This window comes from Lithobates pipiens, unplaced genomic scaffold (genome assembly GCF_037356315.1).
Source record: "Lithobates pipiens isolate NorthernLeopardFrog02 unplaced genomic scaffold, aLitPip1_a1.2 Scaffold_22, whole genome shotgun sequence".
Classification (NCBI taxonomy): Eukaryota; Metazoa; Chordata; class Amphibia; order Anura; family Ranidae; genus Lithobates; species Lithobates pipiens.
Genome location: NW_027507784.1, coordinates 290,161,872 through 290,233,960, shown reverse-complemented (window position 1 = coordinate 290,233,960; position 72,089 = coordinate 290,161,872). Strand labels below are relative to the sequence as shown.

Genomic DNA, 72,089 nt, shown 5'->3' with positions numbered 1-72,089 from the left:
CTTGCACCATTAGCAAATTGACATGACACCAATTGTGATGACACCAATTGTGATGTCATAGCTTATGCCCTGTTTGCCACAGGATATGCACTTTGACACGGTGCCCACCCTCATTCATGACGTGCTCCTGTAATATTTATGTTTTATAGGATTTGCACTGTGGATTTACTTTTATGTACCAAAGTACCCTATTTCTCTTCTATTTCTGGTTAACGTCCAAGTCAACATCTTTCTATTTGTCTTAAAATCTAATAAAAGTTTATTCTTAAAAAAACAAACATGTAGGTAGGAGAAAGGATTGTAGCGCATTTAATTTCATTAGAACACATTTTAGTAGAGAATGAAAATGACAAGGGGGAAGAGGGGGTCCACTTAAAGACAGAAGTCTTTGCATAAATCAAAACTTTTTTTGCAACACCTACGTGTGAACTGCCTTATCAGCCAAAAACATTGTTATTTTCTTCATTGGTCCCCTCATTCCTATTCTGCTGACCTCAGTTGTTTAAGGATAAGAAAAAAAAACTATTGTGGCCCAGCTGTTCAACATTTGATTAGGTTACACTTCCTGGATAGAGTGGAGATGCATTAGCACTCCTTTCAGTTTTTATTGCTGTCTGTGACCCTTTTAGGGAGATGCACCCTCTCTTTATGTCCTGATTGCTGTTATCGAAAGTGAAAGTAAAAGAAAATCCCAAATTTTGGGTTGACGTCAGAACAGTGTTGGAAGGGAAATCTTCCAATCAGACACTAGTTCTGGTTACACCCCAGGATTCTCTAATTTTGGAGGGAATTCCTCTCACTTCCTGTTTTGGCTATGGGGCAGGAATTGATGGGAAATCTCCCCTATGAGACATGCATGGCAAAAAAAACTGGCAGCGGTTATAATCCCACTTCCCTTATTCTATTCAAAACAAAAAAAAAGTTTTGCCTTTAGTTACACTTTAGGCTTGAGAATGGATGGTGATTAAGTATATACTGATAATAATATCTCTTTGTTCTGTCCACCAGTCAGCAAGCTTTTGTTAGAACCAGGCCATAGATCCTGCTAGTAAATCTGTTATTTTTCCAACTTCCTTTAACAGACCAAGCTGTCCAACAGAAGTGTTAGAGGATTGAAGCAAATCATTTACCACTGACAACAGTGCATACAATAGTCAGCTTTTAGTCATTAATGTGAATCCATTATCCAAAGGGGATAAAAAAAAAATGTTAGTTGGAGTTTGGCTTTTATTTGTTAGTCAAGTCCATCTAAATCTGCTAGTGCATCTAATGTCCTGTACACACGGTCGGAAATTCCGATGGAAAAAGTCAGATCGGATTATGTTGTCGGAAAATCTGATCATGTGTGGGCTCTATCGGACTTTTTCTGTCAGATTATCCGACGCACAAAGTTTGAGAGCAGGATCTAAAATTTCCGACAACAAAATCCGATCGCATAAATTCCGATCGTGTGTAGACAATTCCGACGGACAAAGTGTCACACATGCTCAGAATAAACTAAGAGATGAAAGCTATTGGCTACTGGCCCATTTATAGTCCTGACGTATGTGTTTGACGTCACCTTATACAGAACGATCGGATTTTCCGACAACTTTGTGCGACCATGTGTATGCAACACAAGTTTTGGCCAAAATCTGTCGGAAAAAATCAGATGGATTTTGTGGTCAGAATGTCCGACCGTGTGTACAGGTCTATACACTTCCCTCTCCTCAGATTGACAATACTGCTGTCCAAAGGTATCTTCGTTGCTCTTTCATAGAGAGTGGTGAAATTAAAAGTCATACACCTAAAAAAAGAAAGCAAATGCAGCCTCCACATTTAGGATTGGTAAACTGCACTATATGATATTTATTTTTTGGGATTATTACCACTTTAAGATATACCCTGGTGACACAATCCTGTTCCTGACATAACCTGCTTGTTGTATAGTAAAGGAGCAGCAAAAGATTGACAAGGTAATTTCTCTGCTCACTCTCCTCTCTCCTTCTGTCCAGGTGTCTCTTTACAGCATATTTGCATGCAGCTTACCTGATTGACTCACAGTCTACTATACTGGGGAATGAAGAGGGTTCATATCAAGCTTAAAAGAGAAGTATGTTTTTTTTAATAACACTTACCTAGATAGATGTAGCATCAACCCAATGCTGCATCTGTCCCCTGCCAGCCCTGACACTAACAACCGAGTGATCAAACACTGCAGATCGCTCAGTTCTCAGAGCTCTCTGCTCTCCCCCCCCCCCCACGCTCACTGAAGCACTGGGCTGTGGAGTGGGTGGGAGCATCCGGGTTCTGGTCCAGGCATATGGGCGATCCTGACTTTTGTGATGTCAGGTGGCAGCGGATTTTAGCCCGCTGTCTGCTGAAAATGGGTTACAGGAGTGCAAAACGAGCTGCACTCATGCGATCGACAGGAGAAGTAAAGCCAAATGAGCTTTGGCTGTACTTCTCCTTTAATTCAGATACTTACACTAGTAGCATTAAAAAAAGATACATTTAATGAATTGATAATGAATACATAACTGCATTAATTGTTTGTATCTGCCTTAAGTCAGGGACATTTTGTACAGCAGGAAGCTTTAAAATATGGTATTGTCCTGGTAATCAGGTACAGCTAGCAATAATGGTATGTGTACTTTGTTACAATGAAGCTGATTGATTAGGAACAATGTATGATTGCACCTGATTTCCTAATTAATGTGACAGCACAAGTCAATTAATGTGCACAGAAGAACATTCACAGCAGCAGGAGTTCTGGATTGCTAAAACGTAAAAGTGTGTAATTGTGCACATAAATGTTACTAAATACCTTACATCTAAAGAGATGCTTTTTCCTGGTTTATTACACATCAGTAGAGCTAGGATCATGTGACTGGACTGGAGGATCATGGGATTGCTCTTTGAGGTGATTGGCAAAGCTAACTCTGTCAGCTTAGCTTCCCTTGAACCCAATTACAATATTAACCCTATTGATTTTTATCAATGCAAACATCCTTTGGCACATGTCAGTTTCCTGGATGCCTCATGTTAATTTTTATATAGGAAAGTCTCACCTACCGTTACTGATGCCATGTATAAAAATTGCAATGCGGTACAATGGCAGTAACTGTGGGGATCACGCCATCGTCACCACATTATTATTCCAGGATGTCAGAAACACACAATTTGTGTTGTTGTTTTTTGGGATTTGGATTTTCACTGGAAGCTGCATGTGATGTTCAGCTTGTAAGTGCAATTCATTAATATAATTTATTTGTACTTAACACTTAAACACGTATTTCTTCTAACATGGGATGTGGTGCTAAAGTCTGTGTGGGTGCTCCCTGGTAATTGGACCGACCATAATTTTTATAATTTAGTTGTAGTTTTGGTGTGAACTTTTTTTATTTCTTTTAATTGTTTTACCAGGTTCATAGGCATTATGTTGCATACATAATATATGTTACGTACACATCATACATTACAGAGGTCAGGATAATGGTTGCAACTTCCCTCCACTCTCCCATACCCTTTTCCCTTGCCTGTACGGACCTATTAGATTTCTGTTACCCGGGTGGCAAAAAGTAAAGGACTAGGATTCTAATGCACTAATTACTCACCTAAATACCTTATCAGGTATACTTTGTCTATTTTTTGTCAAATACATTGACCCAAGTTAACATGACTTTTGTATATTATTACGTCAGTCATGTTAAAGCGGTTATAAAGGTTATCTTTTGGAGAAGCAGCGTAGGAAGACCTAAAATAGCTTGCCAACAGCTTATGACTGGATGATAAGGGAGCATGAGCAGACTAATGAGCTTTTACTCCTGCTTTCTTTTCCTATCAGCTGGTAAATTGAAAGCCATTTGCATTTAGCACAACTGATTGAGATTGAACTGATTTAGTACTGCGGCTTTCTCCCAGTCTATTGTACAAGGAATAACAAGATGGTGATACCAATCCAGATTCAGATCCTCACTTTTACTAATACATTGAATGACTTCAGTTCTAATATAAATAATTATGAGTTAATTGTGGTGACATCCTTTACCATTTTATTCATTTTCGGCTTCAACTTTAAAGAGGGAAAATGTCTTTGCAGCCCTGTTATTCCACTGGTAAAATTATGGAACTTATTGAATATCAAGCAAAGTATTCTGCTCCTCTTTGTAAACTTTGTGCTAGCTCTGGCAACCTGTGTCATAGGACTGATTGGCAATGCCATTGTCATCTTTTTTTAACATATTTGTGACGAAGAAGCATGAATCTAAAATCTGGTTCTTAAACCTGGCCATCACCGATTTTGTCTCTCTTCTCTTATTGCCTCTCTACATCTTTGCTATATTACACGGTCACTGGCTCTACGGAAAACACATCTGTAAGCTGTTTCTCTTTGTTATCTGTGTCAACGTGTACGCTAGCATTTTCATTCTCACAGCAAATCTCATCTGGGTTCTATAGGTGGCAAAGCCAATGTTTCATTGTACGTTTATCACGATGGACCTGTATAACAATATGGATGATAACCATATTTACAAGTCTCCCAGTGTTGGTTTTCAGAGGGGAGTTTAAAATTGGAGAGTATAGTTATTGCACTTTAAATCGTGCTAAAGACAATGATGATGGGGCATTTGACTCTACATATAATTTAACAGATCCTCTAAACTTTAATCTGTATTCGTCCCCACACGCAACAGTTAGGCTTCCATTCGGACCCCTTTGAAATCTCCACGGGTACTTGTCAGGGATGCCCTCTTTCCCCATTGCTTTTGGCTATCACGCTAGAGACACTTGTGGTGGCCATCAGAGACAACCTGAATAATAAAGGTGTTACTTGTGGAACTCGGGAACATAAGTGCGTGCTATTTGCGGATGACATCCTTCTATTTCTCACCTCTCCTCTCATCTCTTTAACCAACCTGATGCAGACTCTACAGGATTTTGGTTGGGTTTCAGGACTTCAAGTGAATGCGACACAGTCGTTGGCACTTAATATTAATCTCTCTGACCAGCTGCTACAACATATATGAGAAGCTGTTGCCATATCTGGGAATTTCTCTCACCGCATCCTATGCCTCATTATACTCGGCTAATTTTCCTCCCTTTTATCTGCGTTTAGACGATCTCCTCTCGGGTTGGTCGGTTCATGATATCTCATGGCTAGGTACAGTGGCGGCGGTCAAAATGACTTTATTGCCTTTATTTTATTGCCTAAATTGCTATATTGTTTCTCTCCCTGCCTATTCCCCTGATAAAGCCGACTTAGCAAAGTTCCAGTCTAAAGTGCTCAAGTTTATATGGGGCCTTAAAGGCCATAGGATGGCCCACGCTACGCTATACACACCAAGAATCAGGGGTGGGCTGGGTGTTCTGGACCTTTGGGCAATGTATAAGGCAGCGCAGCTTATACAATTGTCAGTCGTATATTTGAGATGGGAATGTCCCGATTGGGTCAATATTGAAAGACAAACGATCCCTTCCTACACTATTGATTTTCTTTGGTGGGGTCCCACTAAGGCCAGGCCTCCTAATATGGTGCCTACCCTTTCTCACTCCTTTGGGTTATGGGATCAGATGAGCACTAAACCAGCATTGGTTTTGGCCTTTACCCCTTTGGACCATCTATTCCATATCCCAGCTTTTCCTCCGGGCATGGAGATCAGAGCCTTCAAATGGTGGATGGACAAAGGCCTCTACCATATAGGACTTTTTATACGCACAGAGGACCCTTTACTTTGACACATTGTATCTAAAACCTGGAGATGCCCCGCACTGAACGGTTCCGCTTTCTCCAAATTGTGCATTTCCTGTCAGGACTCCGTTCCCCCTCATACCCTACCTCATTAGCGCCCTATGAACATTGGTGTACTAAAGATCAGGGAACCAGGGGTGGTATTTCCATTGCTTATGTATCACTACTGGCCCCTCCACCAAAACACCCTTACATGTTGGCATGGGAGAGTGACCTCGATATTGACTTGGAATCTGAGTCCTGGTATTCCAGAATTCAGGTAGCTTATAAGGCCATATTAAATGTCTCTTTAATAGAGGCGAGTGTTACGTTTTGACAAGGTGGTATCTTGTTTCCACTCGCTAAAATGTACCTATCATCATCGACAGACTGCTTTAAGGGGTGTTCTCTTTGAGGTACTATGCTCCATATATAGTGGGAATGCCCCAGGATTAGGGGTTACTCGAACAGGGTCTTCTCAATGATACGTAAAATAATAGGTCTTTAACTCGAACTGCCAGGTAATATGCCACGGCATACGAGACGTTTAGTTTACTTTGTGGCTAAGATCTGCATTGCTGTAGCTTGGAAGTCGCCCTCTGTATTGGTTAGCCTCATGAAGCATAAGGTATTCTGGATAATACTACATGAAAAAGTGGCTAGTATCATCAATGATAAACAGAAGTTATTTGAGCGAACCTGGGAGCCTTGGGCAAATTATGTAAAGATACCCTTGTCTCCTGTACTTGGCTGATTGTATGTTACCCTGGTCCACCATGAGATCTAGGTCTCTCTCTTGCTTCTTCTTATTACTTTTTCTCTCTTCTGCCTCCTTCTTAATTAATTTGCTTTTCTCTCTTCCATTCTAAGGAAGTTGGTTTATGCTTCCCATGTTTCGAACATTAATGTTTAGCAGGCCAGCTCCTTGTGTACACAGTGGATCTTTTTTGCTAATATCAGATGTATATTATAACCGCATCTGATTTCTCGGAGTTGTGATCCTCTAGGACTTATCAAGTATAGCACTATCTGGGCGCCACTGTGTGAATATGCAGCTAGGTGCCTGGGGTTGCTTGTTTTAGAAACAATTTTTTATGCTTCTTAAAACGCCAATAATAAAAGCCCCCTTTCTTTATTTTTTTATTCTTGATTGACAGTATATCACATGATGGCCATGGCTCCTACCCCCCCTATGACACAGCTTGATTCCATATGGGGTGTGTGGATACGGTGGGTGACACGTTAGAATTGTTACTGCTTTTGATGGTTAAGATCGATTGTGACTCGTATTGTGCCACTGTGCTCGTATTTGACTTTTTGTTATGCACTATAATGTACAATAGTATGTACCAATGTTTCCTATCCCCCTATGAAAAAAAAACTCAATAAAAAACTATTGAATGAAAGCTGAATTTTAGGCACACAAAACTTACATTTACTGTGGGGATATAATTTCATGTTGTATGCACCAAATGCCCTAAAAAACCTAGATATTAACTTGTAAAATTAGCAATGATATATTCAATGTCCTGTATGTAGTCTGTGTGGAGAGCTTTTGATGAGATAAAGCAGGTCGATCCACTAAAGGCAGCTTGCAGAAAACAAAAGGGACAGATAATGGTCAAGCCAAGTCAAGATCCAAGTCAGCCAACCTACACAAGGAGAGCGAGAGAGACAGCACCAGTGACCAATCATTATTACAAGAAACTCCAGAATGCAATGCGCATGTCATGGTTATGCAGTGATCTTCCTGTGTTTGCTTACCTTCCCTCATGTCTTCAGACTAAGAAGCCAGCTACTTCCACCTGGTGGTTTTTATAACCTCTCCTCTAAGCATGGCTCCACCCCAGGCCCTATCAGGGAGCCTATATAAACCTGTGCACTGCAGGGCTCAGTGCTGATCAACCATTGTGTATTCCTTTGTGTATTAGCTTCCTGTTTCCTGTTGTGTGCTCTGCTACTGATTTCCGTTACCGACCTTGGCGTGTTCTGACCATCCCTGCTTGCCTGTGACCCTGACCTATTGGCGTGTACCCGACTATTCTGTTCTGCTTGTGGCCCCGACCTTGGCTTTGTCCCTCACCATCCCTATCCTCCTGTTGCCTACTGTGGGTGTGAGCTGGGGGACCCTGGGGGTCGCGACCTGGAGCCAGTTGCAGCCAAGACCATCTTCACCACTCGAAGCTCTGGTGAACACCAGCTGGCTCTTAGACTCCGCGCCCCAGGGAATCTCACGCTCTATCCCCAGTGGGATCTGTCCCCGTCTGCAGCAGTCAGCCGTAGGGTCCACAACCTCGCGGTGCACTCCGCATCCCTACGGTGTGCACCTGTCACCTCGCCTCAAGGTGACCTGACAGTTTGATCAGCCATGGACCCAGCTGACGTGGCGCTTCCTGCAGATGATCCATTGCAGAGCTTAGTTCGGCGACTTGAGACCCAAGAATCGCATCAGACGCAGGTGATGCAATTCCTTCAGGATTTGGCATCCCGTTTTGAACAGGTTCAGGCCTCATTAGGACCCCCAGTTCAACAACCTCAACCACTATCTGCGACTGCACCTATCGCACCAGTCGCATCCACGCATTCATTAGTACTGCCAGCTCCGTCCCGTTTCTCTGGGGACTCCAAGGCCTGCAGGGGCTTCCTCAGCCAATGCACAATTCATTTTGAACTTCAGCCCTAAAACTTCCTGTCCGATCGGGCAAAAGTCGCATATATCATATCCCTCCTGTCCGGCGAGGCGTTGGCTTGGGCCGCCCCTCTGTGGGAACTGAATGATCCAGTGGTTTCTAGCCTGTCTGATTTCTTGAAACTTTTTCGGAATATCTTCGAGGAACCAGGTCGTGTCTCCTCAGCGGCTAGCGCTCTTTTAAGTCTCCGTCAAGAGGCCGCTTCTGTGGGACAGTATGCTCTTCAGTTCCGTATCCTCTCAGCTGAATTGAGCTGGAATAATGAGGCCCTAGTTGCAACCTTTTTAGATGGCCTCTCTGATAGAGTGAAGGATGAATTAGCAGGAAGATCCCTTCCTGCTGATCTGGACAGTGTCATCACCTTGTGTAACCAGATCGATATTCGCTTTCAGGAGAGGGCCCTGGAAAAAAGACGCCAGCACTCCCCGTTCTTTAGGCATCCTGAGTCCCCAGTCCCTTCTCCTCGATTCGATGAGCACCCCCTGCCTACCGAGGAACCTATGCAGTTGGGCTGGACTAAGTTATCTCCCGAAGAACGCGCTAGGCGCAGAACTCTGGGCCTATGCCTCTATTGTGGGGCTAAAGGTCATTTCCGTGACACTTGTTCTCTTCGTCCGGAAAAACGCTCAGGGCTAATACATCTGGAAGGTGGAGTATTAGACCCTGAAATATCACCTTCACCGTCTCGTCTTCTCCTTTCTGTGTTGCTTCATGTCGGTGCTTCCTCTCGTTCGGTCTCAGCACATCTTGATTCCGGAGCCGCTGCCAATTTCATGGATTGGGAAACTGCATCCTCCATGAGACTTACCCTTTTGCCCCTTACAACACCATTGGTGGTCTTGGCGATTGATGGCACGGTTCTCCCAGGGGGTCCTATCCGCTTCCAGACTATTCCTGTTAAGATGTCAGTAGGGACACTCCACCAGGAGTGGATATCCTTCCTTGTCTTACCTAAGGCTTCATCTCCTATCATATTAGGTCTTCCTTGGTTTCGGCTCCATTCTCCACACGTTGACTGGTCTGCTGGACGGATCCTGGCTTGGGGTTCCTCCTGTTCCTCTTCCTGTCTACTCAAGGGTACCCCAAAGGAGAGACTTCCCGTTACCACCACCCCAGTATCTTCTGCTTTTCCTGCTGTATATGGCGATCTCTGGGACGCGTCCTGCAATAGTCGGACTGGTGCACTCTCTGGGTCATGTGATACTCTGGATGAGGAGCCCACCTAAGAACCTGAGTCGATCATTCGCTCCAGTTCGCATAACCATTTACCTCTGCCTGTCTCTAATCTCCCTTGGACGCACAGCCAGGCTAACTTGTCTGCAAGTTCCAGAGTCGCTATGCCTTGTGATGCGATTGAGATGGTCGCTACATCTGACAATACTAATCAGTCGGCCTCCACACCACTTATGCCAGTCCAGCCCATGCCCTATGAGCTTCCTGCTTCTTGGTCAGGACCTTCTGTGACCCAGTCTCACCCTACTACTACTATGTCCGTTCAAACCCATTTAAGAGGCTCAATCCATCCTTTGGATAGAATACCTCATTCGGCCAAGAGGGGTTTTCAATCTTTTTCTCAGGGTTCTGTTTGTGTTTCTGCTATCCAGCTTAAATCTTGCGACATGTCACCCTCTAACCAACCTGACCTCAGGGATCCACTGACCTCTGCCCAGTTTGGTGGTCCTGTGATGGATGCCCAACTCAACTTTAAGGGTGAGGGGGTCCCTGCTCAGACTCCTGATCTTCTCATGCTCTTACCCATTCCTAAAAAGCCTTTAGTCCTCAAGTCTTCTCGTCCTCTCCCTACCTCTGCTTTGGTTTCTGAGGATAATCTAAAATACGAGGTTAGTCAAGTTTTGGATTCCCGGCTCCGTAAAGGCATTCTTCAATACCTCGTACTTTGGAAAGGGTTGGGTCCTGAGGAGAGGTCTTGGATCACTGCATCTGAGGTCTTTGCTCCCTGTCTGTTAAGGAGGTTCCATCTGGAGTTTCCCTTTAAGCCTGGACCCAGGCAGGGAAGGGGGAGGCCTCGTAAGAGGGAGGGTACTGTCATGGTTATGCAGTGATCTTCCTGTGTTTGCTTACCTTCCCTCATGTCTTCAGACTAAGAAGCCAGCTACTTCCACCTGGTGGTTTTTATAACCTCTCCTCTAAGCATGGCTCCACCCCAGGCCCTATCAGGGAGCCTATATAAACCTGTGCACTGCAGGGCTCAGTGCTGATCAACCATTGTGTATTCCTTTGTGTATTAGCTTCCTGTTTCCTGTCGTGTGCTCTGCTACTGATTTCCGTTACCGACCTTGGCGTGTTCTGACCATCCCTGCTTGCCTGTGACCCTGACCTATTGGCGTGTACCCGACTATTCTGTTCTGCTTGTGGCCCCGACCTTGGCTTTGTCCCTCACCATCCCTATCCTCCTGTTGCCTACTGTGGGTGTGAGCTGGGGGACCCTGGGGGTCGCGACCTGGAGCCAGTTGCAGCCAAGACCATCTTCACCACTCGAAGCTCTGGTGAACACCAGCTGGCTCTTAGACTCCGCGCCCCAGGGAATCTCACGCTCTATCCCCAGTGGGATCTGTCCCCGTCTGCAGCAGTCAGCCGTAGGGTCCACAACCTCGCGGTGCACTCCGCATCCCTACGGTGTGCACCTGTCACCTCGCCTCAAGGTGACCTGACAGCGCAGGAGTTGTTTCATGCTCGATAATGGAAAAAATACACAAATGACACCATTAGCCAACATTACACCTTTTAAATTAAATATCATTTTGTACTAATAAAAAAATGGAAAAAATGTTTTGGTTTAGACCTTGTTTAGCATAACTCAATGTGAAAGTGATCTAAATAAAACTGTTCTTCTTTACTGTCTTGAGTCCTGCTGTTATATCTCATTGTTGTCTCAATTACTGATTATTAAAGTGGAGTTGCACCCAAAAATGGAACTTCTGCTTTAAATGTTGGTGACCCCCTGACATGCCACATTTGGCATGTCATTTTTTTGGGGGAGGAGCGGGTACCCTGTTTTTGCAGGCACCCAGCTCCCACTTCCTCCCTGTCACTGCAGCGCCAGAAGGAAGATCATCTCTCCCCCTTCCCTCCCTGCAATCTTCTGGGACATATAACAGGTCCCAGGAGATTGCTCGGCCAATCACAGCGCGCATCGCAGCTCGGGCATGCGTGTGCGCACCTGGCTGTAAAAGCACAGCCAGGTGCCCACAGTTAGAATGCCGATGCCACAGAGAGGAGGAGGAGAGGAGCAGGGCTTTGCGTGCCCGTATTTCTGGACCGTGGGACAGGTGAGTGTCTGATTATTAAAAGTCAGCCGCTACACTCTTCACAGAGTCCTGGCAGCTTCATAAAAGGTTATGTAGGGAGGTGGGGGCAAAGGCAAACAGTAACTATGCATTACCAGAAGAAGAGTGGGCTATGCTGTGGAGGGAGCGAGCTGTGCTGAGCAACTGACTCTTTCCTGGAGTAGTCACATTTTCTAGTATGTTCAAAGGCACATTGCAAGTAAATAAAAAACATGTATGGAAAAGAAAAACATTAATAGACATTCTCCCCTTTGCATGCGCGCCACGCCTCGTGAAGGGCGCACGTGGCGCAAGTTGTGATCACAATGACACTCGGATGATTACAGATCGGAGTAAGGGGTCGATCCCGACCCCTTACCACGTGATCAGCTGTCAGACAATAACAGCTGATCACGTGATGTAAACAGATCAGTAATCGTTTTCTTTTCTTCTCACGCTAACAGTGTGAGGAGAAAAAAAAGCCAATCACCGGCTTCTGTTGAAGGGACATCAGTCCTGTAGAGGAAGAGGCAAAGCTACCTCATATGTGCCCAGCAGTACCGCCTGCCAGTGCCACCTACCATTGCCACAAATCAGTGGCCACAGTGCTCACCAATCAGTGCCCACCAGTACATACGTGCCAGCAATCAGTGCCACCTATTAATGCCCACGAATGCCATCTATCAATGCCCACCAGTGGTGCCAATCATTGCCACCTAGCAGTGCTGCCTATCAGTCTCACCTACCAGTGCCGATCAGTGCCCATCACTGCCACCCATCAGTGCCCATCACGGCCGCCCATCAGTGCCAGCTATCAGTGCCATCTATTAGTGTCCTTCAGTGCCGCCCATCAGTGCCACCTATCAGTGCCCACTAGTGCCACCTATTAGTGCCCATCAGTGTTGCCTTATAGGTGCCCATCAGTGCAGCCTATCAGTGCCCATCTGTGTAGCCTCATCAGCGTACATCAATGAAGGAGAAAAAATTACATGTTTGCAAAATTTATTAACAATATATAAAACAGTTTTGTATTTTTTTTTTATTCTGTCTTTTTAAATTTTTTTAACAAAAAATAAAAAATCCAGCGATGATCAAATACCACCAAAAGAAATCTCTATTTGTGTGAAAAAATTTATATAAACTTAATTTGCATAAAATATTGTGTTACCGGCCTCAAAATGTGAATTAAGAGAGCCGATGATTGTAGACGCGATGAGATAAGGTGATCAGCTTGGCGTGGACTGCAAAGAATCACACAAACAGCATGAGATATGACCACTGACTTTATGGCTGGAAGTAGTTTAATTTTTACATAACAATACATCTTTTACATTTTTATAGTCACATGTTTATAAACATTAACAATATATATAATACCGATTTTAACTAAAGTATTTTAAAACATACCGTATATACTCGAGTATAAGCCGAGATTTTCAGCCTCTTTTTTGAGGCTGAAAGTGCCCCCCTCGGCTTATACTCGAGTCATCGCTGTCTGTCTGCCCGATCAGCGTGTCGAGCAGACAGACAGCGGCCATTCTAGGATTCAAAGGCCGCGCCTCCCTCTCCGCCTTCGCCTGTGATAGGCGGAACACTGAATTTCCCAGCAGTCTGTGTTCCGCCTATCACGGACATCCTCTCATCCTCGTCCGTAGTATGAAGATGAGCGGACGTCCATGATAGGCGGACCACTGACTGCTGGGAAATTGAGTGTTCCGCCTATCACGGACATCCGATAGGCGGAACACTCAATTTCCCAGCAGTCAGTGGGAAATTGAGTGTTCCGCCTATCACCGACGGAGGCGCGGCTTTTGAATCCTAGAATGGCCACCGACGAAGAGCTGAAGGACGGAGGCTCGGCTCGGGACGGGCCGGGACGGGTCGGGACGCAGGCCGGGACGGGACGCAGGCCGGGACGGGACGCAGGCCGGGACGGGACGCAGGCCGGGACGGACACAGGCAGGCTGGACACAGGTAGGCTCTACTGTGTCTTTACTGTGCCTCTCCTGGAAATGAAGAAATCAATGCATGTGCCCTATTCCATTTTTCTTTCAGTTTGTACCATATGGAACCCATTACTTCAATGGCTACTTCCTCTGACTGGTGTTTATGATGATCAAACAATGTTTAGCAAATAATATACATACACATATGCTTATTATAGTGCTTTTGTAACAACAGCAATGTAAAACCTTTCTATTACTGGTGTTACTGGTTTATTCCTTAGTAGCCTATTTGACAGTTGTTTCTAATTCCTTAGGGCAATTTTGATATATTAATGAACCAATCAAACTAAGGTGGGAAAAAGCACACACACACACACGGATGCATGCACACACACACACACACACACAGGGATGGATGGACACACACACACACACGGATGCATGGACACACACACACACACACACACACACGGATGCATGGACACACACACACACACACACACACACACGGATGCATGGACACACACACACACACACACACACACGGATGCATGGACACACACACACACGGATGCATGGACACACACACACACACACGGATGCATGGACACACACACACACACACGGATGCATGGACACACACAGGGATGGATGGACCCACAGGGATGGACGGACACACAGGGATGGACAGGCATGTCTCACCCTCGGCTTATACACGAGTCAATAATTTTTTCCAGTTTTTTGGGGGTAAATTGGGGACCTCGGCTTATATTCGGGTCGGCCTATACTCGAGTATATACGGTAGTTATAACAATGAACATTACTAAATTTAATAACATATATATCCCTGTTATTCAGTGTTATAGATAATTATCTTTATCTCTCTGGTACACTTTAAGTGTGCAATAATCATACTAGCAATGCATTGCTTTAATACAAATATTTTCATGGTAGTACTCTTTTAACCACTAGATGGTGCACATTGCATGTCTGTATGATGCAATACATAAGCTTTACATACAATAGGTTTTTTTCTATATTAAATAACAGAAAACATGTGCTTCTATAAATCTATGCAATTTCCAATAAATCAGGTTTAAATATACCTATTTAGAAAGGTTTAGTGTTTATCATAGGCATTTGTTCTGACTAATGCAGTATTTTCATGTTCTTATGCACTTTTCCCTTGTTTCGGACACATGCTGTTCTAAACTTCTAATTACAGCAAAACTATAGCATAAAATCTGCTGAGACTTTTTCTGCATCTGCTCAAGATGTTTAGGAATCTTTCTATCACAGGTTAATACAGATTAGGAACAATTTAGAGTACATACCTGCAAAGAATCACACAAACAGCATGAGATATGACCACTGACTTTATGGCTGGAAGTAGTTTAATTTCCAGTCACATGGTGTGTAGCCTTATATAGACTCTGTTTGTGTACCTTCTCTGCCATCTACTGGTTATTAATAGAATAGAAGGGAGATGTTTAGAAATATAAAAAAAAAATGAATATGTACTTTGCTTTGGGGTGTCTGTTTTGTGACCATATAAACCCCAGTCCGTCACACTCTCCCCTCCTTCAGTTAATGGCTCCCGACATTAAACTCAATTGGTATCTGAACACTATTTAGTGATTTAAGTAACCCAAATAGGTACTTGTTGCCACCAAGGAGCTACGTTAACTACCTGGCATGTCCTGGGAGTAGCTAGCATTGTAAGAGTTTGTATGGTGTGAATCTGACTTGGTATGTATCTTGGCTGACCTAGTGTGTCATATGTAAAGATCTCTTTAGGCTTAGCTTGTCTGGTAGATCTTCTGACAGGAGTTGAGTCTTCTCCATCAACATCATTTTCCATTTGCATATCTTGGTTCACAGGTAAGTCTTGACTTAATGAGGGTAATTCTGCAGTGTCTAGTCCCACCATATCTGTAGCCCAGATTTGGTCGCCAACTACTGTTCCATCATTTTGTTCTTGTTCAAGATTGGGTGTGGTAGTTGTAGGATAGAACTCTTCAGCAGAAACTCTTAATGGAATTTTCTGTACGTTTTGAGAGTTTGGTTGAGACACAACACAATCATGACTTTCTGAAGTCTCTGGTATATAAGGATAATACCATCTTTCTTCATCTGAACATTCCTCCTCCTGGTCCAGATCCATTCTGGCATCCTTTCTGTTACTTGATTGTCTGTGTTTCATCGGTACTCTTGGAATGTGTCCTTCAATTGGTAGGTCATTTACTGGTAGTAAAAGATTTCTGTGCAGTACTCGAATAGTCTTTTTACCACTTTCAGGCTGAATTTTGTACACAGGCCCATCTTTGATTCTTTCTACCACTTTGTGTACTGATTCTTCCCAGTATGAACGAAGTTTACCAGGTCCTCCTCTTTCAGAGAGATTTCGTACTAAGACCTGATCACCCGGTTGAAGAGGTGCTCCTTTTATCTGTTTGTCATAGTACTTCTTCCCTTTAGCAGATGATTTTTTGCTATTCTCGGATGCGATTTTGTAAGCTTCTTGCATTCTAGATGCCCATTTCTGAGTAAATGTTGGTTGACTTTCTGATTCCTTTTCCAAATTTAGGTTGAGCATTAGGTCAATTGGCAAACGAGGAGATCTTCCATACAATAGAAAGAATGGCGAGTATCCTGTGGCTTCATGCCTGGTGCAATTGTATGCATGAACCATATGTGGAAGATGTTCTTTCCAATCTGACTTTTTCTCTTCCTCTAAGGTGCGAAGCATCTGTAACAAAGTACGGTTCAGTCTCTCCACTGGATTACCCTGTGGATGGTATGGAGTAGTTCTTGAATGAGAAATCCCTGCCAATCGTTGCAATGTCTGAAATAAGTTGTTTTCAAATTTTCTTCCTTGGTCATGGTGGAGTTTCTCTGGATAGCCAAAACGTGGTATGAAATCTTGAAAGATCTTTTCTGCCGCCGTTTTTCCAGATTTGTTCTTAGTTGGATACGCTTGTGCAAAGCGTGTGAAATGGTCAACTATTACAAGTATATACTCATATCCTCCTTTGCTTTTCTCCAAGTGAAGATAATCAATGGATACTAACTCCAAAGGTGAACTGGTAGTAATCGAACCCATAGGTGCTCTTTCGGTGATATTTGGACGCTTTTGTTTGATGCAGCTGCACTTCTTCAGCACATATTCATCAATGTCTTTTTGCATAAATGGCCAGTAAAATCGTTCACGTTCTAGGTGGGTTACCTTCTCAGTACCAATGTGACCCATGTCATCATGAAGATTTCTTAAGACCAATGGTTTTAACTTTTCTGGTAGAACTAGCTGTTTTCGGGTTCCAGAGTGTCGGTAGAGGATTCCTTCATCGACTCTGAGTTTATTCCATTCATGTATCAAACGTCTTGTTTTGCTGGTCATACTCTCCTTTTCTTTGTGGTTTGGAATCCAGTCGTTCTCCTTAAGCCAGACCACTTCTCTAATGTTGGTATCGTCTTGTTGTAATGCTCTGATATTCTCCTGAGTCATTGGGCAGATTGTCTGTCCTTTCAGCAATTCTTCGGCCACATCACTTTCTGAGTGAAGAGTCAATGAAGCCACCCATAATGCCTCTTCTTCGTCAACAGCTTTGCTCCCTTGCCACATAGCTGACACAACCTCAGATGGTACAAGCTCTGTGTACTCACTCAGATTCTTCGTGAGTTCCACTGGAAATCGTGACAGTGTATCTGCGTCTGCATTCTGTTTACCTGGCCTGTACTTGATATCGAAGTGGAAATCAGCCAACTCGCCAACCCAGCGATGACCCACAGCATTCAGTCTGGCAGTACTCAATACATATGTCAATGGGTTGTTGTCTGTGTAAACGGTGAATGTTGGAGCGTAGTACAAGTAATCTCTTTGTCACAGACTGCCCACTTGAGAGCTAAAAACTCAAGTTTACCAGAGTCAAGATGGTAATTGCGCTCTGCTGGAGTCAATGTTCTGGAGCCAAACCCAATAACACGAAGTTTTTCTCCTTGTCGTTGGTATAGTACAGCACCTAGGCCTTCATTGGAAGCATCAGTGTGTAAGACGAAGGGTAAATCAAAATCAGGGTATGCTAGAATTGGTGGATTGGTTAGCATGTCCACCAGTCTGGATACTACAGCTTGATGTTTGGGTGTCCATTGAATCAGTGTTTTAGATGGCACTTGTGCTTTGTTCCCATTTTTCTTTGTAGATTCCCTCCGATTGTTTTTGGGGATGGATGTAGCAGTTTCTTTCTCAGTGTTCTGCAAAAGTTCATACAGTGGTTTAGCAAGTCGAGAGAAATCTTGAATGAAGGACCTGTAGTAGCTCAGGAATCCTAACAAAGATCTGACTCCTCCCACTGTTTTTGGTTCTTTCTTTTTCAAATGTAATACCGCTTCAAGATCTTTTGGGTCAATTTTTATGCCTTCTTCTGACACCATTCGCCCAAGGTATCGAATCTGTCGTTTAAAGAGTTCACACTTCTTCGGTCTAAGTTTGATACCATGCTCACGCATTCGACTAAGCACTTGCCTAATATCATTGACATGCTCCTGAAAAGTTTTGGAGTAGCAAAGTACGTCATCCAAGTATGGAGAACAACATTTGTCTCTGATGCCCTCTAATACATTCTCCATGCATCTCTGAAAAGCTGCTGGGGCATTCGTTAATCCAAATGGAATACGGTTCCACTCCAGGAGTCCCCAGGGGGTGCTGAAAGCCGTCAGATGTCTGGAGTCTTCATGCACAAAGCCTTGATGATACGCACTACCCTGGTCCAGGATTAAGAACCACGTAAATCCTCCTAAGCTATCCAGCAGATCTTGTATTCTGGGTAGTGGATGTCTATCTGGCATAGTCTTTCGGTTTAACTCCCTAAAGTCAACACATAGTCGTAGGCTACTGTCCTTCTTTCGAACACAAACAACTGGTGATGAGTATGCGGAAGAAGATTTTGTTACCCAACCTCGGTCAAGAAGGTTTTGGATATATTCTTTCACTTCTTTGTATAAGGGTTTCGGTATCGAATTGTAGCGTTTCTGGACAGGAGTTTCATCTTTCAGATTTATCCTCAGTTTCAGGTTAGGGATGCATCCTATGTCTCCCTCATCTCGAGCAAAGACATCTGATTCATCATATAACATTTGTCTCGCTATCTCCTGTTCTTCTTCTGAGAGATCTTCCAAATTGACAGGTGGGTGCCACTTAACAGATTTGTTAGTGGGTAGCTGATTTCCAGTGTCCACTTGATTCAACTGGTTTACATGAAACACCCTTTTCTTCTGGTCAATTCCCTTTCCATCGTCTTTGTTTGGAGACAATGGTAGAATCTCAGCTGCTGGAGAGATGGTACCCAATACTGTTCTGGGTGGAAGGTAGATGTCATGTTGAGCACGGTTCAGTATAGGTATCTTCACCAGTTTAGAGAACCCATTTGGCACATCTACCACTGAAGGAAATAGTTCAAGTCCTTCCTCGACTGGATATTCGGGAAGTGGTTCAAATGGCATGATTCCTCCTTTCGGCCACGCTCTAATTCTGCATTTGACTTCACAGAGCTCGCCTCCTTTAATCTGGAGTCCCTTCTTCCCCACTTTGACCATACGACTATCGAATATTTCTCCTGGGTCAGTTGCTTGACTGACAGCATTGGCAATGTTATTCGCTACACTCTGTCTTACTTTCATAGCTTCACTCAGCAAGATAGTCAGGTTTTGGGTGCTGTTTGGTCGGTCACAGTTTTCTCTGATCAATTCTTCGATAACATTAAACCCAAGAATTGGATTGTCATTACAGCAGTCACTCACCAGCATTGGCACATAAATGGCTAAGTTTCCATGTCCACTACTTTCGAATTCCAGGCAGACTTCAATCCACCCGATGAATGGAATGATAGAACCATTTGCAGCTGTAATGGATAAGTTGTCATCACAAAGTAAATCTTGTATGTGCCTAATGGAGACGCTGGGTAGAAACTTTTCTAACCATGCCTTCCCGACAATGCTGACCTGAGCTCCTGTATCCATCAACATGTCAACCGGTACACCATTCATCTGACATGACAGTAGGCATTTTCCTCCAATTAATTGTGCTACGTGTTGTTTGGAGAATCCATTCTCTTTTGGGAGTGTTCTAGTTGACCGGTGGGTGAATACCCTGTTTACCTTAGCATGGGACAGATCATTTGAGGTGGTCACTGGTTGTCCCTTTCCCAGTGACCGTCTGTTGTTTCCCGACTGCCTTCTTTTCTTCAAGCAATCAACCGCTCTGTGTCCTGTCCAACCACAGTAGAAACAATGGTAGCAGTTCTGACTCTCTCGTTTAATGCAATCATCACACCTGGGCTTGCAGTGAGTTGTATCTGGAACTTGAACATTGGTTAGTGACTTAGTCATTTGGTTTCCAACAATAGGAGTTAGCTTCATCATCTTTTCCAGGTTCTTTGTGAGAGCAGAGACCTGTGTTGTTAGTTCCATTAATGCAGTGTGATTTGCTTTAACATCTCCCTCAACTCTCTGTTGCAAGGTGTCTTTTTCACTATTCCCTGGTGTCTGTGATGAATGAACAGTAAGAGGTTTATGTTTAGGAGCACTGTTTAAGCGTCTCTGCCTTTCTGTTTCCTCATCAACTGATCTGGTGACCTGCTCTATGATAAAGTCATCCGTTACTGTCAAATCAGACACGTAAGGCTTGATATTTAGTCTAACATTAGAATTTTTCTCATTTAGTCCCTGATAGAGTGTATGAAGGAATATGCCTTGCACCAGTTTTTTGTCATAGTTAAACTCTTGCCTATCATGTTGTGATGTAGACAGAACTTTTTGTTTTAACCCCACTAGCCTGTAAACAAATTGTTGTGCTGTTTCTCTTTCTTGCTGGGCAGCATTGCTAAGGTCCTGAAATAACTCCTTACCACTTCGTTCTCTCATATGTGACTTCAAAAACCTTTTCAATTCAGCAACAGTAAGATCATCTTTGTCAGTCAACATATCTTTAAAATTACCAGGTTTGATTATTCTCAACACTGTGCGTATAATTTCAGATTCAGGGAATTTTTCTGTTAGACCCTCGTCAATTTGTCTGCACACGCTACTGTAACTCATGTCCGAACCATGATCTGAAATTACACCACCATGCATTTTAAATTCTCTACGTGGCAATAAAGCTACAACATCAGTTAATCTCACCACCTCCGATACCTGTTCAGTCCTTGCAGTCCCACTACTTATTTTTTTGCAGCGGTTGCAATGTCCACAGTTGGTGTACTTTCCTTGTTAAGTTTTAATTCATTGATCTTGTCTTGGATGATGAGTAGGTAAGACATACCTTGATCTTCCAACTTTTCCAGCTGATCACTTCTCAAGTAGTCTTCAATAAATTCAACAAGTTCCATTTCGTTGGTACCAGTCACTGATGGAACGTCCACGTCTCTTTCATCTTCCAGCGTAATAGCGAGGCTATGCAGCTGTTCTTCATTAAGCAGATGAATTTGTTTCTGGATATCCCACATCAGCGCACGACGAGGAGACGCCATCTCTGTTGCAATCTGAAGACTTGCACTCACGAGGCAGACGACTCTCACGACTCTCCTTGTAGCTCTGTAGCAGGCTCACGCTTGTCTCTTGCTTCCTTCTCACTGGTAACACAACGAATCCCGGATGAGCCCCCAAAATGTTACCGGCCTCAAAATGTGAATTAAGAGAGCCGATGATTGTAGACGCGATGAGATAAGGTGATCAGCTTGGCGTGGACTGCAAAGAATCACACAAACAGCATGAGATATGACCACTGACTTTATGGCTGGAAGTAGTTTAATTTTTACATAACAATACATCTTTTACATTTTTATAGTCACATGTTTATAAACATTAACAATATATATAATACCGATTTTAACTAAAGTATTTTAAAACGTAGTTATAACAATGAACATTACTAAATTTAATAACATATATATCCCTGTTATTCAGTGTTATAGATAATTATCTTTATCTCTCTGGTACACTTTAAGTGTGCAATAATCATACTAGCAATGCATTGCTTTAATACAAATATTTTCATGGTAGTACTCTTTTTTAACCACTAGATGGTGCACATTGCATGTCTGTATGATGCAATACATAAGCTTTACATACAATAGGTTTTTTTCTATATTAAATAACAGAAAACGTGCCTCTATAAATCTATGCAATTTCCAATAAATCAGGTTTAAATATACCTATTTAGAAAGGTTTAGTGTTTATCATAGGCATTTGTTCTGACTAATGCAGTATTTTCATGTTCTTATGCACTTTTCCCTTGTTTCTGACACATGCTGTTCTAAACTTCTAATTACAGCAAAACTATAGCATAAAATCTGCTGAGACTTTTTCTGCATCTGCTCAAGATGTTTAGGAATCTTTCTATCACAGGTTAATACAGATTAGGAACAATTTAGAGTACATACCTGCAAAGAATCACACAAACAGCATGAGATATGACCACTGACTTTATGGCTGGAAGTAGTTTAATTTCCAGTCACATGGTGTGTAGCCTTATATAGACTCTGTTTGTGTACCTTCTCTGCCATCTACTGGTTATTAATAGAATAGAAGGGAGATGTTTAGAAATATAAAAAAAAAATGAATATGTACTTTGCTTTGGGGTGTCTGTTTTGTGACCATATAAACCCCAGTCCGTCACAATTGCACGAGCGTGCAATTGTCAGTTAGAGTAGCGCAATGCTGAATAGCAAAAAATGCCCTGGTCATGAAGGAGGTAAAACCCTTCGGAGGTCAAGTGGTTAATGAACTTTGAACAAAATTACAGTATTAACCCTATGGATGTTTATCAACACACATACTCTTTGGCACATGTCAGTTTTCTTGATGTTTCATGTTTATTTTTATGTAAGAATGTTTCACTTATCACAGTGGTTCTCAACCTTTCTAGTGCCGTGACCCCTTGATAAAATTTCAACTAACAACTAACAGTAAAATTATTTTCATAGCATGGGTTGTCAGCACCCAAGGCAAGACAAGTCATTTGCGCCCCTAACCCACATAGTCCCTTCCACTCATACAGTAGTAAAACCCCTTATGGTACATTTTAGGAAGTACCACTCTTTCTCTTTGTTCTCCTTTCTTTTTTTTCCCTATCCCACTCTCTAGCTGCCTTTCTTGTTCTTTCTCTTATTCTTTATCTTCCTTTTTCTTTGTCTTTCTCCATCTTTTCCTCTCCCTTCCACGTATTCTCTATTTTTATTCCTTCTTTTACCCCTGGTGGGGTGGAATGAGTGGCAGTGCTGGGGGGAGTTCTAATCAGCCAGCTTAGGTGGTCTTAATCAAGGACATCTGCTGATCTGAGAACTAGTGGGGACTTTTAATGGCAACTCTAATCACAGGTAGTGTTACTCACTGTGTCTCCGGCTTCACTGTGTCTCCAGCTCTGTGGTGTCTCACAGCAGTGACACCTATGCTGAAATCAGGAGATAGGGTCTCCTCCAGCCCCTCCCAGTTCACATTCCTCACCAGTCACCTGACCTCTAGTCTCTTCCCCCCACCCATGCTGTGAACTGAATGGGCAGCTGCAAAGAGGCTGAGTGGGTGGGTGGCTGCGCGCTCCAGGAACAGCCCAGCTGGGTGGCTGTGGGCTCCAGGAACAGCCCAACTGGGCGGCCATGGGCTCCAGGGACAGCCCTGCTGGGCCGCCACAAAAAGGCTGGGAGAGCGGATGTGGGCTTCAGGAACAGACCAGGATTAGGTGACCCCTGGCAAATCTTCATTCAACTCCCAGGTTGAGAACCACTGACTTATCATCAGTTATGTTGTGTATAAAAATTGTTATGTGGTAAAATATCAGGAAAGGTGGGGCTTATGCCATCGCCACCACATTCCTGCATGTCAACAACACACAATTTGGGTTGGTTTGTTTGGGATTTGGGTTTGCACTGGAAACTGCATGTGACGCTCACCTTGGAAGTGTAATTGTCATGAACAGGTGTGACCAGAACTGCATGGACAGCAACAGAGGGAACCAAAAGCATGTAAAGTGAAGTAATATAATTTATTAAAGTAAGTGAATATAGACACAAACACCTCCAATACAACACAGTGCACAACAATCCAACTACCAGACAGAGACCCACAAATAACAACAATCAAGCAGGTATATACAATAGATGGGGAATACCAGAATCATAAATGTAGCTAGGCCAGGGTCATCAATGGGAGACCAGCAGATGGGGCAAGGAACAAACAGGACCGGGAGAAGGTGGACAGGATCAGGCTGCAGGGCAATGGTAAAAGGTAACAGGGTCACAGGAGGGACAGGTTCAGGTTCAGGTTCAAGGTTCAGATTCAGGGGATCACAGGTATAGGTCAGGGCTCAAGGACAATACCAAGGCAAGTGTGTGAGTGCTTGCTGGGTATTAATACACATCTCCTGCAATCAGCCTCAGGTGACGCCTGATCGCAGGAGATAATGTCGGCTCCACACTGCTGGGAGACACCCTCTGGTGGACGCCAGTACAGCGGCCCAAGGATCAGACAGTGCCACCAGCAGGTAAAACCTTTTCTGACAATTCCAGACTGCCAGGAGACACCCGCTGACAATTCCAGACTGCCAGGAGACACCCGCTGGTGGACACCAGTACTGCAAGCCAAAGGTCTGACAGCACCACCAGCAGGTGGAACCTTTCCTGACAGTAATTCATTTGATATAATTTGGTTGTAGATTTGGAATGAATCTTTTTTTTTTCTACATTCTTTATTTACACATACATATTTACAGTGGGGATCGAAAGTTTGGGCACCCCAGGTAAAAAATGTGTATTAATGTGTATAATGAAGCCAAGGAAAGATGGAAAAATCTCCAAATGGCATCAAATTACAGATTAGACATTCTTATAATATGTCAAAAAAAGTTAGATTTTATTTCCATCATTTACACTTTCAAAATTACAGAAAACAAAAAAATGGCGTCTGCAAAAGTTTGGGCACCCTGCAGAGTTAATATCTTGTACTGCCCCCTTTGGCAAGTATCACAGCTTGTAAACGCTTTTTGTAGCCAGCCAAGAGTCTTTCAATTCTTGTTTGAGGTATCTTTGCCCATTCTTCCTTACAAAAGTGTTCCAGTCCTTTGAGATTTCTGGGCTGTCTGTCACGTACTGCTCTTTTAAGGTCTATCCATAGATTTTCAATAATGTTGAGGTCAGGAGATTGTGAAGGCCATGGCAAAACCTTCAGTTTACGCCTCTTGATGTAATCCCCCATGGATTTTGAGGTGTGTTTAGGATCATTATCCATTTGTAGAAGCCATCCTCTCTTTAACTTCAGCTTTTTCACAGATGGCATCAAGTTACCATCCAAAATTTGGTGAAATTTTAATGAATCCATTTTTCCCTCTACACGTGAAATGTTCCCTGTGCCACTGGCTGCAATACAACCCCAAAGCATGATTGATCCACCCCCATGCTTAACAGTTGGACAGAGGTTCTTTTCATTAAATTCTGTGCCCTTTCTTCTCCAAACGTACCTTTGCTCATTCCGGCCAAAAAGTTCTATTTTAACCTCATCGGTCCACAGAACTTGTTTCCAAAATGCCTCAGGCTTGTCTATATGTTCATTTGCAAAGTTCAAACGCTGATTTTTGTGGTGAGGACGTAGAAGAGGTTTTCTTATGATGACTCTTCCATGAAGACCATATTTGTACAAGTATCTCTTTATAGTGGAATAGTGTACCACAACTCCAGTGTCTGCCAGATCTTTCTGGAGGGATCGTGCAGTCAAACGTGGGTTTTTAATTGCTTATCTCACAATCCTGCAAGCTGTTCTGTCTGATTTTTTTCTTGGTCTTCCAGATCTTGCTTTAACTTCCACTGTTCCTGATGACTGCCATTTCTTAATTACATTCCGAACAGAGGATATTGACATCTGAAAACGCTTTGCTATCTTCTTATAGCCTTCTCCAGCTTTGTGAGCGTCAACTATTTTCAGTTTCAGTTTTCTAGACAACTGCTTAGAAGAAGCCATGGTGCTGAATGTTGGGGCAAGGTCAGATGAGTCTGGCCATTTAAAAACTTTGAGATTGACATCACCTGGTCTTCCCAGACGATGCTTGAGAACAATCCATGACACTGGCAGGATTTGCAAAGCTTTTCAAAGGGGGCAGTGCATGCTATAAATTCTGCAGGGTGCCCAAACTTTTGCAGACGCCATTTTTATGTTTTCTGTAATTTTGAAAGTATAAATGATGGAAATAAAATCGAACTTTTTTTGACATATTATAAGAATGTTTAATCTGTAATTTGATGCCGTTTGGAGATTTTTCCATCTTTCCTTGGCTTCGTTATGCACATTAATACACATTTTTACCTGGGGTGCCCAAACTTTCGATCCCCACTGTACATATACCAAGAAAATAGGTATGATCCTAACATGCCTATTATGAATAGAAATTTTCTTTCGAGAGGGAAATGTCTTTGTACAGCCCCTGTTGTTCCATTGGAGAAATGATTCATAGAAAGAAAACATGAATACCTTAAGCCGCGTACACACGGGCGGACTGTCTGGCCAACTAAGTCCGTCAGACAATCCGACGGACAGTCCATCCTACTTTTGAATGAACGGACTTGACCACACACGATGAACAGACAGTCCGTTGAAAGCTTGCGCGATGACGTGTACAGCACGTACGACGGGACTAGAAATACGACGTCCAATACACTGCAATGCAACCTTCGGCCGTGTAAATCCTTTCTGAGCATGCGCCATACTTAGTCCGTCCAACTTGCCTACTCACGAGCGGACTGTCCGCTGAAACCAAAGTTGGACGGACAATATTACGGAAATTCCGAAAGACTTAGTCCGCCAGACTGTCCGCTGAAAAAGTCCGCTGAAGCCCACACATGAGCGGACTGTCCGCTGAAATGTGTTTCAGCGGACTAAGTTGGACAGACAGTCCGCCCGTGTGTACGCGGCTTTAGTCATGTTGACTCGGGTCAATGTATTTGACAAGAAAAAGACAGTGTATTCCAGATAAAGCATTAAAGTGAGTAATCAGTGCATCAGCATCCAAGTTCTTTACTTTCTTCCAACAGGGTAGCAGAAATACAGTAGGTCCAGGCAAGTGGAGTAGGAAGACCTAGGAGAGTTCAAGGGAGGTTAGTAATTTGGTAGAGGAAAATCAGGCATACAGGGAGATGAGTTGGGTTAGGAGGGTAAAAATAGCAAGGGGAAATGTGCTAAGGTGGCCCCTTACTCCAGTATGACTGATAGGCTCCTTGTAGTCCTGCCCCTCTCTCACAGACTATTGTACAAGTGATTAGAAGATGGAGATACTAAAATGGATTCAGATTCTTACCAAATTTATTTAAACAAACATTGAATGACTTCAGTCCTAATAGCAATAAATATGAGATTTTGTATAAAATGTGTTGACATCCTTTTCCATTTTATTAATTTTCAGCTTCAATCTTTCGAGAGGGAAATGTCTTTGTACAGCCCCTGTTATTCCATTGGAGAAATGATGGAACTTATGACATATCAAGAAAAGTATTCTGCTACTCTTAGTTATGTAAACTTTGTGCTAGCTCTGGCAACCTGCGTCATAGGACTAATTGGCAACGCCATCGTCATCTTTTTCAACATATTTGTAATGAAGAAGCATGAATCTAAAATCTGGTTCTTGAACCTGGCCATCACCAATTTTGTCTCTCTCCTCTTATTGCCTCTGCACATCTTTTCTATGTTACAAGGTCACTGGCCCTTCGGAAAGCACATCTGTAAGATGTTTCTCTTTGTTATTTCTGTTAATTTATATGCTAGCATCTTCATTCTTATAGCCTTAAATCTCAGTCGGGTTTTGTCGGTGGCAAAGCCAATGTTTCATCGGAGGTTTATATCGCAACGTGTTTCACGATGGACTTGCATAATGATATGGATGATAACCGTATTTACCAGTCTTCCAGTGTTCATTTTTAGTGGTGAGTTTAAAATTGGAGACAAAAGTTATTGCAATTTTAATTGTCTTAAAGACTTTGACAATGCAACATTTAATCCAACATATAATTTAACCGTACCTCTAAAATTAGAAAATAAGGTTTCCCTAGAAGCGCACAAAAACTTCTACTATTTTTTCAAGGAATGTTCATCTGAACAATGCTGCGGGGATGAGAACAAACTCACTACTTGGAATGACATAATATTTTCAATGCAGTGTTTTAGTATTCCTTTCCTGGTGATTGGCTATTTCATTCCATTCTGTGTTATAATATTTTCCAATATAACCATAGCTATACAGGCCAGAAAATCCCAGACTGTGAACACCCATCGGCTCTATAAAATAGTCATCACCATCATTATAGTGTACTTTGTCAGTTGGACACCAGTTATTCTAGGTCAAATTATTTTTTTGTCTGCTGCTAGAAATATGAATTTGATAGTCATGTTTAAAGTCATTACCGTTATGCCACTCCTCTGTACCATTGCCTATGTCAACTGTTCCTTAAACCCCATAATGTATGTTCTGGTTGGCCGACGGGCAAGGGCTGGCCTTGTTGATTTCCTAGGTAGCATAAGCATTAACTAAAAGTACTTTTAGTAGCTTTTAGCTAAAAAGAACATTTAATTCTAAATGAAAGAATCATCACAAAGGACTCCATTAACCTGGATTACAACTTTCAAAAATAAATATAACTTTTTGCCATGAAGGGAGGAAGAGGTGTTTTGGCTTAAACCTTCTTTAGCTTAACTGAATATGAAAATTATCTAAATAAAACCGTTCTTCTTCACTGTCTTGAGTCCTGCTGATATATTACATTGTTGTCTCAATTGCTGATTATTATGGGTAAAGAGTCTTATTTGCCAGATTATTCACTTCAACAAAAATCTTCCCCTAAGATTATATGAGCATTTGACATATTTTTACTTGTAAAAGCCTCCCTTGTGTAGATCCAAAACCCCTGAGAGTGCTGCTGGGTGCTGCCATCTTGGATGTGATGTCGGCTGCCCCTGCAGATTCAGAGCTGTCAGTCAAGTGACACTCTATATTATCTCCTTCAGCTTTTCTTATTAGTATAATTCTCATTGTAGTTAAAAAAAAATATTTTATACTTTTATACTCTATAGGAGATGAGGGGAGGGGTTGAGGAGCTGGGCCACCACAGACAGTAATTAGACAGTCCCAAAAGAGAAGTGGGCTAGGCTGTGCAAGGAGGGAGGGGCTGTGCTAGGCAATTTACTCCTCCTGGAAGCAGTCAAATGTTCTAATATGTTCCAAGGCACATTGCACGCGATTAACCACTTCAATACCGGACACTTTCGCCCCCTTTCTGCCCAGGCCAATTTTCAGCTTTCGGTGCTGTCACACTTTGAACGGTCATGTAACACTGTACCTGAATTACATTTTTATCCTACAAATAGAGCTTTCTTTTGTTGGCATTTAATCACCACTGGCTTTTCTTATTTTTTTCTAAATAAATGAAAAAATACAGAATATTTTGGGGAAATTTTTTTTTCTTTGTTTCCGTTATTAAGTTTTTCAAATAAATAGTATTTTTTCATAAATTTAGGCCTAAATGAATACTGCTATATATATTTGGTGAAAAACAAAAACAAATCAGTATATTATTTTGTAAAAGTTTTTTTTAAAGTCCACGAACCATGGTATATATACAGTATATCTGAAAATCGATCCTGGTGTTCTGAAGGCCTATCTCTTTCCTTGTGGCCCAAAAAATGGCAGGACAGTATAAATTGAAGTTGTCATTTTTTTGGCAAAATGTTATTGTAAAATGAAGACATTTTAAAAATATTTTTTTTCACATTTGTTTTTACATACTGTCACCAGTGCAGTACAGCGTGTGACCTTGATCAGGGACACTGACTGGTGACAAAATGTAAAAAAAAAAAGAATTTGTTAAAAATAAAAAAAAAAGTATTACCTTTTTTTCACAATTTTGTTTACATATACCATGACCGCAGCAACACAGTGTTACCAAAGTAACAATGTACTACTCTTAGAAGGTGATCGGGATTGCTTTTTTTTCCCTCCACACAATGGGGTTTATTTCCCAAAGGCAAATCCACTTTGCACTGCAAGTGCATTCGGAAGTAAAGTCACTGTAGATCCGAGGGGGATATACAAGGAAAATAAAAAACAGCATTTTAGCTTGCACATGATTAGATGATAAAATCAGCAGAGCTTCCACTCATTTCAGATCTTTCCCTTAGATTTAGAGCGACTGCACTTCAAAGTGCAGTTTCAGTGCAAAGTGGATTTACCTTTCGTAAATAACCCCCTATGTTTGCTTATAAGATTGAATATCACTGTTATTAACAACCATTATTTCTGAATGAAATCTATTCATTCACTGTGTACTATCATGATTAGCTGTGATCTGCCACAGCTAATTACATGGTATAGATGGGTTGGGATCGGCCTTGTCACCCAGTCACAGAGATCATGACAATAGTACACAATGAATGGCATGAATGGAAGCCATCCATTGGGTACAATTGTCATGTGATCTGTTGTGATTGGTCACAGCAATCCCATGTTTTTGGCAGTTGGCTGGTACACTGATCTGTCAACCACTGTCTCTGGTGGACACAGCAGGTGACAGATCCTGCGGCAGAGCGACCTGATCCTTGGAGGACTTCATATGACTTCCACCCAGAACGGGAGAGCTCCTGCAGTTAAAAAAAAATATTTTTTTGGGAAAAGAAAAACACTGCAAATAAGAATGTAATTTCAGCAATGACAACCTTCACTTAATTATTTTACCACTTGCCCACTGGGCACTTAAACGTCCCTCCTGCCCAGAACAATTTTCAGCTTTTAGTGCTCTCACACTTTGAATGACAATTACTCAGTCACGTAATACTGCACCCAAATGATTTTTTTGTCCTTTTTTTCATACAAATAAAATTTTCTTTTGGTGGTATTTGATCACCTCTGGGTTGTTGTTATTTTTTTGCGCTATAAATGAAAAAAGACCGAAAATTTGGGAAAAAAAACACATTTTTCTTTGTTTCTGTGATAAAATTTTACAAACTATTAATTTTTCTTCATAAATTTTGGCCACAATTTATACTGCTACATATCTTTGGTAAAAATATCCCAAATTAGTGGATATTATTTGGTCTTTGTGAAAGTTAGAGAGTCTACAAGCTGTGGTGCAAATCATAAAAAATTGATCACACCTGATGTACTCACATCTCATTTCTTGCGACCCGAACAAGCCAGGAAAGTACAAATACCCCCCAAATGTCCCCTTTTTTGATAGTAGACATTTAAGGTATTTAGTAAGATGCATGGTGAGGTTTTTGATGTTGTCATTTTTTCCCACAACTATTTGCAAAATGACGATTTTTATTTTTTTTCCACAAAATTGATATTGTAATAGGTTATTTCTCTCACATGGCATGTGTATACCACAAATGACACCCCAAAATACATTCTGCTCCTCCTCCTGAGTATTACAATACCAAATGTGTGGGACTTTTTCACAGCCTAGCCACATAGAGAGGCCCAACATGCAGGGAGCACCATCATGTGTTCTAGGAGCATAAATTACACATCTAACTTGTTGACTACCTATTACACTTTTGAAGGCCCTGGAGCACCAGGACAATGACACGTGACACAGATGTGGCACTGATGACAGATGGCACTGATACGTGGCACTGATGGCACGCAACACTGATGTGGCACTGATGACAGCTGGCACTAATACGTGGCACTGATGACACGTGACACTGATGACAGATGGCACTTATATGTGGCACTGATGATACGTGACACTGATGTGGCATTGATGACAGATGGCACTAATACGTGGCACTGCTGGCAGATGGCACTGATACACGCCACTGATGACAGATGGCACTAATATGTGGCACTGATGACACGTGACACTGATGTGGCACTGATGACAGATGGCACGTGACACTGACAGGTGGCACTGATGACAGATGGCACTGATACATGGCACTGATGACATGTGACACTGATGTGGCACTGATGACAGATGGCACATGACACTGACAGGTGGCACTGATACATGGCACTGATGACATGTGACACTGATAACAGATGGCACGTGACACAGACAGGTGGCCCTAAAGACAGGTGGCACTGGGGACAGATGGCACTAATAAGTGGCACTGGGGACAGATGGCACTGACAGGCGGCACTGGGGACAGATGACACTGATAGGTGGCACTGGGGACATTTGGCACTGGGGACAGATGGCACTGACAGGTGGTACTGGAGACAGATGGCACTAGGGACAGGTGGGCATGTGTGTTTATGTGTGTGGCACTGTGTTAGTGTTCAAATACTCATGCTGCAGCTACAGGTCACTCTCCCTCCTCACACGTGGTCTCTGTGTGAGGAGGGAGAGCCGGCAATGAGAGATAATTTTGATTTAGCATGATCTGTGATTGGCTGTATCCAAGGGACATGGCCAACACAGATTTCCCCCTGTGGCATGCAGGGAGGAAGTGAACAGGAGGTCGACCAGGGACGCCCTCCCAGCTACAGCGCAGGCGCATAGTGGTTAAAGTGGACCTCTTTCCAAAAATGTAAAAAAAAAAAAAAAACTATTGTATAAACTTCAAATAAATTTAGAAAATTGCTAAACCTTCCATAGGTCTCGGTGACATTGGCTGTGCCTCTTAGCAGCTTTCTGTGGAGGCAAGGTCATCAGTACCTTCTGGGCAGCTCTTAGAACTAAAATCTGAGCTCTTATGAAATATCACAAAATCTTGTTTACTCCTTCATAGGCTTTTGGAGAAACCATGGAAATGGACTCTTCCTGGAGTAGTCATATTTTCTAGCATGTTCAAAAGCACATTGTGAGGAAATGAAAAACACATTTATGGAAAAGAAAAACACTGCAAGTCAGAATTTAAAACTTGATTTTTCTGTTCTAACATTTACAGAAACAGAGAAATGATTGCCCATGGGACTTTAGATGAAGTGTTCATGCTGACCAGAGAGTAAACAAATATGAGTAAAAAAGTAACCAAGTTTATTTAAATGGTACCCAAAGTATCCAACATAACACATAAGCATGGGTGGCAGATAAATCAGCAACATAACATAATTGTCCTCTAGGTATGATCATAATAATATAGTGGTATAACATCACAAATTATTAGTAGTACAGACATGCATAGTACATCTCTAACCCGATGCATTTCGCGAGCTTTCCTCGCATCTTCAGGGGCTGATGTGCATATCTAATATCTGTAACAACAAATAAAATATATATTGGAGTAAAACTTATAATTTGGACACACGCATGAGGCCTAAACAGATCATCCCATACTTACTTGTCAGATAATTGGCCTCGATGGCCGGTCCCAAAGAAAGGTCAGCGGGAGATGTCTCCCAAGGGAGCTGAATGGACGGAGACCACAGCATGGAGGACCGAAGCTGGACACAGGGTAGACATGGCAAAGATGTGAAAAAAAGATGTGAACCCATACTTCTCCCATAGACTTGTAGGGCGTACTCACTGTATAAAATGTATATTAAGGTAGGTATGAGTATCTAAAATAACCATAAATCAGGGCGTACTTACTATATAACAAATGTATAAAAGTATGAGTTTGTGTGTCTAAAAAACAAGTAAGTATGGGATGATCTGTTCAGGCCTCATGCGTGTGTCCAAATTATAAGTTTTACTCCAATATATATTTTATTTGTTGTTACAGATATTAGATATGCACATCAGCCCCTGAAGATGCGAGGAAAGCTCGCGAAACGCGTCGGGTTAGAGATGTACTTTGCATGTCTGTACTACTAATAATTTGTGATGTTATACCACTATATTATTATGATCATACCTAGAGGACAATTATGTTATGTTGCTGATTTATCTGCCACCCATGCTTATGTGTTATGTTGGATACTTTGGGTACCATTTAAATAAACTTGGTTACTTTTTTACTCATATTTGTTTACTCTCTGGTCAGCATGAACACTTCATCTAAAGTCCCATGGGCAATCATTTCTCAGTTTTTGCATGCAATTTAGGGATGGAAGTGTTTCATGTCCAGGGGTCAGCATTCAGACCTTTTTCTTCTAAACGTATCCGGGTGGAAGACACCCAAATGCCCTTGTCTGCTGCTGCCCCCAGATCTTGATGGTTTATATCGTCTTATGATGTATTTATAATATACAAGTTTGTTAATTTTAAGTTGAATAATCCTTTTACTTGAGGACTTGGCCCCCTTGTACGGTTCCTTTGGATCAGGGACGGTGGTTTGTTTCCCAGACGGGAGCTGCGATGCACAAATGGGAAGTTTTCTCCCCTGCTGTCTCCGCCCCTCTATTCATTTGGATGGGCGGAGCCACCAGTGCATCGGCGTCATGCCTGTGTGCGCCGTGGAGGACTTCCGCTATATGCGGTGTCTCCACGCATTCGGGCGCATTGGGTCATCTGGGCGATGGACGGGGCTCGCGGTGGCGTGCCGCCGCGTTGCTGTGGTTGGCGGGCGCGTCGCGGCCCCCCCTCCTGACCGCCAATCGCATGACGTTATGGGCGGAGGCTGCAGCGGATGTCCGGGCTTTTAAGCAGGGGTTTTTGGCATGGCAAACTTTTCTCTTATTTGTTCTTCCAACACACACTTGAGAGGTTTAACTATATTGGTAAGCACGTTATACTTGGTATACATATCTACAACACCACTATACTACGAGCACACTTAATTATTTTTATATTTGCACCTTATGGTACTTCTTGTCTATTTTTCACATACATACACATTCTTTCTGTTTTTTTTTTTTTTTTTCCTTCACATCAGATTTCTCCCATGGTTCGCAGGACGCTTTGGAACATCTTGTACTGTATATATGACTTTATACATGTAGGATATCCCTTTTTTAGACACACAAACTCATACTTTTATACATTTGTTATATAGTAAGTACGCCCTGATTTATGGTTATTTTAGATACTCATACCTACCTTAATATACATTTTATAGAATGAGTACGCCCTACAAGTCTATGGGAGAAGTATGGGTTCACATCTTTTTTTTACATCTTTGCCATGTCTACCCTGTGTCCAGCTTCGGTCCTCCATGCTGTGGTCTCCGTCCATTCAGCTCCCTTGGGAGACATCTCCCGCTGACCTTTCTTTGGGACCGGCCATCAAGACCAATTATCTGACAAGTAAGTATGGGATGATCTGTTCAGGCCTCATTCGTGTGTCCAAATTATAAGTTTTACTCCAATATATATTTTATTTGTTGTTACAGATATTAGATATGCACATCAGCCCCTGAAGATGCGAGGAAAGCTTGCGAAATGCGTCGGGTTAGAGATGTACTATGCATGTCTGTACTACTAATAATTTGTGATGTTATACCACTATATTATTATGATCATACCTAGAGGACAATTATGTTATGTTGCTGATTTATCTGCCACCCATGCTTATGTGTTATGTTGGATACTTTGGGTACCATTTAAATAAACTTGGTTACTTTTTTACTCATATTTGTTTACTCTCTGTCAGCATGAACACTTCATCTAAAGTCCCATGGGCAATCATTTCTCTGTTTTTGCATGCAATTTAGGGATGGAAGTGTTTCATGTCCAGGGGACAGCATTCAGACCTTTTTCTTCTTAACATTTACAGAAGGAAGATAGCAATGGCAGCCTCTGCTTCATTTTTTGTACAGAATTCCTTAGAAGTGGACCTTTAATGAAAAAATAATAAAAGCCTATTGTACAAACTCTTCAAACACATTTAGAATAGTATCACAATGTCCACTTTAGGATAATTCTTTGCAAAAATCGGAAAAAATATATTTTTTTTAACCACTTCAATACCAGGCACTTAAACACCTTCCTGCCCAGACCAATTTTGAGCTTTCAGCGCTGTCGCACTTTGAATGACAATTGCGCGGTCATGCTACACTGTACCCAAATGAAATTTTTATCCTTTTTTCCCACAAATAGAGCTTTCTTTTGGTGGTATTTGATCACCTCTACGGTTTGAATTTTTTGCGCTACAAATAAAAAAATACCGAAAATTTTGAAAAAAAAAATGTTTTTTTTTGTTTCAGTTTCAAAACTTTGTAAATAAGTACATTTTCTCCTTCACTGATGGGCACTGATGGGGCTACACTGATGGGCACTGATAAGGCGGCACTGATGGGCACCAATGATGTGGCACCAATGAAGTGGCACTGATGAGGTGGCATTGATGGACACTGATATGTGGCACTGATGGGCGGCACTGATGGGTGGCACAGATGGGCGACACGGATGGACACTGATAGGTGGCACAAATTGGCACTGATAGCTGGCACGGATTGGCATGGATGGGCGGCACAGATGGGCATGGAAAGGCGGCACAGATGGGCATGGAAAGGCGGCACAGATGGGCATGGGTGGGCACTGATAGGCGGCACAGGTGGGCACTGATAGGCGGCACAGGTGGGCACTGATAGGCGGCACAGGTGGGCACTCATAGGCAGCACAGGTGGGCACTCATAGGCGGCATTGGTGTTATACTGTACTAATGGATGCCAATCAGTGCCAAACAATAATGCATGCCAATCAGTGATGCCCATTGTGGGCACTGATTGGCATCCATTATGGGCACTGATTGGCATCCATTGTGCTGACTGGCATCCCTGGTGGTCTAGGGAGGATTACCTTTTCCCTGGTGGTCTGGTGGCGTTCCTGGTGGTCCAGTGTGGGCATCCTCGGGGGGGCTGTGCTGATAATCGATCAGCACAGACCCCCCCTGTCAGAGGAGCAGCCGATCGGCTCTCCTCTACTCGCGTCTGACAGACGCGAGTGAGGAAAAGCCGATCACCGGCTCTTCCCATTTACACTGTGATCAGCCGTGATTGGACACGGCTGATCACGTGGTAAAGAGTCTCCGTCGGAGACTCTTTACCGAGATCGTAGTTGCCGGGTGTCAGACTGACACCCCGCAACAACGATCGCCGCGATGCGCGCCCCCGGGGCCGCACAGCGGCTCATAATCCTGATCACGTCATATGACGTCCGATCAGGATTATGAAACCACTTTGCCACCATCAATTCCCTATAGGGCGGGCGGCAAGTGGTTAAATACCTATGCGTGAGCTGCCTTACCTGTCATCGACATGGCTCTTCATTGGTCCTCTTGATCCTATTCCCTCAGTGGTTAATGAATTACAAAAAATAATATTCTGCCACAGCTGTCCTACACTTGATAGGTTACACTTCCTTACATAATGAATTAATTCATTATTAATGAATTAATACTTTAGCAAATGTTTCTTAAGCCCCATACACACTATCAGATTTTCTGTTGATTTTTTCCTTCGGATTTACCAAAACCATGTAGTGCAAGGGCCTGTCTGATTGCATACAAATTGAAACTCCTAAGGTTTGACCTCATATTATATGGTTTTGGTAAATCTGAAGACAAAAATCAGCAGAAAATCTGATAGTGTGTATGGGGCTTAGACCTTTTCTCTAGGACTACAAATTGTAAGTTTTATTATTAAGTTCAAGGGTGGTATAATTTTTTTTCTGAAGTAACATTGGTATGGCCCTCTCTCAGTTTGGTGTGGTAGTTCTCTCAGATTGGTTAACTTTATCTAAATTTTGACATGCAGGGTTAAGCCTGAGCCTGGATGGTGATGGAGCACACAATGATGATGTTATCACTTTGCTCTCTACTCCAGTAAACAAGCTTTTGTTAGAACCAGGCCAGAGATCCGGGCCAGTACATTTATAGTAAAATTATTTTTCTACTTTCTTTAAGAGACCAAGCTGTCCTACAGAAGTGGACAAACCAGCTAACACTGACAACAGTGCATACGATGGTCAGCTTTTATTAATTGTATGTGAATCCATTATTTAAGGAAAAAATATGTTGTTGTAATTCCTTTAAATTATTGGCTGGAGTTTGGCTTTAATTTGCTGGTTTTGTCAAAATTTTATCTAAATCTGGTAGTGCATCTATGACCACCCCCTCCTCAGATTGGCAATACTGCTGTCCAAAGGAGTCTTTGCTTTTTGTCATACAGAGGAGATACCCTAGGAAGTGGCCTAATCACCAGGTGAAAATAAAGGACATAAAGACTAAAAACAGAAACAAATACAGCCGCCACTTTTAATGATTGGTAAGCTGCAATATATCACATTTTTCTTTTGGGTCGCGGGAGGGACATCCTGGGACATCCTTGACTTTCCGGGGTTATATCTGAATGATGCCTGCAGCTACAGACATCATTCAGATATCGGCTTTTTCAGCCAGCGATTCCCTACACCATAAGAATGATTATAGCGGCTGTTCTGCCGCTTGATCGTTCTTACGGGCGGCCCCTCCCGCCGCCCTCCTGTGCTTCTGCAGACTCACCGGTGAGTCGGACACAGGATCCGCCGGCCCCGAATGATGATCATAGAGATTTCTGGTGGACCAGATGGTCGCCGGAGTCTCTATGATCATTTGGATGTTATGATGTCACGCCCGGCCTCTGCATTCAAAAAAACTGTGCCACCTCAGCTGGGAAGCCGTGATCGTTTTGTTTTTTATTTTATTTTTGGCTTCCCAGCCTAGAGGTGAGATGTGGGGTCTTATTGACCCCAGATCTCACTGTAAAGAAGTCGGATCATGCCATATTCCTATTACAAGGGATGTTTACATTCCTTGAAATAGGAATAAAAGTCATCACATTTACTTTTTTCTTAAAGTGTCAAACTAAAAAAATAAAAGTAAAATTAACAATGAAAAAAAAAATTAAAGCGCCCCTGTCCCCGTGAGCTCCTACCCAGAAGCAAATGCATACGTAAGTCCCGCCCACATATAAAAACGGTGTTCAAACCACACATGTGAAGTATCGCCACGAACGTTAGAGCGAGAGCAATAATTCTAGCCCTAGACCTCCTCTGTAACTCAAAACGTGTAACCAGTAAAAAAAATTAAAGCATCGCCTATGGGGATTTTTAAGTACCAAAGTTTGGCGCCATTCCACGAGCGCTTGCAATTTTGATGCGTGACATTTTGGGTATCTATTTACTCGGCGTATCTTCATTTTTCACATTATGCAAAAAAATTGGGCTAACTTTACAGTTTTTTTTTAAAGCATTAAAAATTGCTGTGCAAATACCATGCAAGATAAGTAATTGCAACGACCGCCATTGTATTCTCTAGGGTCTTTGCTAAAAAACACATATATAATGTTTGGGAGTTTTATGTAATTTTCTAGCAAAAAAAATTATGAATTTTACATGTAGGAGAGAAATGTCAGAATCGGCCTGGGTGTGAAGTGGTTAAAGCGGAGGTCCACCCTAAAGTGGACCTTCCGCTCATCGGAACCCTCCCCCCCTCCGGTGCCACAATCGGCACCTTTCAGGGGGGAGGGGGGTGCAGTTACCTGGATAATCCAGGTAACTGCACCCACTTCCGGGATAGCTCTCTGCGGAAAGGGGCGTAACTTACGCCCCTTTCCGCAAGTGCCTGCCCCTTCCCGCAAGTGCCCCGCTGCCTGCTGGGAAACACACAGATCCCAGAGGCAGCGGGGAGCGTCCTTATTGCGCAGCGCGATTCGCGCATGCGCAGTAGGGAACCGGGAAATGAAGCCGAAAGGCTCCATTTCCTGATTCCCATACCCAAGATGGCGGCGGCAGGACCCGACAGACGACCTAGAAATCGGCTTCGGGTGCCGACATCGCGGGCGCGCTGGACAGGTAAGTGTCATTATTTTAAAAGTCAGCAGCTGCAGTATTTGTAGCTGCTGGCTTTTAAAAAAAAAAAAAAAACGCGGAGTCCCGGTGGACTCCCGCTTTAAGGTATATCTTGGTGACCTGCCTTCAGACCTGCTTATTGGATAGTAAAGGAACAACAAGAGACTGATGAAGTCAACTCTCTGCTTACTTTGCTCTCTCTTTCTGTTAGTTTGTTTCTTTTCAATATACATTATATTGTCAAAAATATTGTGATGCCTGCCTTTACATGCACATGAACTTTAATGGCATCCCAGGCTTAGTCCGTAGAGTTCAATATTGAGTTGGCCCAACCTTTAAGCTATAACAGCTTCAACTCTTCTGGGAAGGCTGTCCACAAGGTTTAGGAGTGTGTCTATGGGAATATTTAACCATTCTTCTAGAAGAACATTGGTAAGGTCAGGTACTGATGTTGGACAAGAAGGCCTGGCTTACAGTCTCCGCTCGAATTCATCCCAAAGGAATTCCAGCGTGTTCAGGTCAGAACTCTGTGCAGGCCAGTCAAGTTCCTCCACCCCAAACTGCCTCATCCATGTCTTTATGGACCTTGCTTTGTGCACTGGTCCAAATCATTTAGTGGAGAGGGGGATTATGGTGTGGGGTTGTTTTTCAGGGGTTGGGCTTGGCCCCTTAGTTTCAGTAAAGGCAACTCTGAAACATACTAAGATATTTGGGCAATTTCATGCTCCCAACTTTGTGGGAACAGTTTGGAGATGGCCCCATCCTGATCCAATGTGGCTGCGCACCAGTGCCCAAACAAGGTCCATAAAGACATAGATGAGCAAGATTGTGGAACCTGACTGGCCTGAACAGAGTCCTGACCTCAACTCGATAGAACACCATGGGATGAATTAGAGCAGAGAATGCGATCCAGGTATTCCTGTCCAACATAAGTGCCTGACCTCACAAATGCACTTCTGGAAGAATGGTCAAAAATTTCCATAGACACACTCCTAAACCTTGTCAATAGCCTTTCTAGAAGAGTTATAGCTGTAAAAGGTGGGCCAGCTCAATATTGAAGCCTATGGACTTATACTGGAATGCCATTAAAGTTCATGTGCATTGTAACAATCTAGGGTGATTAAGCTCTAGTGGTGCATGCGAATTGAAGAAATCGAAGTCCCGACTGCATTTTCAAGGGCATGGCAGCCCATTTTTATTCAAAAGAAACAGAAAGTTCAAAAAAACAGCAGATTCCCTCGCAGGGGTATTCAGAATTTCAGTTCTGCTTCAGAACCAGCATTCAGCCTTCCTGGCTAAAACACAGCACTCCTGTTCAGGCCTTACACCTAATGCCCCGTACACACGATCAGAAATTCCGCCAGCAAAAGTCCAATGTGAGCTTTTGGTTAGAAATTCAGACCACGTGTATGCTCCATCGGACTTTTGCTGGCGGAATTTACAGATTTTTACATGTAGCAAAGAAATGTCAGAATTGGCTTGGGGGTCAAGTATATTACTGTTCCTGATAATTAGGTACAGCTGTCAATAATGATACAAGTGGTTTATTATTACAATAAGGCTGATTTACTAAGAAAAATGCGCCAATAGCTTAATTAATGCCCTAGCGTAAATCAGAGTGCACGGAAGGGATGCTTGTAGCTGTGGGGGCTCCAAGATAATAAATACATGAATGTGTGCAATTGCGCCCATAAATGTTAGTATTACATCTGAAGAGATGCTTTATTCCTGGTTTACTACACATCAGTAAAGCTAGGATCATGTGAATGGCCAGGATGGTCATGGGATTGGTGTTTGAAGCAATAACAACACTTCCTTCAAACCCAGTTACATTAATGTTTATTAGTAGGGGTTCGACTCGAACATTGGGTGTTCGCCCGTTCGCCAAACAGCGAACATTATGGGGCATTCGCGGAAAATGGGAAAAGCCCCATAATGCACTGTGAGATTGCAGTGCATTGGTGTATGATGATTGGCCAAAGAATGCACCTGACCTGCATGCTTTGGCCAATCACAGCACGCTCTGCTCAGAGAGATATAATTGGCAAAAGGCAATGTGCCTTTGGCCAATCATGGTTCAGGCGGACTAAGTCCACGCCCCACACTATTTAAGGCTGCTTACAGAGCGGCCATGTGTAGTGTTGTTGGTGTGGACAGATAGCTCTGGTTACATTGGCAGGTTATTCAGTTAGTGGCAGTTTATTTGATATAAACTGCATATACAATCAGTATAATATATATATATATATATATATATATATATATATATATATATATATATATACATATATATATATATATATATATATACTCTGCATTCAGTGTAGCCTATATCTACAATGCATTCTGTGGTTTACTGTTTCTAATACACTTCAGGCGGTGTATTAACCAATTGCCATCAAGCACACGGCGATATACGTCGGTACAATGGCACAGCTACGCAAATGGGTCCCCTTTAAATTGCGGGCTAGCGGGCGCCCGGCACGAGCCGTGCCAGCGGGTCCCGCGGACTCGATGTCTGCCGCTGGCCTGCGATTGTGACATGGAGGGGCAGAAGGGGGAGATACCTATGTAAACAAGGCATTTCCCTGTCATGTCACTCTGTCATGTTCTAGTGAGCCCATCCCTCCTACAGTTAGAACACACTGAGGGAACACATTTAACCCCTTGATCACCCCCTAGTGTTTAACCTCTTCCCTGCTAGTGACATTTACACAGTAATCAGTGCATTTTTATAGCACTGATCGCTGTATAAATGTCACTGGTCCTAAAATAGTGTCAAAAGTGTCCAATCTGTCTGCCGCAATGTTGCAGTCACCATAAAAATTGCAGATCGCTGCCATTACTAATAAAAAAATAATAATAATAAAAATGCCATAAATCTATCCCCTATTTTGTAGATTATATATCGGCCTAAACTGAGGAAGAAATACATTTTTTAATATATTTTTATGGGATATTTATTATAGCAAAAAATAAAGCTTTCTTTTCTAAATTGTCACTCTTTTTTTGACTATAGCGGAAAAAATTAAAACCGCAGAGGTGATCAAATGCCATCAAAAGAAAGCTCTATTTGTGAGAAAAAAATGGATGTAAATTTTGTTTGGGTGCAACGTCGCATGGCCACACAATTGTCAGTTAAAGTGAAGCAGTGCTGTATCGCAAAAAATGCTCTGGTCAGGAAAGAAGTAAATCCTTCCAGGGATGAAGTGGTTAATATATATATATATATATATATATATATATATATATATATATATATATATACTCTGCATTCAGTGTAGCCTATATCTACAGTGCATTTGGTGGTGTACTGTTTCTGATACACTTCGGGCGGTGTACACAGTATATCATACAGTGTGTACAGTTTCTACTACACTTCTGGGGTCTAATACAGTGCAGGAAGTGTACACAGTATCCAATACAGTGTAATGTGGTGTTGCAAAACAAAAAATACATCATGTCCGGAAGACCACCAAGGGGAGGCAGATGCTCACAGGCCACTAAAAGAGGGCAAGCAGTCTCTGTGTCTACAGTCAATATCGCGGACATACAGTAGTGCATCCTCTGCAGGTGTCCATGGGGCACGCTTGTCCTTTTTTGCTGCTGCTGGCCATGTTATTAAGCCACAACATGCAGAAGAGCTGGTGGGGTGGATAATGAAGCCATCCTCATCCTCCTCATCCTCTGTCACACAGACTCAAAGTAGTTTGCCTTCCAACGCAGCTGACAAAGCGGCCTATTCCACCGGCTCCTTGTCCACAGTCACTTCTTCCGTAGCCCCGCCATCATGCATGGAAGAGTCCCCAGAATTTTTTGACCACAGTGTCAGTTATATGCTGCTGGAGGATGTGCAGCAATTTGAAGGCTCCGATGTTGGTTCCCAGGTTGAGGAAGGGAGTAACATGACCCTAGAGAGAGGGGGTGCCACAGAAGGACAAGAAACTGACAGTCATGTTCCTCCAGCTGCAGCGTACTGCCAAGTTTGCTCCAGTGACAGGGAGGGAGGGGATGATGAGGTCACTGATTGTACTTGGGGGGGAGGAGGAGGCACAAATCCAATGAGGCAGGATGTCCTCTAGGGGTCAGTTTAAGGGCAGCCATCCTATTGCATCACACCGCAGAGCTCTGCAGGTGCAGGGCGCTGCTGACTCCCTGCTGACTTTTAAAAGTTCCTTGGTGTGGGCCTTTTCGACACGTGTGCAGCAGATCGCACTGTTGCTGTTTGCAACCTATGTCTGAAGTGGATCAAGCATGGACAGAACAGCAGCCGCTTAGGCACCACATGCTTCACCAGACATATGACGACCTGCATGCAGTCCGTTGGCAGCAGCACTTGAAAGACCCACATCAAAGAAAGAGGCAGACTTCTTCTTGCTCCTCATCTGGGATCTCCAACCCTACTATACCTCCAGTCCTCTCAAAAAACTGCACTGAGAGGAATGAAGGTATAGCAATAGGTGTCCCCAGTACTTGCAGCCAATCTGGTAGCAGTACACCACCAATTTATTTTAGCAGGCAAATTTCCCTACCCCAGTTGCTGAACCGTAAAAAGAAATTTAGTCCCAGCCATCCACATGCTCAGCGTCTAAATGCTAGCTTGGCCAAATTGCTAGCACTGCAACTGCTGCCTTTTCAGCTGGTAGACTCTGCCCCCTTTTGTGAATTTGTGGAATGTGCTGTACCCCGGTGGCAGGTTCCAAAACACCATTACTTTTCATGGAAGGCCATTCCGACTCTCTACCAGCATGTGAAAGGCAATGTTTTGGCCTCTTTGGGCAGAGCGGTCAGCAGTAAGGTTCATATTAGCGCTGACTCATGGTCCAGCAGGCATGGGCACGCACGTTACGTTTCCTTCACGGCTCACTGGGTAACTCTGCTGGCAGCTAGGAAGGATGCAGGACAGGCTCAGTGTTGTTGGAGCTTGTTCCACCACCACGCCTCCAACATGCTAGTGGTGATTCTGCCACAGCTCTCCCCCTCCTTTTCTTCCTCTATGGCCTCTTCTGCAGATTTGTCCTCTGAACCAGCGGTGCTCCATAAGCCTTCAAGGGTCTATGTAAGCAGTCAGGCTAAAAGAAGCCATGCGGTGCTTGAGTTGGTTTGCCTAAGGGACAGGAGCCACACTGGAGCAGAGATTCTATCAGCTCTACAGGGGCAGCCTCAGAGGTGGTTGACGCCATGCCAGCATCAGCCAGGAATAGTTGTTTGCGACAATGGCACCAACCTTCTCTCCGCCCTCTGACAGGGACACTTGACCCATGTTTCATGTTTGGCACACATCCTGAATTTGGTGGTGCAGCGGTTCTTGACCAGGTACCCAGGCTTACAAGATCTCCTGAGACAGGCAAGAAAAGTCTATGGTAATTTCCACCGGTCATACAATGCCAGTGCTCGGCTGGCTGACATTCAAAGGGAATGCAACCTGCCCACCAACCACCTCATTTGTGACATGCCCACCAGGTGGAACTCAACATTGGCAATGCTGCAGCGGCTGCACACACAGCAGAGGGCCATCTATGAGTACCTGTGCGAGTATGGCACTAGGACAGGGTTGGGGGGAGCTTGGCTTCTTTTCACCACATCAGTGGCTACTGATCAAGAATGCATGCACTGTCCTGTCATCATTTGAGGAGGCCACAAGGATGGTGAGCAGCGGCATTGCATGCATTTGTGACACTGTCCCTCTAGTCCTCCTGCTGGAGCACACGCTTTGTGGAATCACGGACAGGGCACTTGTAGCAGAACAGCCGGAGGAAGAGGAGGACTTCCTTTCCTCTCAAGGCCCCCTTTATCCAGATACCATTCCTGCAGGCCCACCAAACACACTGGGAGAAGAGGAGGATTGCGTCAGCATGGATGTAGAGGATAAGGGATGGTTTTCAGTCCCCAGAAACCCAAGGAGTTGTACGTGGCTGGGAGGAGGTAGTTACAGATAATGTGATCCTTATGCCTCATACACACGATCAAACAATCTGGTGGAAAATTCCGGCAAACTCAAGTCCACCGGACAATCCCCCCGTGTGTGGGCTCCGGCTGACTTTTTTTACCCAAAAGTCCAGCAGACTATGAAAGTACTTTTACACTCCAATCGCATTTCGGTGGACAATACGGCCGTGTGTGTGCCAGTCCGCCGTACTTTTGAAATGAACATACTTTTCCCGCCCGGAGAAAAGTCCGCTCAATATATGCGCGTCTCCAGGTAGCCGGGACCAGCGAAGGAGGCGTCACTGGCCCCGTCACCTGGTATGGACTTAAAGGGGAATCCCTACTCTGAAAAATCGGCGTGGGAGTCCCCCCAGGTCCATATCAGACCCTTATCCGAGCACGCTACCCGGCCGGCCAGGAAAGGGGGTGGGGACGAGCGAGCCCGCATGCCCTCAACATGGGGGGTTGCCTTGGGGAAGGGGGAGCCGCGCGCAGACCCCGACAACCAATGGCCAAGGTTGTCAGGAAAAGGCCCTTGTCCTCATCAACAGTCCACCAGACTAAGTCTGCTACGTGTGTACGCGGCATTAGTGACCCAGAGGACTCAGAAACGAATGCCTCTGCAAACTTACGCTGCATGGCCTCCCTGATTCTGCAAAGCCTGCAAAAGGACACTAAGATTTGTGGTATCAAGAAGAGGGATCATTACTGGCTGGCAACTCTTCTTGATCCATGTTACAAGGGTAAGGTTGAAGAACTCATCCTGCCTTTGCAGAGGGAGCAAAGGATGAAACATCTTCAGGAGGCCTTGAAGAAAGGTTGTGCGATGCATTTCCAGACCCTGTGAGGTTACCAATTGCTGGTGCTGGACAGCGTGTTGCTGAGGCTTCATTCAGAGAAAATGCGGTGGAGAAGGTGGCCGGCTGACCGATGCCTTTAAACAATTTTTCAGTCCTCAGCGCCAAGGTCTGATCGGTTCAAGCAACCATCTCCATCATCTGCATTATATGGTGCAGGAATATCTAGGGGCAAGAGCAGACTTGGAGAACTTTCCAACAGAGCATCCACTGGATTACTGGGTCTTGAGGATGGACCACTTGCCAGAACTTGCTCAATATGCAATTGAGCTACTGGCCTGTCCTGCATGCAGCGTTCTTTCTGAATGCACATTCAGTGATGCTGAAGGGTTTGTAATGGATCAAAGAGTGCGCCTGTCCGCTGACTCTGTTGAGAGGCTCACAGTCATAAAAAGGAATCAGTCTTGGATCAGCAGCTATCATGCACCTGATGCTGATGTAACTGATTGAATTTGCTATGGATCTGGGATCCCTTGAAGACTGCCTATACTGACTATCCTATTCTTCCCGCAATGATGCTAGCTTCCAACAATAAATTTGGCTTAGGACACCCCCACCACCACCCAAAGCCCATTTTTTCTGCCCCTGTTTAACATGGGCATATAATAAAAAAATTTGATCTAACATTTCACAGCAGGGCCTGATCCTTTGACCAACAAGAATATCTGTGAGGGGTTGCAGTGTTGTGGCACCACCACCCAAGGCCCAATTTTTCTGCCCCTGTTTATCAGGGCATGTAATTTCAATTTTTGATCTAATATTTCACAGCAGGGCCCGTTCCTGTGCCCAACAAGAGTAACTGTGAGGGCTTACAGTGTTCTGATACCACCAACACCTAAGGCCCAGATTTTCTGCAGAGTATATAGGGCAGGCCTTATAGTATATATACTGCTGTTCAGAGAATATAGTTCCTGGGGGTTCCCTGTAATATCCATACCAGACCTGAAGAGCCTGGTATGAATTTTTGGGGGGACAACCACAACATTTGTTTTGGTATTTTTGGTATTTTTATCTATATTTCCGGGATCCGACGATACATTGCAGCCGTAAGTTTTAATTGATTTTTTTTTCCTTTAGAAATGTCCTTTTGCTGTGGCACTGTTAGAAACATGGAAAAGATGTGCTACTTTACAGGCATGCTAAGGTCAACCCCGGCACAATATTTAAAGGAATATTTCATTTTTACATTTTTTACATTTTTCCATTTTTCATTTTTCATAGGATAACTTCACGTGGTTGTAAAGGCTGAAGGTTTTTTACAATCATGAAGGTATAAAACATTCTCTGTAGTGCTCCCCTGACAGCCCTCTTAATACTCACCTTAAGCACCTTTCTCGATCCAGCGATGTGCATTATGCCACGTACACACGAGCGGACTTTCCGGCAAACTAGGTCCGATGGGATTAGTCCGTTGGAGAATCCAATCGTGTGTGGGCTAATCCGTTCGTTTTTCAGGAATAAAATTCGGCGGACCTAGAAATGGCAAATCTATCCGGCAGACTCAATTCCGACTGACTCAAATCGGGGAAACAGTTTGTCTGTGTGCTGGTCCAACGGACCAAATATGACGCAAGGGCAGCTATTGGCTACTGGCTATCCCGTTTATGTCATCACGTTCAAAATTAATGGACTTTTGAATGGACTTAGTCCGTTCGTGTGTGGCCAAGTCCGTTTGTTCGGAAAATCCATCGGAACTCTGCCAAAAGTCAGTCGGGAAGACCGTCAGACCTAGTTTGCTGGAAAGTCCGGCCGTGTTTACGCGGCATTAGAGACACGTCTTTCCCAGGACTCCCTCTCCTCATTGGCTGAGACAGCAGTGGCCACCATTGGCCGGTGAGCCAGAGCATGTAAGTATGACATGTTTGTTATTTTAAAAAAAATCCAAACCTGTAATGTTACTTTCAATTCTAGTAGCAATAATTATGAGATTTTGTATAAAATCTGTTGACATCCTTTTCCATTTTATTCATTTTCAGCTTCAACCCTTCAAGAGGAAAAATGTCTTTGTACAGCCTCTGTTATTCCACTGGAGAAATGATGGAACTTATGAAATATCAAGAAAAGTATTCTGCTACTCTTAATTATGTAAACTTTGTGCTAGCTATGGTGACCTGCGTCATAGGACTGATTGGCAATGCCATCGTCATCTTTTTCAACATATTCGTAATGAAGAAATATAAATCTAAAATCTGGTTCTTGAACCTGGCCATCACCGATTTTGTCTCTCTCCTCTTATTGCCTGTCCAAGCTTCTGCTGTATTACATGGTCAATGGCCTTTTGGAAAGCAGATTTGTAAGCTGTTTTTCTTTGTTACCTGTATTAATATGTATGCTAACATTTTCACTATTGTAGCCCTAAATCTCAATCGGGTTTTATCTGTGGCAAAGCCAATGTTTCATCGAAAGTTTATCTCGCAACGTGTTTCACGATGGACATGCATAATGATATGGATGATAACCATTTTCACCAGTCTTCCAATGTTGGTTTTAAGTGGGGAGTTTACATTTGGAGACAATAGTTTAAATTGTGCTAAAGACAATGATGATGGGACATTTGACCTTACATATAATTTAACTGAACCTCCAAGCTTAGAAAAAAATGTTTCCCTAGAAGTGTACAACAAGTTTCACTACTTTTTCAAGGAATGTTCAGCTGAAGAATGCTGCGGTGATGAAAACACTCTCACTAAGTGGAATAACATATTATTTTCAATACAGTGTTATAGTATTCCTCTCCTGGTGATTGCCTTTTTCATTCCATTCTGTGTTATATTATTTTCCAATATAACCATAGCTATACAGGCCCGAAAATCCCAGACTGTAAACACCCATCGGCTCTATCAAATAGTCATTACCATCATTATAGTGCACTTTGTTACATGCACACCGCTCATTGTAAGTCAAGTTATTGTTTTGATTGCTGTTAGAAATATGAATTTAATAGTTATGTTTAAAGTCATGACCTTCATCCCACTCCTCGTTACCTTTACCTATGCCAACTGCTCCTTGAACCCCGTAATGTACGTGCTAGTTGGCCGACAGGCAAGGGCTAGTTTTGCAGATTTCTTGAAGCGGAACTGAAGGATCAATACTCACATGTCCAATAGTTCCTCTGCAGGCACCTGCATCTTCCGGTGCAGGAAAACATCACTCCTGCACATGTGCAAGAGACCATCATTCCACCACTCAGGGACCAGCCGAGTGCTGTAAGCTGAGCTGCACATTCACATCTCAGTTTGCAGCACCTGACAAGATAGCAAGCAGGCAGGTAGGGGCATTATATTGCAGAACAGACATTGCATGTCTGTTCTGCAGTAAAGGCCTGTCTGCTTGCTGTTTGTTACATTAGAACTTAAGTTCTGTTTTAAGTAGCAAAGGCATGAGAAGCAGCTAAAAGAATATTTTTTAAGGCAAGCCTAACAAAAAAATTATATTTAGTTCTACATGACAAAATCATCCATTGTTTGGATGAAACCCCTTGTCACATGTTCATCAGGTGGCTGAACAGAACTCATTGCCAGAGACTGAGAAATATAATACATTTTTGGTTGGTTCAACCCACCTACATTTGCTTAATGCTTTTGGACACAAAAACTTACATTTACTGTATATTTTATTTATCAATAACCATAGAGGATATAGTTCAAGTGTGTATGTACCCAATGCCCTAACAAACCTAAAGATTACGTTGTAAAATTAGCAGTGATATATTCAATGTTTTCTACATAGCCTGAGCAAAGCTTTTGCTGAGATCCAGCAGGTCCATTCACTATAGACTACTTGCAGAAACCTACAATGGGCAGATACTGGTGACGTCAAATCAAGATCCAAGCCGGCCAACATACACAAGGAGAGAGAGCAACAGTGATCAATCCTTATTACAGGAAACTCCGAGACGCAATTTGCAGGAGAGTTTTTAATGCTCGATAATGGAAAAAATGCACAAAGGACACCATTAGGCCGGATTACAGCTTTCAAACTAAATACTACTTTGTACTATAAAAGATAGAAAAAAGTTTTGGTTTAGACCTTCTTTAGCTTAACTGAATGTGAAAGTGATCTAAATAAAACCGCTCTTCTTTACTGTCTTGAGTGCTGCTGTTATATCTCATTGTTGTCTCAGTTACTGATTATCAACTTTTAAAGAGTCCCAGTCGTCAGACTATTCAACAAAAATCTTCCTATAAGATTATATGTGCATTTAACATTTTATATACATAATATTCACCTGTAAAAGCCTTCCTGTAGACATGTGTGTATGTAGACATACAAAACTCCTGAGACCGCTGCTGTGTGCCACCATCTTGGATGTGATGTCAGCTGCCATAGCAGAGTCAGAGCTGTCATTCAAGTGGCACTCTATAGTATCCAGTAGGTAGGTTGATAAACAGTGCTAAACCAGTCCTTCCTCAATCTATAGATACACCATAGTGTATTTATAATCTTCACAGAGTCCTTCACAACTCCACTAACTGTGTATAGCACCTTCATCAAGGGGTACATAGAGCAGTTTACCAGATATATAGATCTTAAAGTGGACCTTCAGTAATTTTTTCAACTTTCCATCTATTAAATCTTCTACCCTTGTTGTTTTAACTTTGGATAGTAAAACATTTTTTTCTGCAAGTAAATACCTTATACAGACCACTTCCTGTTTCCTTTCTGGTAAAAAGCCTAGGCTTATGACATCATGCACAGTTCTCTCTCTCGCTCTCACTCTCATGAGAGTTTTGCAGGAAGGGGGGGGGGGTGAGTAATAAGAGGGCCAATCAGAGCTGTAGAGTGTGTCTCTGTAAATCCAGGAAGTTAACAGGCAGCAGCTTTAGATGTCCACAGTTAAAATGGATGCAACCAGACTCAGTGAAGAAAGATTTCTGCAGCATATTTGGCAAGTACAGAATCACAGTATATATATAAAATAATATGCAAAGTGGTTGGAGGGAAGCTTCAGCATGGCAAAGATGTTTTTATTACAAATGATGGGAGCAGACTGCAGTTCCTTTTTAAAGTGGAGTTCCGCCCCAAAAAAAAAAAAAAGTTAGCAGCTACAAATACTGCAGCTTTTAAAATAAGGACACTTACCTGTCCAGGGCACCTGCGAAGTCCTCACCTGAAGCCAATCTGTCCCTAGGCTCCCGGGTGCAGGCGCCGGCATTTTCAGTAAGGGAATCGGGAAGTGAAGCTTTGCTGCTTTACAGCCTGGTTCCCTACTGCACATGCGCGAGTCGTGCTGTACATTCTGAGTGGTCCCTACTGTCTCCTGGGACCTGTGTGTCTCCCAGAAGGCAGCAGGGAGGGGGGTGGAGGAGGGGCCGGACATGGCGTAGATCACCACAGATATTGTGTCAATCTTTCGCCAGAAGTGGGAGAAAATACCTGTATTAGAAAGGTATCTGCTCCCCTCCGAAAGGTGCCAACTGTGACACCGGAGGGGGGGAGGAATCCGGATAGCGGAAGCTCCATTTTTGGGTGGAACCTAAAGTTTATAGGAGGTCAAACAGAGCTTCACATCTAGAGTCAATAGAAAATAGTAGATGCTCTCTGTGCACTAAGGACCACACAATCAGACTATGGGGGTTATTTACTACCGGAAAATACACTTTGCACTGCAAGTGCACTTGGAAGTTAAGTCGCTGTAGATCCGAGGGGGACATGCAAGGAAAATAAAAAAACAGCATTTTAACTTACACATGATTGAATAAAATCAGCAGAGCTTCCACTCATTTCAGATCTACCCTTTAGATTTAGAGCGACTGCACTTCCAAGTGCACTTGCCGTGCAAAGTGGATTTGCCTTTTCGTAAATAACCCCCAAAGTTCTGTTTATGCTAAATGGATGTTCAGATGCCATAAACTAGAACCCCATAAAGCAGGATTTAGCACTACAAATCCTTTTTCTGTACTATTTTCTTTGACATTCTTTAAGCATATTATTAAGTTCAAGGAAAGCAAGGCACAGTTTGGGTTGGTTTGCTTGGGATTTGGGTTTGCACTGAAATGATGCTGATGTAGATTTGGTGTGAACATTCTTTCTTGTTGTTTTTTCAAATTCTTTATTTACATTTTTTTTTTTTTATCAAGAACATAGGTATGATCATAACATGCCATAAACATAAACACAGCTTCCAGAAAACATGAATACATTATTCAACCTAATTTCGGTCAATGTATTTTACGAAAGGCAAATTAATTTTGCACTGCAAGTGCACTTGGAAGTGCAGTCACTGTAAATCTGAGGGGTAGATATTAAATGAAAGGAAGCTCTGCTGATTTTCTCATCCAATCATGTGAAAGTTAAAATGCTGTTTTTTATTTTCCTTGCATTTCCCCTTCGGATCCACAGCGACTGCACTTCCAAGTGCACTTTCAGTGCAATTTCAAGTGCACTTTGCACTTGTAGTTCAAAATGAATTTGCCTTTCATAAATAACCCCCAATGAATCCTAGATAAGTTATTAAGGTAAGTAATAAATGTGTCAACATCCAAGTCTTTTACTTTTCCAACAGTCTAACAGAAATCTATTAAGTAGGGATGAGCCGAACACCCCTCAGTTCGGTTCGCACCAGAACATGCGAACAGGCAAAAATTTTAAGTGACCGTGCGAACATAAAAAATTAAAAGTGCTCATTTTAAAGGCTTATATGCAAGTTATTGCCATAAAAAGTGTTTGGGGACCCGGGTACTGCCACAGGAGACGTGTATCGCAAAAAAAGTATCGCAAAAAAACAACTGTTTTTAAAACAACTGTTTTTAAAACAACCGCTTTTTCAGGACTAGTAATTTTAATAATGCATGAAGTGAAACAAAAGAAAAATATTACTTTAAATATCGTGCCGGGGGGTCCCCTTAGTCTGCCTGTAAAGTGGCGCATCTGTATAATGTGTTGAACAATGCCACAGCAAAATTACATTTCTAAAGGAAAAAATGTCATTTAAACTTTCTCATGGCTGTAATGTATTGACGGCTCTCCCGGCAATATAGATGAAAATTCAATGAAAAAAATGGTATGGGTCTGGTATGGATTTTAAGGGGAACTCCACGTCAAAAATTAAAAAAAAAAACAGCATGGGGCCCACCCAAAATCCATACCAGGCCCTTTGGGTCTGGCATTGATTTTAAGGGGGACGCCAAGCCAAAATTTAAAAACAAATTGGCGTGGGGTCCCTCCCGAAATCCATACCAGACCCTTATCCATGCAAGCAGCCTGGCAGGCCAGGAAGGTGGGTTGAGCGAGCGCCCCCCCCCATCCTGAACAATACCAGGCCACTTGCCCTCAACATGGGGAGGGTGCTTTGAGGTCCCCCTAATAAAGTAATGTTGAATAGGACAAGGGCCTCATCCCCACAACTCTGGTCTGGTGGTTGTGGGGGTCTGTGGGTGGGGGGCTTATTGAAATCTGGAAGCTCCCTTTAACAAGGGGGCCCCCAGATCCCACCCCCCATGTGAATAGGTAGGGCTACATTGTACAATAGCCAGTTTTTGACAATTCCTTTATTCAAAAATAAGAAGTGTCCTGTGATGTACACCCATCATCAATCACGCCGCTTGACAAATATTTAAAAAAAATGAAAAAACTCTGCCTCCATGGGACGCCTCCCAGTGACTGCTGTCTTTTGGCTGTGACAGCTGTTATATAGGCAAAGGCGGGGCCAATCGGATGACCCCGTCCCTCTGATGTCAGATGACGTCATAAGGGACGGGGTCACTCGGTTACTGCACGGTATGGCCTCGTCCTTTTACAAATATAAGCATTTTCAGGAAATGGGGAATTGGGGAAAAAAAATAAAAAATATAGATAAGAGAACCTTCACATAAAAGACCTCAAAAGAAAAACATGTAGAGCACCAGAACATATTTAAGTTTTAACTGTATATTTGATATCCTCTATTTTATATTTATATAAATGTGTATTTCTGTTTTCCTTTCTTGGAAATTTTGAGTGGATTATATTATCTTTGATAGGATATCAACTAGGTCTTAAATGTGTATGTATAAGGAGGAAAAAACTTTTTTGTATTTGTATTTTTAATTTTGATTGTTCACATTTTATACGTAATCTGCTTTGATAATAAATAGAGATAATCTCTCTTGAACATATCGGTTGTTTTTTACAACTCCTTTTATGCCTAAAAAGTCCAATTGAACCCACATTTTTCTTTTGAGGTCTTTTATGTGAAGGTTCTCTTATCTATATATATTTTATTTTTTTTCCCAATTCCCCATTTCCTGAAAATGCTTATATTTGTAAAGTGATAACCAGGATGTGGCATTTGTTTAATTTTTTTTAGTGTATCCACAGACACCACCCTGTGATAGATGCACACCTCTATTCATTTAACCACTTGACCACTGGGCACTTAAACACCCTTAATAACCAGACCAATTTTCAGCTTTCGGTGCTCTCGCATTTTGAATGACAATTACTCAGTCATGCAACACTGGACCTATATGAAATTTTTGTCCTTTTTTTCACACAAATAGAGCTTTCTTTTGGTGGTATTTAATCACCGCTGGGTTTTTTATTTTTTGTGCTATAAAAGAAAAAATACCGAAAATTCTGTAAAAAAATGAATTTTTCTTTGTTTCTGTTAGAAAATTTAGCAGATTAGTAATTTTTTCTTCATAAATTTTGGCCAAAATTTATACCACTACATATCTTTGGTAAAAATAAGTACAAATTGGTGGATATTATTTGGTCTTTGTGAAAGTTATAGAGTCCACAAGCTATGGTGCCAATATCTGAAAATTGATCACACCTGAAGTACTGACGGCCTATTTCAATTCTTGAGACCCTAACATGCCAGAAAAGTACAAATACCCCCCAAATGACCCCTTTTTGGAAAGAAGACATTCCAAGGTATTTAGCATGATGAGTTTTTTGAAGTTGTCATTTTTTCCCACAATTCTTTGCAAAATCAAGATTCTTTTTACTTTTTTTTTCACAAAATTGTCATATTATCAGGTTATTTCTCACACACAGCATATGCATACCACAAATTACACCCCAAAACACATTCTGCTATTACTCCTGAGTATGGCGATACCACATGTGTGAGACTTTTACACAGTGTGGCCACATACAGAGGCCCAACATGCATGGAGCGCCATCAGGTGTTCTGGAGCACCCAGGACAATTCTGACATTTCTCTCCTACATGTAAAAATCATCATTTATTTGCTAGAAAATTACATAGAACTCCAAAACATTATATATGTTTTTTTTAGCAAACACCCTGGAGAATACAATGGTGGTCTTTGCAACTTTTTATCTCGCACGGTATTTGCGCAGTAATTTTTCGAATGCTTTTTTTTGGAAAAAAAACTGTTTTGTGCTTAAAAAAAAAAACACAGTAAAGTTAGCCCAATTTTTGCATAATGTGAAAGATGAAGTTACGCTGAGTAAATAGATACCTAATATGTCACTCTTCAAAATTGCACACGCTAGTGGAATGGCGCCAAACGTCGCTACTTAAAAATCCCCATAGGCGACGATTTAAATTTTTTTTACTGGTTATATGTTTTGCGTTACAGAGGAGGTCTAGGGCTAGAATTATTGCTCTCGCTCTAACGTTCGCAGCGATACCTCACATGTGTGGTTTGAACACCGTTTTCATATGTGGGCGGGACTTACGTATGCATTCGCTTCTGCATGCGAGCACATGGGGACAGGGGCGCTTTAAAAAAAACATTTTTTTTTATTGTTCATTTTACTTTATTTTAGTTTGACATTTTTTTCCCCAAAAATAATTTTTTTGATCACTTTTATTCCTATTACAAGGAATGTAAACATCCCTTGTAATAGGAATATGGCATGACAGGTCCTCTTTACAGTGAGATGTGGGGTCAATAAGACCCCGCATCTCACCTCTAAGCTGGGAAGCCTGAAAAAAAAAAAAAGATTCTGGCTTTGATCGTATTAGCGATTCAGTAGAAGCACCGGAGGGCGGAGGGCGGCGGGAGCGGGGGGGATGTCTATGGCTGGGTATTGCAGGGTATCACCGACTATGGCTGGGTATCTCAGAGTATGGCTGGGTATCTCAGAGTATGGCGTTGCAGAGTACTGCGTTGCAGAGCATTGCAGGGTATTGGCGGGTGTTGCAGAGCATTGCAGAGTGTTGCAGGGTATTGGCGGGTGTTGCAGAGCATTGCAGAGTGTTGCAGGGTATTGGTGAGAGTTGCAGAGTGTTGCAGAGTGTTGCAGAGTGTTGCAGAGTGTTGCAGGGTATTGCGGAGTGTTGCAGAGTGTTGCAGAGTGTTGCAGGGTATTGCAGAGTGTTGCAGAGTGTTGCAGGGTATTGCAGGGTATTGCAGAGTGTTGCAGAGTGTTGCAGAGTGTTGCAGGGTATTGCAGAGTGTTGCAGGGTATTGCAGAGTGTTGCAGGGTATTGCAGAGTGTTGCAGGGTATTGCAGAGTGTTGCAGGGTGTTGCAGAGTATTGCAGAGTGTTGCAGAGTGTTGCAGGGTATTGCAGAGTGTTGCAGGGTATTGCAGGGTATTGCAGAGTGTTGCAGGGTATTGCAGAGTGTTGCAGGGTATTGCAGAGTGTTGCAGGGTGTTGCAGAGTATTGCAGAGTGTTGCAGAGTGTTGCAGAGTGTTGCAGAGTGTTGCAGGGTATTGCAGAGTGTTGCAGAGTGTTGCAGGGTATTGCAGGGTATTGCAGAGTGTTGCAGGGTATTGCAGAGTGTTGCAGGGTATTGCAGAGTGTTGCAGGGTATTGCAGAGTGTTGCAGGGTGTTGCAGAGTATTGCAGAGTGTTGCAGAGTGTTGCAGGGTATTGCAGAGTGTTGCAGGGTATTGCAGAGTGTTGCAGGGTGTTGCAGAGTGTTGCAGAGTGTTGCAGAGTGTTGCAGGGTATTGCGGAGTGTTGCAGGGTGTTGCAGAGTGTTGCAGGGTGTTGCAGGGTGTTGCAGAGTGTTGCAGAGTATTGCAGAGTGTTGCAGAGTATTGCGGAGTGTTGCGGAGTGTTGCAGGTTATTGCGGAGTGTTGCAGGGCATTGCGGAGTGTTGCAGGGCATTGCAGAGTGTTGCAGGGCATTGCAGAGTGTTGCAGGGCATTGCGGAGTGTTGCAGGGCATTGCAGAGTGTTGCAGGGCATTGCAGAGTGTTGCAGAGTAATGGCAGGGTATTGCAGAGTAATGGCAGGGTATTGCAGAGTAATGCAGGGAATCGAGGGGTTAATTTTCAGTGAGCAGCGATGTGGGCACTGCAGATGCAGCCCACATCGCTGCTGACACCGATCTCTTCCCCCTCCGCTGTACCGATCGGCTTGTTTACAAGTGATCACTCCGTCATTTGACGGAGCGATCACGTGGTAAACGGCCGCGATGAGCGGCCGTTTACCGTGATTCGTGATGCGCCGGGTCCACTGGACCCAGCGGTCACGGATGCTCTCGTGTGCGCGCCCCAGGGGGCGCGCGAGAGCAGAATTCTGGGAGGCCGTTAATTAACGGCCTCTCAGAGTTAAACAACCGCACTGAAGCCGTTAATCGGCAATGGGCGGTTGTTAAGTGGTTAAATACTAATGGCCTCGTCCTTGCCTATATAACAGCTGTCACAGCCAAGAGACAGCAGTCGGCAGGAGGCCTCAAATCGAGGCAAAGTTTTTTTTTTTTCTATTTTTGGGTCGGCGGCGTGATTGAAGATGGGTGGACATCGTGGGACACTTTCTTTTTAAATAAAGGAATTGCCAAAAACTGTCTTTTATGGTTTTTACATTTTGATACTTTTTTTGGTGAATTGGCAGGGGTACAATATACCCCACACCCATTCACATAAGGTGGGGGCAGGGATATATATATACTACACTGCCTGTCTTGTATATATATTCTATATATTCTACACTAACTGCAATATATATATATATATATATATATATATATATATATACATACAGTGCCTTGCAAAAGTATTCACCCCCTCCTTGGCTTTTTACCTATTTTGTTACATTACAGCCTTTAGGTCAATGTTTTTTTAATATGAATTATATGTGATTGATCAGAACACAATAGTCTAAGTTGGTGAAGTAAAATGTGAAAAATATATACATAAAACTATTTTTCAGAAATAAAAAAATTCTAATTAGGATGTGTATGTATTCACTCCCTTTGTTATGAAGCCCATAAAAAGCTCTGGTGCAACCAATTACCTTCAGAAGTCACATAATTAGTGAAATGATGTCCACCTGTGTGCAATCTAAGTGTCACATGATCTGTCATTACATATACACACCTTTTTGAAAGGCACCAGAGGCTGCAACACCTAAGAAAGAGGCACCACCATCCATACACTGCCATGAAGACCAAGGAACTCTCCAAACAAGTAAGGACAATGTTGTTGAGAAGTACAAGTCAGGGTTAGGTTATAAAAAAATATCCAAATCTTTGATGATCCCTAGAAGCACCATCAAATCTATCATAACCAAATGGAAAGAACATGGCACAACAGCAAACCTGTCAAAAGACGGCCGCACACCAAAACTCACAGAACAAGCAAGGAGGGCATTAATCAGAGAGGCAGCACAGAGACCTAAGGTAACCCTGGAGGAGCTGCAGAGTTCCACAGCAGATACTGGAGTATCTGTACATAGGACAACAATAAGTTGTACTCTCCATAGAGTTGGGCTTCATGGCAGAGTGGCCAGAAGAAAGCCATTACTTTCAACAAAAAACAAAATGACACATTTTGAGTTTGCGAAAAGGCATGCGAGAGACTCCCAAAATGTATGGAGGAAGGTGCTCTGGTCTTATGAGACTAAAATTGAACTTTTTGGCCATCAAAGAAAAGGCTATGCCTGGTGCAAACCCAACACATCACATCACCCAAACAACACCACCCCCACAGTGAAACATGGTGGTGGCAGCATCATGCTGTGGGGATGTTTTTCAGCAGTCGGGACTGGGAAACTGGTCAGATTTGAGGGAAAAATGGTTGGTGCTAAATACAGGGATATTCTTTAGCAAAACCTTTACCACTCTGTGTGTGATTTCAGGCTAGGACGGAGGTTCACATTCCAGCAGGACAATGACCCCAAACACACTGCTCAAGTAACACTTTAGTGGTTTAAGGGGAAACATGTATGTGTTGGAATGGCCTAGTCAAAGCCCAGACCTCAATCCAATAGAAAATCTGTGGTCAGAGTTAAAGATTGCTGTTCACAAGCGCAAACCATCCAACTTAAAGGAGCTGGAGCAGTTTTGCAAAGAGGAATGGGCAAAAAATCCTAGTGGTAAGATGTGGCAAGCTCATAGAGCCTTATCTAAAGCGACTTGGAGCTGTGATAGCCGCAAAAGGTGGCTCTACACAGTATTGACTTTAGGGGGTGAATAGTTATGCACATTGACCTTTTCTGTAATTTTGTCCTATTTGTTGTTTGCTTCACAATAAAAAATCTTCAAAGTTGTGGGCATGTTCTGTAAATTAAATGATGCAAATCCTCAAACACTCCATGTTAATTGCAGGTTGTGAGGCAACAAAACACGAAAAATGCCAAGAAGAGTGAATACTTTTGCAAGGCACTGTATATATCTATATACCAAACTGCCTGCACACCACTAACTAACCTGCTTCTAGCTAACGTTCTCTCAATCTCCATGTTATTATAACATTATATACGGCCGCTGTGTAAGCAGCCCTATATAGTGTGGGGCGTGGGCTTAGCCCCCTGAGCCATGATTAGCTAAAAGCAGCCTGTCTTTGGCCAATCATGGCTCTCACAGCAGAAATCACTGTGATTGGCCAAAGCATGCAGGTCATGTGCATGCCTTGGCCAATCAGCAGCTGTCAATGCACTGCAACCTTGCACTGCATTATGGGGTGCTCCACAGTGCTCAAATTTGCAGCGAACACCCCGTTTGTTTGTTTGTTTTGTGAACAGATGAGCACCCAATATTCGAGTCGAACTTATGTTTGACTGGAACATTGGGACTATCCCTACTAGTAAGTCTAGACAAGCAGAGTAGGAAGACGTAGGAGAGTTCAAGGGTGGTTGGGAAGGTAGAAGAGGAAGCAGCCTTATATCGTGTGGGGCGGGGGCTTAGCCCCCTGAGCCATGATTGGCTAAAGGCACCCTACCTTTGGCCAATCATGGCTCTCACAGCAGAGAGTGCAGGTCAGGTGCATGCTTTGGCCAATGAGCAGCCATCAATGCACTGCAATCTCACACTGCATTATGGGGCACTCTGCGGCACGAACGACCCATTAGTTTGTTTGTTCTGCGAAAATTGGGACCATCCCTACTAGTAAGTCTAGACAAGCGGAGAAGGAAGATGTAGGAGAGTTCAAGGGGGTTTGGGAAGGTAGAAAAGGAAGATCAGACATGTATGGAGATGGGTAGGAGGGTAGAAACAACAGGGGGAAATGCTAAGGTGCCCTTAGCATTTTAACTTATTGGCTACCAGTGTTGCCCCTTTCTCCCAGAGTATTGTACAAGTGATTGCAAGAGGGTGATATTAAGCCAGATTCAGATATGTATTAAAAAAAATACATAGAATAACTTTAATTCTAATAGAAATAATTATGAGATTTGGTATCACATGTGCTGACATCCTGTTTTATTAATTTTCAGCTTAAACCTTTCAAGAGGGAACATGTCTTTGTACAGCCCCTGTTATTCCACTGGAGAAATGATGGAACTTATGGCATATCAAGAAAAGTATTCTACTCTTTTTAGTTATGTAAACTTTGTGATAGCTCTGGCAACCTGCATCATAGGACTGATTGGCAACGCCATTGTCATCTTTTTCAACATATTTGTAATGAAGAATCGTAAATCTAAAATCTGGTTCTTGAACCTGGCCATCACCGATTTTGTCTCTGTCCTCTTATTGCCTCTGCACATCTTTGCTGTCTTACAAGGCCACTGGCCCTTCGGAAAGAACATCTGTAAGATGTTTCTCTTTGTTATTTCTGTTAATTTGTATGCTAGCGTCCTCATTCTTATAGCCTTAAATCTCAGTCGGGTTTTGTCGGTGGCAAAGCCAATGTTTCATCGGAAGTTTATATCGCAACGCATTTCACGATGGACTTGCATAATGATATGGATTATAACCATATTTACCAGTCTTCCCATTTTGATTTTTAGCGGGGAGTTTAAAATTGGAAACAAAATGTATTGCAATTTTAATTTGGTTAAAGACTTTGACAATGGAACATTTAACCCTACATATAATTTAACTGAACCTCTAAGCTTAGAAAAGAAGGTTTCCCTAGAAGTGCACAAAAACTTCCACTATTTTTTCAAGGAATGTTCATCTGAAGAATGCTGCGGGGATGAGAACACACTCACTACTTGGAATAACGTAATATTTTCAACACAGTGTTTTACTATTCCTTTCCTGGTGATTGGCTATTTCATTCCATTCTGTGTTATAATATTTTCCAATATAACCATAGCTATACAGGCCCGAAAATCTCAGACTGTGAACACCCATCGGCTCTATAAAATAGTCATCACCATCATTATAGTGTACTTTGTCTGTTGGACACCGCTCATTATAGGTGAAATCATTAATTTGGCTGCTGTTAGAAATATGAATTTAATAGTCATGTTTAAAAGTATGACCTTTACGCCACTCCTGGTTAGCATTGCCTTTACCAGCTGCTCCCTGAACCCCATAATGTATGTGCTGGTTGGCAGACAGGTAAGGGCCGACCTTGCAGATTGCTTAAGTAGCATAAGCATTAAAAACAACTACCGGTAAATGTATTTTTTAAGGGCAAGTCTAAAATTAACATTTAATTCTAGATGGAAGAATCACCCATTGTTTGAACAAGACCCCTTGTAAGCTGAACTGCAGGTGGATGGACAGAGCACATTGTCAGAGACTGTGAGAGATATAAGATTTTTTTGTTGGTTTAACCCATTTATATTAGCTTGATGCTGAATTCTGAGCACAAAAGCCATATGAGATATAAATTCACTTTGTGTGTCCCAAATGCCCTTACAAACCCAGGTATTACCTTTTAAAAGTGACAGTGATATCTTCATCGTGCTGTGTGTATTCTGTGCAGAGAGCAGAGCTTTTGGTGAGATCCAGCAGAAAACTGCAAGTGGCGCCATACCAGTCAAGATACAAGATGGCCAACCTACACATGGAGAGAGAGAATACCAGTGGCCAATCCTTATTACAGGAAACTCACGGAGGAAACATGCAGGAGTTATTTCATGCTCGATATAGAAAAATACACAAAGGACTCCATTAACCTGGATTACAACTCTCAAACTAAATATTACTTTGTGCTATAAAAGAAGGAAAAGGTGTTTTTTATCGTAAACCTTCTTTAGTTTAACTGAATATGAAAATGATCTAAAGTAAACTGCTCTTCTTCACTGTCTTGAGTCTTGCATTATTGTCTCAATTACTGATGCAGAGCACTGTACTGGAAAATCATGAACTCATTGAGTCAAGGCATCACTTCTCCTTCTTATACCTTTGTCCCCCAGCAGTGGGTCCTTCTCACATATGAGTTTCTTCCAACTCAAGCCGTGGAGGGCTGCTCCACTCTCAGCTACAGACCCGCTAATAAATGGTTGGGGGTAGATACATCCTTCTGCTTTCTCCCAATTGAGTACTTCATTGCAGTCTCTCATCAGTTCAGCTCTGCAGAGGGCCCTCTCTCTCTCAGGTCACAAGCCTACATGGTGTTGGCCAGGGGTGACCTGGTCCCATACCCAAACTAACTGTTCCCACCCACTACAGATAATGAATGGGCACATATTCAACCATTATATAACCAGGGGAGTTGCACTACTTAAGAGGCACTGCAATTGCCAACAAACATATAGGCTGCTGTTCTAATTCCATTTGTAGAATTGTATAAAGGAAGTGTAGGGATGTGCTGCATTTTTGGGCTTTTTATTGGCATACAGAGGCCAGGACATACTGATCAACATTGTAAGCCTTGAAGAAACCTCCACTTGCTGACCACGCCCATTTGCTGGCCACAACTATAATTTGGCCATGCCCTCATGTGTGCAGTAGCGCTTTGCACGCTGCATTAGCACCCTCACTTTTACCTCAAAAACCATCATAGTATCCCTAAAAAATGTCTGAAAACCACCCCTGCCCAGATTGGATTTTAATTTTGCCACCCCATCTCTCCCCCCAAGTTTTTCTGCATCTTATCTTCTTAACATTTGGTAGTCATATCCCAAACAAATTCTAGTAAGTATCTTTTTTTTATCTCATGGACGAAATGTGAGAAATAACGTATATATCAATCATCAGGGGAGGGCTGGCAGCCTTAGGCCTGGGGGGCAAGTCCAGTCAAGAGGCCCATAGAACCGGTGATGGCACAGTGATGGATTGGGAAAAGTCTCTAAGGTTTTTCATGATCACAAAAGGTGGGGGGGGGGGGGCAGGGAGGACAATGTGGCCCTCCAGGGCCTGTGGGGGACTTGTACTACCATGGCCACCAGGAACTAAATCACAAGCAAGTCCCTGTATGAATCCCTCAGAGCTGAGGACCTGACTCCCCCCCACTCCACAACTAGACAAACTACAAGTCCCAACATTAACCCCTGAGATCTAAGGATGTGTCCCCTTAGATCCCACGGGTTCCTGCTGTGTCCTGTAGTCCTTCACTAGTTGGGGGGGGGGGGGCAGGGGTGTGTGACACATCCTGAGCTCTGAGGGGTTTATGTTGGGACCTTTAGTCCTTCACTTTTGGGGTATTACATCCCAAAAAGTAGAGGACTGCAAGTCCCAGCATGAACCCTGGCTGAGATTTAAGGATGTGATCTCCTCCTCTGCCTCCAGCTCATGCTCCCATGACACACGTATGTTCTAATTTATTCTCTTCTCCCAACCTCACCTCAGGCAGCTTGACCATAGGGTCTAATAGGCTTCAAAATAGGGTGGACTCAGAGCGCAGAGCATTGTGCTCAGAGCCCACCCAGGCGTGTTAGAAAAGCAAATTAATATTTGCTCTTCTAACACTGAACCACCTCTCTGCCAATCAGGAAGAGCGGGTCTGATATCCGTCACCTGATTGGCCCGAAAGGACAGGCGCTCCTATTGGATGTCTAGCAGGAGGAAAAGCATGGAGTAAGCATAGAGAACACAGGAGCCGCTGCCTGTCCCACAGCTCCCCGCCATCACTCGCTGCCTGACCCGCCACCAAGATGGGCTAAGTGCCGGGCAGGCAGCAGGCGAGGTGGGGTGCTGGTTAAATGCTGACGGGGGGGTGGTGTGGGTTAACATTGGCTGCATTTGAAGGGGCACAGTGAGGCTGCATTTAATGGCAGAGTGAGGCTGCAATTGATGGAGTTTTTTTTCAGTATTTTTTAGTTTGCTCCCCCCCCCCCCCCCCCAAAAAAAATATTTTGAGTACCAGCCACCAGACAGAGAGAGACATCGCTCCAAATTGTTCGCACAGAGAGACCACTCCTCAAGAAAATTGCTTGATTCCTTTATCAACATAGTAAAGCCTTGTACACACCACTATTTATTTATTTTTTGCTCAATCCAGCGAGTTGAACAAAAAAAAAACAAAAAAAAACTGACAGCTCTGGTTGGAGTTGCTGAGCATGAGCAAAAGTGACCTGAGCATTGATCATTTTTCAGAGGAGTGGCAGTGCCTGCTGCAAGTGTGTACAAGCCTTTGGGCTCACACTGGTGTGCTGCAGTTTAGCCGCAGTGCTTACATACACAGTTTTCCCATAGGCTTATTTTAGGTTGTGCGTTTTTGCTGCAGTTTTTTTTATAGCGCACCAAAGATGCAGCCACTTTTGTGCACTTTCAGAAAATGCTGCAAAAATGTGCAAACTAATAGAAGTCTATGGGACATGCAGGAAGACAATGAGATCACCAACACTGCAGCAGACTAGTGTGAGCCCAGCACATAGTACATAGGACCAGGTACTGCACAGGGTGCTGAAAGCTTCTTATCTGCAGAGGGGGGGGGGGGGGGGTGGAATTTGGGAGAGAGAAGGGAGAGGCCGGTCACAGCTCACTCACTTGAAAGGAAGGGCCCAGGAGACAGAAGGCCCGGTTATCAGCTTCCAGAGCTTCCCATGCAGATCACCGACGGATCTCAGTTTGAATGTTCCCGCCCCCACATGTCCTATTCAAAGACGCAGCACACAGGCTGCCCAGTGTGGACGGACACAGTGAGAGAGGGGGCTGGAGGAGGCAGAGCGGATCCACTCTCTTCCATTCGGCTGTGCTCAGTCTAAATGGATTGGACACAGACTGTCAGCTCAGAAACAGGGAACAGCACTGTGACATGACAGATGTCCGCTCACAGCACTAATGTTCCTGCACGCTTCTGGGCTGTGATACAGCCCTGCCAGCCTCCCTAGCAGTAACACTCGGCCAACTGCGCATGCTCAGTTCTCAGCTGGCAGCACATCGGCCTTTTTACAGGGATTTAGAGAGCAGCCTGGGGGGAAATTGCATCCCTGCCCCCCGGCCCAGCCCGCCCCTGTCAATCATTCCATAAACACATACCTCATACACTACATATATAATTTGAGGAAAATATGTTTTAAAAAATAGTTTATCATTTGCCAATAAAAAAACAATATGTCCCCGGATTCCATTTTAAAAATCTGGTCACCTTACCCAGGGCCAGATTAAGAACATCATGGGCCTGGTGCTGAGGATTTTGGAGGGGCCTTTTATAAACAAAAAATAAATAAAAATGCAAACTATTTTTTGTTATAACAAATTAAATTAAAGAGAGAGAGGGAGGATGAGAGAGAGAGAAAGGGGATGAAAGGGGTGTGAGGGGTAAGGGAGGGGGGATGAGAGAGAAAGGGAGGGTGAGAGAGAGAGGATGCACATGAGCATGTGTGGGAATGACATCAACGCAGCCTGGCCAAGGCAAGTGACCGAAGGCACAGAACCCAGAAGGAAGACCGGGTGAAGATGGAAGTGTCCGGTAGGGTGACCACGTTTCCAAACTGCCATTCAGGGACACCCCCCCCCCCCCCCCCCAAAAAAAAGATGATTTTTTACATATTTTTTTGCCAATTTCTGGGGCAGGGGCATATGAAATCAGCAGACCTGTGTGCAAGATCAAAAGCGGGCCCTAGGCATTAAGAACAACAACAATATGGCAGGCAAAGCGTGTCGTGGTGAACAGTGGACATGTCTTAAATTGCACTAAATATTGGCTTAAAGGGGGTGTTGTTTAGGGCTGCAACTAACGATTATTTTCATAATCGATTAGTTGGCCGATTATTGTTTCGATTAATTACCTTAAAAAAAAAAAGTGGGTCAAATTGACGTTTAATAAATAGGGAATGCGGAGTGTATGGTGGTGAGTAGTATGTACAGGAGAGGAGTGCAGAATGTATGGCGGGGGGTAATATGTACAGGAGAGGAGTGCGGAGTGTATGGCGGGGGGTAATATGTACAAGAGAGGAGTGCGGGGGGTAATATGTACAGGAGAGGAGTGTATGGCAAGGGGGTAATATGTACAGGGGAGGAGTGCAGAGTGTATGGCAGGGGGGTAACATGTACAGTGGAGGAGTGCGGAGTGTATGGCGGGGGTAGTAAGTGGAGAGAGGAGTGCACCTCCTGATAGTCTGTCAAAGTTCCAAGGATACCAGTACAATTATCCCGTGATAGCAGCCAGTTTGTCTTTGAAGATGGGGAAGGGGGCAAGTTGTGAAAGAAGAATACTTGCAGTGATTTGGGGGATAAGAGCATGCTGTATGTGCTAGGAGGGCACACTTTGGGAGGGGAGAGAAATTGTGCAGGAAGGGGGGTTGAATAAAAAACCTGCCCCCCCCCCCCCAGCACAATTTCTCTCCTCTGCTAAAGTGCCTCCTAGCACATACAGCATGCTCTTATCCCCCAAAATCGCTGCAAGTATTCTTTTTTGACAACTTGCCCCCCGTCTCTGTGTCTTCTTCTCCTGCAAGTGCCAAGCATTATTATTCTGTACAAACCTCAGATCAGCACATCCCGTCCTGTTGTGTCTATTCTCCTCCCCCTCCTTCTCCTGTCTGTGACATCCGAGCAGAGGAAAAGGGGGAGGGGACTTTAGAACATGTGTTAGTGTGAGGTGGGCAGGAGGGGGGAGGAAGGGAGAGAAGCCGTGCAGTACACAATGTAATCGCAGTGTGTGGGAACAGAAACACCCCACACAAGCTGCAAGCCAGTCACTGGAGCCAATTGCAGAGGTAAAAGAACCAGCAGTGACTCCCAGCAGCACTAGTGCGGAGGAGGAGGAGATTGTCAATTTCATTCCGGGACACTTTATTGTCCCGGAATGAAGGTGCCCGGGACTGGGGACAGAGATATAAATTACGGACAATCCGGGACACGTGGGCACCCTAGTGCCCGGGCCCCGCCGGATTGATCACAGCACAGCATTGGAGTGCTCAGTCTGACAATTTAAGTGTGCCCTAATGTGATATTATGCTGGGCATACTTGTACATTATGGCATAACCTACCCCAGGGCCTCTAAAAAGTAGTAATGTTAGAAAAGTTTACTACCGCTTTAATATCATAGGAGCCTTCATGGGGCCCCCTACTGACCCTGTGGCCCTGGGGCAGTGCCTAAGTGCATAGTTGTCAACATTTCAAAAATATTTTCAGGGACGCTTTTTTAACTTTTTTTACAAGTGCTATTTTTAGAGTAGCTGACATCCCCGCGTTCCTCTATACATCACAATAGTAATTACAAATTAAATAAGAACTAATAATGGGGCAGAACAAATATGAGGACTGTGAGATTTCCTTTAGTTGAACTAACAAAAGTGCCCATTCTAGAGCTGATAACATTGAGGATATTCAGTATAATTTTAAAGAACAGTTTTCGTGGGTAAGAGGCATAGGGGAGGAGTATGGATGGTATAAAAGTGGGAAGTATGTGCAGGTGAGGGAGAGGAATGTGGAGGGTCTAACAGTGGGCACTATGTACATGAGAGGAGTGTAGAGGGTATGACATTGGGCACTATGTATAAGAGAAGAGTGCGGAGGACAGTAAGCAGTAATTACAGGAGAGGAGTGTGGAGGGAGGGTATGACGGTGGGCACTATGTATAGGAGAAGAGTATGGAGGGTATGACAGTGGGCACTATGTATAGGAGAGAAGTGTGGAGGGTATGACAGTGGGCACTGTGTATAGGAGAGGAGTATGGAGGGTATGACAGTGAGGACTATGTACAGGAGAGGAGTGTGGAGGGTATGACAGTGGGCACTATGTATAGGAGAGAAGTGTTGGAGGTATGGCAGTGGGCACTATGTATAGGAGAGGAGTATGTACAGGAGAGGAGTGTGGAGGGTATGACAGTGGGCACTATGTATAGGAGAGAAGTGTTGGAGGTATGACAGTGGGCACTATGTATAGGAGAGGAGTGTGGAGGGTATGACAGTGAGTAGTATGTACAGTAGAGGAGTGTGGAGGGTATGAAGGTGGGCACTATGTATAGGAGAGGAGTGTGGAGGGTATGACAGTGGGCACTATGTACAGGAGAGAAGGGTATGACAGCGGGCACTATGTACAGGAGAGGAGTGTGTAGGATATGACAGTGGGCACTATGTATAGGAGAGAAGTGTGGAGGGTATGACAGTGAGCAGTATGTACAGGAGAGAAGTGTGGAGAGTATGACAGTGGGCACTATGTATAGGAGAGACGTGTGGAGAGTATGACAGTGAGCACTATGTATAGGAGAGGAGGATGAAGGATGTTTAGGGACTGCGTAGTGGTTAAGCGGGCCATAAATGGATTGAAATTACACCAATTAAGCAGAGACTAGCCATAGTCGATCTATGTATGGGCTAGCTGGTTTTACACAAGTCAACCTATTAACCAACTTGAGTACAACCAGCTTGTCTGGTTTTCCCCAAAACAATCAGTGCTGCCAGCTATAGTTAGCAACACGAATCATTGTATTGACTGGCGGAACACAATAACACTGCGGGAGTGATTGTCCCATTCACAGGTCAGCAGGTGAGAGGGTGTGTGGGGACAGGCTGGGGAGAGATACTAGTCAGTCCCTGGGTAGGCACTGGTTAGTATCAGAGCCAGATACACACAGGTTACATACGCCACGATCGTTAGAGTGAGAGCAATAATTCTAGCACTAGACCTCCTCTGTAACTCTAAACATGTAACCTGTAAAAATGTAAAGCATCACTTAGTACACAACAAAAAATCGTGCTAACTTTAGTGGGTTTTTTTTATAAATGAAACAGTTTCTTTCCAAAAAAAAGTTTGAAAAATTGCTGCGCAAATATCGTGTAACATAAAAAGTTGCAAAGACCACCATTTTATTCCATAGGGTGTCTGCTAAAACAATATATAATGCTTGAGGGTTCTGAGTCATTTTCTAGCATAAAAAAAATGATGATTTTTACATGTAGGAGAGAAGTCTCAGAATGGGCCTGGGTGGCAAGGGGTTAATTATCATAAGTAATATACAACTAATTATTATAAGCTCTGTGAGTTCATCCTCTCAGTCTGCTGCAGAATGTTCCAGCTTGTATTTATACTGACCACTCTGAATGTAGCTTCTGACAGGCTGTGCAAGGAGCCCTGTATCTCCGGAACCATAGATGATAACAGCCCCATATTTTAACTGATGCTGAAACGGGTCTTTAGCTAACTGTCCCCCAAATGTGGGGTCTCTGTGACTCCTGATCGCTGAGCTACAATCCTCAAAGTTGATCTATTTTTTTTTGGGGGGGGGGGGGGCAAATGGGCCTATCTTGAGAAAGGGGCCTGGAGCTGCAGCTCCAATAGCCCCTATGTTAGTCCAAGATAAAAATAGGCCTATTGTACAAACCCTTCAGACACATTTAGAAAAGCATCAAAATGTTTATCTGAAGCACTGCTTTAAGCAATAAAGGACACTGACTTTAATGATTTTAAAGTGCTTTTCCAGTAGCTCTTAAAACGAAAATTTGACCTCTTGCCAAACCTCAAAAGATCTTGTTTACACCTTTAATAGTCTTTTGTTGAAACCATAGAAGCATGTAAACCATCACACTACAGCTCTAAGTCCAGTGCATGAGCCTTAGGAGATCTTAGTTTATGAGTTTGCATTTTGCCACAGCTTAAAGGGGTTGTAAACCCTTGTGTTTTTTAACCTTAATGCATCCTATGCAGCAGCCCCCCAGACCCCCCTTTTTACTCACCTGAGTTCGTTCTTTCTCGCCCCGTGGACAAGCACACCAGCTATAGCGTGTATCTCATGTCCTGATTGGATAGATTGATAGCAGCGCAGCCATTGGCTTCTGCTACTGCCAATCAAATCCAATGACGTGGGCACCGGGGGGGGGGGGCGTTTCTCAGATGCGGAACTCGAGAAGAGGAGGAGCCACGAGCGCTACTGAGGGACCCCAGAAGAGGAGGATTGGGGCCACTCTGTGCAAAACCAACTGCACAAAGGAGGTAAGTATGACATGTTTGTTATTTAAAAAACAAAAAACTAAATGAGGGTTTAGTAACCCTTTAAAGGGTTACTAAGTCTGACACCCTGCAACTACGATCTTGGCAAAGAGTCTCCGATGGAGACTCTTTACCACGTGATCAGCCGTGTCCAATCATGGCTGATCACAGTGTAAATAGGAAAAGCCGGTGATCGGCTTTTCCTCACTCATGTCTGTCAGACGCGAGTAGAGGAGAGCCGATCGGCTGCTCCTCTGACAGGGGGGGTCTGTGCTGATCAATTATCAGCACAGCTCCCCCCGAGGATGCCCACACTGGTCCGCCAGGGACACCACCAGACCACCAGGGATGCCCAGCACAAGGTAATCCTCCCTAGACCACCAGGGATGCCAGTCAGTGCCCACAATGGATGCCAATCAGTGCCCATAATGGATGCCAATCAGTGCCCACAATGGGCATCACTGATTGGCATGCATTATTGTTTGGCACTGATTGGCATCCATTAGTACAGTATAATATAATACAATGCCTCCTATCAGTGCCCACCTGTGCCGCCTATCAGTGCCTATCCATGCCCATCTGTGCCGCCTATCCATGCCCATCTGTGCCGCCTATCCATGCCAATCTGTACCGCCTATCCATACCCATCCATGCTGCCCATCCATGTCAATCCGTGCCAGCTATCAGTGCCAATTTGTGCCACCTATCAGTGCCCATCCCTGTTGCCCATCAGTGCCACCCATCAGTGCTGCCTATCAGTGCCCATCAGTGCCGCCTATCAGTGCCACATATCAGTGTCCATCAATGCCACCTCATCAGTGCCACTTCATTGGTGCCACCTCATTGGTGCCCATCAGTGCCACCTTATCAGTGCCCATCAGTGTAGCCCCTTCAGTGCCCATCAGTGAAGGAGAAAATTTACTTATTTACAAAGTTTTGAAACTGAAACAAAAAAAAGCATTTTTTTTCAAAATTTTCGGTATTTTTTTATTTGTTTAGCAAAAATTAAAAACCGTAGAGGTGATCAAATACCACCAAAAGAAAGCTCTATTTATGGGAAAAAAATGCTAAAAATTTAATTTGGGTACAAATTGGCCTGGGCAGGAAGGTGTTTAAGTACCTGGTATTGAAGTGGTTAAAAAAGAAAAATAAAGAAAGAGAGGGAGAGAAAGCGCCAGGGTCTAAGCGTAGTATTACAATCCATAAAATAAAGAATATTGCACTCACATGTAAAAAAATATATAAAGGCATTTCTGTAAAACCTCCAGCAGGTGACAGCATTTCAGGTGGTCAATAGTACAGCAGAAAGCCCTCTTGGTGAATGTGATGTCAACCACTTAGAAACAGGAAGTAAACCAAAGGAAACACCATGAAGAACCAGCAGAAGAAACCGCAATGTGTATAGCTAAGATGGAGGTCGATGTAGACAGCAGGGAAGTCACTCAGGCTGACTGGGCGGTGGCTGATATCATACGTGATGTGGGTGGGCTTGGCAACATGTTTCGAGGTGGGGAGCCCCATCTCAAGTCGCACTTTAAGAAGAGAAGTCTTTGTAAAAACTTCAGCAAGTGTTTTAGGCCCATTCTCTGGCATTACATATTGCAAGTTGCAAATTTTCCAATCAAAATAAGTTCAGGGTTGGTATAATC

General features: G+C 43.3%; 4 protein-coding genes and 1 pseudogene across 4 annotated transcripts; 4 read left to right on the top strand and 1 right to left on the bottom strand.

The window, feature by feature from the left end:
* Positions 1-4,069: 4,069 nt before the first annotated feature.
* Positions 4,070-4,702, top strand: LOC143925727 (chemerin-like receptor 1; annotated as a pseudogene).
* A 12,750-nt stretch (positions 4,703-17,452) lies between these two features.
* Positions 17,453-67,055, bottom strand: LOC143924730 (uncharacterized). Its single transcript, XM_077449162.1, has 3 exons — positions 66,992-67,055; positions 62,053-62,178; positions 17,453-21,373 (listed from the first exon to the last, which is right to left on the bottom strand). The coding sequence occupies exon 3, from the start codon at positions 20,759-20,761 to the stop codon at positions 17,453-17,455; it is 3,309 nt and encodes a 1,102-aa protein (XP_077305288.1). The 5' UTR covers positions 20,762-21,373; positions 62,053-62,178; positions 66,992-67,055.
* LOC143925519 (chemerin-like receptor 1) lies at positions 27,070-28,326 on the top strand. The gene has a single exon (XM_077450013.1). The coding sequence runs from the start codon at positions 27,090-27,092 to the stop codon at positions 28,188-28,190; it is 1,101 nt and encodes a 366-aa protein (XP_077306139.1). The 5' UTR covers positions 27,070-27,089; the 3' UTR covers positions 28,191-28,326.
* LOC143925518 (chemerin-like receptor 1) lies at positions 48,076-50,164 on the top strand. The gene has a single exon (XM_077450012.1). It carries the CDS (start codon positions 48,095-48,097, stop codon positions 49,175-49,177), a length of 1,083 nt encoding a protein of 360 aa, XP_077306138.1. The 5' UTR covers positions 48,076-48,094; the 3' UTR covers positions 49,178-50,164.
* Positions 60,665-62,057, top strand: LOC143924731 (chemerin-like receptor 1). Its single transcript, XM_077449163.1, has one exon. The coding sequence runs from the start codon at positions 60,681-60,683 to the stop codon at positions 61,791-61,793; it is 1,113 nt and encodes a 370-aa protein (XP_077305289.1). The 5' UTR covers positions 60,665-60,680; the 3' UTR covers positions 61,794-62,057.
* Positions 67,056-72,089: the final 5,034 nt, after the last annotated feature.

Excerpts from the sequence above, each read along its gene's own strand:
- LOC143925519 (XM_077450013.1), top strand. The coding sequence starts at position 27,090 with ATGTCTTTGTACAGCCCCTGTTATTCCATTGGAGAAATGATGGAACTT.
- LOC143925518 (XM_077450012.1), top strand. The coding sequence starts at position 48,095 with ATGTCTTTGTACAGCCTCTGTTATTCCACTGGAGAAATGATGGAACTT.
- LOC143924731 (XM_077449163.1), top strand. The coding sequence starts at position 60,681 with ATGTCTTTGTACAGCCCCTGTTATTCCACTGGAGAAATGATGGAACTT.
- LOC143924730 (XM_077449162.1), bottom strand. The coding sequence starts at position 20,761 with ATGCATGGTGGTGTAATTTCAGATCATGGTTCGGACATGAGTTACAGT.